This window comes from Hyaena hyaena, unplaced genomic scaffold, assembly GCF_003009895.1.
Source record: "Hyaena hyaena isolate Hyena2069 unplaced genomic scaffold, ASM300989v1 scaffold_1522, whole genome shotgun sequence".
In the NCBI taxonomy this organism is placed as follows: Eukaryota; Metazoa; Chordata; class Mammalia; order Carnivora; family Hyaenidae; genus Hyaena; species Hyaena hyaena.
Genome location: NW_024082154.1, coordinates 6200 through 78288, shown reverse-complemented (window position 1 = coordinate 78288; position 72089 = coordinate 6200). Strand labels below are relative to the sequence as shown.

The following is a 72089-nucleotide window of genomic DNA, read 5'->3' as shown; positions in this document are numbered from 1 at the left end:
ACATAATGACCTTTTTCAAATTCAAAACTGTCCAGTCAGCCTCTGTGACTCACCTACTTATGATATGGGGAACAAAGGCAAAAGAAATGTAGATAAATTTAAATTTCCTCATAACCTGCAGCCCATTGACAAATACTTGAGACAGGAAGAGTATGGCATTTCTTCAGGAACTCTCAACTGTTTTAACGTTAATGTTTTGCTCCAAGGAAAAACAACCTTCACTTGACCTAGCTAGGCCTTCAGGATCCTGTGAGTCTTCTCCAGCATATGAAAATCTTTTTGCAAACTTCCCCTTGACTTTACCTACCCCAAGTCCCAAGTATATAGTCAGTTACTCCTCACAATCCCAGGGCAGCTCTTCTGCCTACAGGTCCTGTTGTTTGTGCTTTTGGTTCTTTTTGCACCAAAGATGTCTCAAGAATTCTTTCTTGGGCAGTGGCTCTGAAACCCAGCATTTCAACATCAATGGTTTCCTATCCTCCCAAGAGTTATCTACTCTTCCAGCTTCCAGTCTGATCTCCTGCCACTACTCATCTACCCTTCCGTATACTGGCCCAGGTCATTCCCTACAAACATCTGGCTTGTGCTATCCCCTCTGTCTGGACTGTTCATCCCAAACTGCTCATTCAGCTAACTTATACTTGTTATTTAAGATTCAATCCAGGTTTCATATCACCCCCTTTGTCTGCATGTTGTACTAAATAATCATTGAAAGTGTATTTCCAAAGCCTTCAGATCTTATCTTTCTAGAAGTTCCATTTGTTAAAAAACAAAACAAAACAAAAAAAACCTTTCAATGTAATATCACAAGAGGCTGTTACGCTAATACTAACTCTACATATGCTATACATCATCTGTATTTGCTGCTCTGTCAACTGATCCTATACTATGGACACAACTGAGATGGGCAAAACTGACATAAATATAAACATGTGTAGATGTGTATGTGTATTTTTTTCAGTTAATAGCTATTCCATATTAGTGGCTGCAATTTGGAAAAGTGGTAATGACTGAGAAGGCCTAATGGTAAAAGGGAATAAATTAGTTTTTTTAATGTTTTATTTATTTCTGGGAAAGAGAATGAGAGAGAGAGACAGCAGGAGGAGGGGAGGGTCAGAGAGTGAGGGAGACACAGAATCCGAAGCAGGTTCCAGAGTCTGAGCTGTCAGCATAGAGCCTCACATGGGGCTTGAACCCACGAACCATGAGATGATGACCTGAGCTGAAGTCAGACGCTTAACCGACTGAGCCACCCACGTGCTCCAATTAATTTTTTTAAAAAAGAGAATTATGTTTGAATTTAAGCTCCAGACCATCTGGTTTTGTAATCTAGAATAAGGAATATTCTGATGCTTAATGTCCTTATCTATAAATTGGGGATATTAGTAACTCCTTATAGAGTTGTTGTTTATTAAATATGCTTTTAATAAGCTTAATATGTGGCCTGGTACATGGCATATACATAATAATTGGTAGCTATTCTCATATTTATTAATATTGACCGGTTAAAAATGTAACAGAAGAGGGGTGCCTGGGTAGCTCAGTGGGTTAAGTGTCTGACTCTGGCTCAGGTCATGATCTCAGGGTTCATGAGACAGAGCCTGCATCAGACACTCTGCTGTTAGGATGGAGCCCACTTTGGATCTTCTGTCTCCCTCTCTCTCTGCCCCTCCCCCTGCTCACTCTCTCTTTCATTTCCCTATCATGAATCCATGCATGCTACATGAAAAGGGGAAGGTGGGCAGGTAATTTGTCTATATGCAAACTTATTTATCCTTTGCTAAGAATAAACTAAGTCTAAAAGAAGGAAAACAAGTAAGCAAATTCATTCATTAGAATCATATTTATACTTTACTAAACATTTATTCAATGAACTGTATCTCTATCCTAATTAGTGTCATTGGTAGTTACTCTGAATTGATAATATGCAAAACTTTGGCAAGAGTGTTTGACTCTCACAGACTTGTCTTCTTAGCCTAAACCTTTGCTGAGTATTGTTTCCAAATATTTACATTTATAAACATAAGCCTGAGGCTCTTACTGGGTTAACAATGTTATTATAACAGCCAGAGCTAGGGATAACAAAGACTAGGCCATGCCCTATGGCAGACCCTCAGATAGCCTAATTCCACAACAAAAGTAATGCAGGTGTTTGGCTTTTGATCTTTCTTCCTTCAAACCTTAACTGTGTGTAGGCACTCCTATAATAGTCCAGAAATTCTTCCCTTGTTAGTACACTTACCTTCATAATTAAATTTTTATGTTCCACAGACTGGCTAAAATTTGTGCCCATTTCAAATATAGTTGTGTTTCCATCCTCACACAAATTCATCCAGTAATGATATTCCTCATGTCCAGGAAGTCGATCCCAAAACGTCCTGAAGGCTTCCCAGACAGCTTCCTGACACACTGGACAACAAAAAAAGTATTTTTACAGAAAGTATTTTAATGGAAAGTACTTTGAGGTTCTCACAATGATCATGAATCTGTTTATTCAGATTCCTAGGCACTCTTGCCCACAGTGTACATTCTAGAAAAACTTAGGAATGATTCTCAAAGTTCTTCTGTTTATGTATGTCCAGTTTAAACTTCTCAGATAGGAAGAGAATGTATACTCCCCACTCCTTTCCTTTCCTTTACAGAGGGATTTAATTCACTTCCTAATAGAAATGGTTCCCCCCTCATTTCTTAAAAAAAAAAAATCCATGTTTGTGCTTTATAAAAGTGGAGATGTTGAGAATACTTACAAAGGTGAAAGAATAAACAAACTGTGGTACATCCATATGATGCAATATTATTCAGTGATAAAAAGAAATGTGGTTTCAAGCTATGAAAAGACACAGTGAAGACTTCAATGCATATTGCTAAGTAAAAGAAGCCAATCTCAAAAAGATAACATTCTGTATGATTCCAATGATATGACATTCTGGAAAAGGCCAAACTATGAAAATTGTAAAAAGATCAGTGGTTGCCATGAGTTGGGGGAAGGGAAGGGCAAAGAGGGGAAACAGTAATTTTTTAGGCAAGGAAGCCATTCTGTATGACTCTATAATAGCAGATACATGTCATTATACATTTCTCAAAACCCAGAAGACATACAACACAATGACTTAACTCTACGGAAACTATGAATTCTAATTAAGAATAATATGTCAATATTGGCTCATCAATTGTAACAAATGTGCTACACTAATACAAAATGCTAACAAGAAGAGAAAATGTGTATGTGGAAGACTGGCAGTATAGGTAACTCTTGGGACTTTCTGTTCAATTTTTTTGTAAACCTGAAATTTCTCTAAAAATTAAAATCTATTAATTAAAAAAAGATAAAAGTAGAGAACAAACAGGTGCTTGCCAGAGGGGAGGGAGAAGGGGGGAAAGAACCAAATGGGTGAAAGGGAGTGAGAGATACAGGGTTCCAGTTATGTGATGAATAAGTCATAGGAATAAAAGTCATAGTGTAAGGAATATAGTTAATGATATTGTAACAGCATTGCATGGTGACAGATTGTAGCTACACTTGTGGTAAGCATAGCATAATGTAGAAACTTGCAGAATCACTACCTTGTACACTTGAAACTAATTTATTTTCCAATTAAAATTTTTTTTTAATGTTTATTTGTTTTTGAAAGAGAGACAGCACAAGTGGGCGAGGAGGAGTAGAGAGAGAGGGGGACACAGAATTTGAAGCAGGTTCCAGGCTCTGAGCTGTCAGCACAGAGCCTGATGTGACTCAAACTCACAAACTGTGAGATCATGACCTGAGCCAAAGTCAAGATGCTCAACCAACTGAGCCACCCAGGTGCCCAACACTAATTTAATATTGTATGTCAATGACACTCAAAAATTTTTTTTCAAGATAGGAGAACTAAAAACATGATTTTCAGGAGAAATGTACTACTATATTAAAATAAAAACTAATTCAATCTATCTGTTATTCCAAGGCATCACATCTGCACATTTCATATACATTAAGTGTATTGCTATCCTGTAACCATTTCATTGGCCAAATGCCAGACACTGTAGACAATGGAGCCAGGAGGAAGAGGAAAAGAGTGCTAAGAGAGAAAGAAGGATGCAAATGCACAGAGACCAAGAACATTATTTTTCATCTCAAGAAAACTGAATGCTTATTCAGTAGCATATTGAGGTAGATATGAATCACAGAGTCAGGTCTAAATTCTAGTCCTAGCCTCATCATATACTAGCTTCATAACCACAGATATCTTACCTAGCCAGTCAGTACTTCAGTGTGCTCATCTCTCTTACTTACTTACTTACTTACTTACTTACTTATGCCAGTCAGTACTTCAATGTGCTCATCTCATTTATTCATTCATTCACTCATTCATTCATTTATTTTAGAGAGATAAGAGTGAGCAAACACGAGTTGAGGAGAGAGGGAGAGCTAGAGAATCTTAAGAAGGTTCCACACTCAGCAGAGAGCCTAACACCGGGCTCAATCCCACAATGCTGGGATCACATGAGCCAAAATCAAGAGTCTGAGGCTCAACCAACTGAACCACCTAGGTACTCCTCATCTCTTTTACTTAATTGGATAAATCATTACTGCCTTAACTACCTACCTGTGAGAATATTTTATAAATCACATAGTGCTACATGAATATCAGTGTTATAATCATAATGGATTCTGGGTGTCTGACAGTTGTTTGATGGAAGATAGTCTAAGACAAAAAATAAGCATTAAGCTTTAACAGAGAGGAAAATATATGAATATTTAAAGTTTCTCTATCAATTGATTTTTCAGGGTTAAAATGAACCTTTGTTTGCAAACTAACTTTTCTCTTCCAGTGAACTAACTGCATCCTTAAAATTGCCCTTTAGAACTTCTGATCCTACAGTATACATAAGAATCTAGCCAAGGCTGATTGAGACAGAGCTGACCACCTATAAATTCATAGTTCTTCCTTTCTTCATCTTAAAACTTCCAAATGAAAATGTAGTGCCCACCAGAAGATAACACAAAGGTGAAAGTCTGAATTGGTACAAATGAATAAAAAATGAACATTTACAAGGTCTGGTTATGAAATAAGGTAATTGAAAGGCACTATAAGAAATATTGTGAGACTGAATAACCATACAGTAAAGCCTTGCATTGCAGGTAACTTGTTCTGCAAGTGTTCTGCAAGACAAACAAGCACTTATAATAAATTTTAACTTGATTATTGAGTGATTTCTTACAATACAAGTAGTATGTGATGCCTAACATCACGTGATCACAGCTGAGCCAATGGTTCTCTCTCTCTCTCTGTTTGTGGGATTGTGGGTGATCATCTCCCATTCTCAGACACTTGGGCTCAGGCTGTGGTGTTTGGCAGAAATCAGTAATTTTTCAGACTGTTGGAAGGTGCCCACAACTGACATTGGTGTACTTTCTGTCACTTTAAAGCACCTATGGACAGTCTTTGCTTTTCCATACAAGAGTAAGCTTAGAAATGCTTTGGTTCATTCTAGATCAGGCTGCCTGCAGATATGACTGTTTCTTCTGCTGCATTACTGCCAGTTACCTTAAATACAGTATATGATAAGAGTTTATTAATACTGTACTGTAGTCAACATCTGTGCGAGCATATACAATGGTCCCTATGCAGAAAAAGATTTCATTGAACCAATAGATAGCAGTGATTCCATCAGTGATAGTTAAAGTCATCCTACACAATAATCCTCCCCTCTTTTGTCTCTCCCTCACACCAGCCACAAAGGTTTTTAAAGGTAAGTGAAGGTTAATTTGTTTATTTTTATTTCTATTTTATATTTTCTTTATTATTTTGTATTATCTTACAGTATTATAATCATTTTTATATTAACATTTTTGGCTTGTGGAATGAATCATCTAAGCTTCCATTATTTCTTATAGGGAAATATGCTTTGATAGACTAGTGCTTTGGATTACAAGCATATTTCTGGAACAAATTATTCTTACAAACCAAGGTTTTGCTGTATATCTATAAAGAAAGAAAAAAATAAATCTCAATAACTTATTTACAGTATACACAAAAAAATAGTTTGAAATATGAAAGCTAATATTGTGAAAGTCCTAAGAAAAAACACAGAAGAATATTTATATGACTTGAGGATAAGCAAAGATTTCATAGACAGGACATAGAAAGCAACAACTATAGGGATGCCAGTTGGTTGAGACTCTGACTCTTGATTTTGGCTCAGGTCATGATACCAGGGTTATGAGATTGAGCTGCGCATCTGGCTCTGCATGGAGCCTGCTTAAGATTCTCTTTCTCCCTTTGCCACTCCTCCCTGCTTGCTCTCTCTCTCTCTAAAATAAAATTTTAAAAAAGCAACAATTAGAAAAAAGAAATTGGAATTTATCAAAATTAACAACTACTCATCAAAGACACGATTAATAAAAATGGATGGGCAAAGGATATCTCTGGCAGAAAATATTCAAAATACATGACACGGAACTGGTATTTAGAATATTTAAAGAATTTCTACAACTCTCTAATAAAAAGACAAACAATCCAATTTTTAAAACACTTTACAAAGGAAGAGATACAAATAGCCAACAAATGTGTGAAAAAGTGCTATCATTCATTTTCAGAGAAATGCAAATTAAAGCATCCACACATGAATCATTAACGTTATTAAAAGAGTAGTATCTCCAACTTGATCTGATGCAATCCAATGAGAACACTGGCTGACTTCTTTATAGAAACTGATTAGCTAATTCTAAAATTAATATGGAGGGGTGCCTGGATGGCTCAGTCGGCTCAGTGTCTGACTCCTGATTTTGGCTGAGATCTTGGGATTGAGCCCCATATAGGGTTGCATCCTGAGCGTGTAGCCTGCTTGACATTCTCTTCCTCTCTCTCACTCTGTCCCTCTCCCCTGCTTGTGTTTTCATTCTCTCTAAAATAAAGAAAAATAAAATTCATATGGAATTACAATGAATCTAGAATAACCAAAACAATTTTGAAAAAGAAAAAATAGATAAATTGGACTTTATCAAAATCAGAAACTTTAATGCATGGAAGACACCATCAGGAAAGTGAAAAGACAATCCAGAGAATGAAAGAAAAATACTTGCAAATCATTTATTTGATAAGAAACTTGAATCTAGAATGAACAACTGTTACAACTCAGTAATAAAAAAAAAACAGTTAAAAACTAGGAAAGGATCTAAAGATATTTTTCAAAAGAGAATATCAAATGACAAAAAGCAAATAAAAAGATGTCCGATGTTATTAATCATTAGATGCAAATCAAAACCAGGGCATATCACTTTACTCTTACTAGGATGGTTATATTTTTTTTAAAGGAAAATCATAGTGCTGGCAAAGATGTAGAGAAATCAGAATCTTACACACTGCTGTCGGGAATGTAAGACGGTGCAGCTACTTTAGAAAACTACCTAGCAGTTCCTCATATGGTTAAACATAGAGCTACCATAAGAGCCCAAAATTCTACTCTTAGGTATACAACCAAATAACTGAAAACAACCCAAATGCCCATCAACTAAGAAACGGATAAATAAAATGCAGCATGTCCATACGAAAAAATATTATTTGGCCATAAAACAGAATAAACTACTGATACACGCTACAGCATGGATGAACCTTGAAAACATAAGTGAAAGAAGTCAGTCACAAAAGACCACGTATTATATCATCTTATTTATTTGACATATCCATAATAGACGAGTCTATACAAGTAAAAAGATTCGTGGTTGCTTAGGCCTGGGGAGAGGGGTAGGGGAAATACAGGGAGAAGAGAGCGATGACTAAAAGGTATGAGGTTTCTTTTTGAAGTGATGAAGTGTTTTTAAACTCAGTGTGATAATGGTTGCAGGTTTCTGTGAATATACTAGAAAACCATTGAATTCTATACATTAAATAGATGAGTTGCATGGTATGCAAATTATGTCTCAATAAAATTGTAAAAAAATGTAATTCCCTCCGGAAAGGTAATACATCCTTAATTTATTCAATGGCTTTCCAGCTGGGAGCTATGGAATAGCTCCAGTTGGGAACTTGGAATAAAAGGATTCACAACACTTACATTTTGATAGAGGAGGAGAATTGGGGTGAAGTCTGGAGCATTCAAGCAGCTCGGAGAGGGGAAACCTAGATAGGACGCTGAAGGCAGTAAACAGTAAAATCAGCATGATTCCAGGGAAAGAGGTAATAAGAAGGGCAAAACGTCATCAGAAATAATTGCCACATACTTCACTGTGGCCTAGAAGTCAACCTGTTCTGAAGTCCCATCCTTGTCAAACAATTTTCATGTAGCCTTTAGTGGCTGCTGAAGATAACTTTCTATTTTTGAGATGATAACTGATTTATAAATGTCTCTCTTGTTGCAGAGAAAACCTGCCTTGGAAACTATGGGAGGAATGCAAAATGCGGGTGACAATATTCTGAATAAAGAAGTGCCCACATTTAATCTGTCTTTAATCCTGTTACTAGGGCTCAGGATGCATGTCTTAACCCAGTACACAGAAATCCATTATGGAACGAAGTCTTATTTTCCTCTCAGAATCATGGTACCCAAAGCATATACAACAGTCAATTTGGTACAGTAAGGCAAGAAATAAGAGGCATATAAATTAGAATATGAGAAGTAAAATTATCTCTATATGCAAATAAAATAACTATCTATGTAGAAAAACTTAAGGAATAAATAAAAAAGCTACTAGAACTAATAAGTGAATTCAGCAGATTACAGGAAAAAAGGCTAATATACAAAATGCAGTTGTATGCCCCTATGGCAAGGAACAATCAGAAACCAAAATAACATTGGGGCACCTGGGTGGCTTAGTCAGTTAGGTGTCCAACTCTTGGCTTTGGCTCAGGTCATGATCTCGTGATTCGTGAGTTTGAGCCCTGAGTTGGGCTGTATGCTGATAGCACAGAGCCTGTTTGGGATTCTCTCTCTACCACCCTCCTTCCCTCACTCCTTCTCTCCCTCCTTGCTTCCCCCCTCTACCTCTCTCCCCTACTCGTGCTCTCTCTCAGAATAAATAAACATTAGAAAAAGAAATTAAAATAACATTAACAATGGCATAAAAAATAAAGTACATAAATCTGATAAAAAAGAGCTGTAAGACCTATACACTGAAAATTACAAAACACTGCCAAGAGAAATTGAAGAAGACCTAAATAAATGGAGGGATATATCACATTTATAGATCTGAAGACTCAATATTAAAATGACAATTCTTCCCAAATTGATCAATAAACTCAACATAATCCCAATCAAAATTCTGGCAGCCCTTTTTGTATAAGTTGGCAAGCTGATTCTAATATTCATATGAAAGACAAAGAATCTAGTATAACAATGCAAATTTGAAAAAAGAACAAAGTTGAAGAACTTTCCCTATCTGATTCAAAGACTTATTGTAATCAAGACAGAATGTTATTGGTATAAAAACAGGCATACAGATCAGTGGAAGAGAATGAAGAGTGAAGAAATAGACTCACTAAATAAAGAAGACTGATTTTTCAATAAAAGTTTAAAGGCAAGAAAGGATAATCTTTTTAATAAATGGTGCTGGAACAATTGGCTAATCATATGCAAAAATTTAACTTTGACCCATATACCCCACAGGCAAACAAAAATTAACTCACTGTAGATCATAGACCTGAATGTAAAACCTGAAAATTAGAAAATTTACACAGGAAAAAAATAGAAAATTCTTGTGACTTTGGGTTAAGCAAACTTAGATTTAAGAAAAAAGCCAGCATGATCCAAAAAAAAAAGCAATAAACGTTAAGTTGAACTTCATCAAAATTTAAAACTTCTGTTTCTCAAAAGACATTATTAAGAAAAGCAAAAGACAAGCCACACACTGGGTGAAAATGTATGCAAAACATCTGTCTGACAAAGAGCTTGTATTTAGAATACCTTAAGAACTATTACAACTCTGTAAGACAAATGACCCAATTATGTTTTTTAATGAGCAAAATATTTGAATACACTCTTCACCAAAGGATATATGCAAATGATAAATGAGCACATGAAAAAGGTGCTCAGCATCATTAGCCATTAGCTATTAAGAAAATGCATATTAAAACCACAATAAGATATCATTTTATAGTCACTAAAATGGTTACAGTTTAAAAACACTGACTACATCAAGTATTGCAAGGATGTGGAAAAACTAGAACTCTAAATAAAACATTGCAGGTGGTACAGCCAAAATGGAAAACAGTTTGGCAACTTCATAAAGAGTTAAACATACACCCATCATGAGACCTAGCCATCCCACTATTAACGAAAAGGTTTTGTTCACACAAAACCTTGAACACAAATGTTCTTGACAGCTTTCTTTATAATCACCGATAACTGAAAACAATCCATATATCCCAAAATGTGGTATATCCATAAAACAGAATATTGCTCAACAATGAAAGGCAACAAACTACTGATAAAAAAATCACAGACGAGTCTCAAAATAACTGCACTGAGCAAAAGAAGCCAGAAAAAAAAGTGTATACAGTATGATTACATTTATACATAAAAGTGTAGAAAATGCAAACAATCCATAGTGATAAAAGCAGGTTAGAGGTTGCCTCAGTACTGAGATAAAGGGAAGTGCTGAGGGAGGGAGAGATTACAGTCAAATAATGTTTGAGTGGTGACTGATAAATTCATTACTGTAACTGCATGATGATTTCAAGGGTAAATACTTTTGTCAAAAGTAATCAAATTGCATAATTTAAATATGCAGCTAATAATCCATCAAAGTATACCCCAATAAAGCTATATTTTAAAAGCCAACCTACAAATATAATTTTTTTAAGCAGGAGGATAGTATTAACTGCATTCAACTCCAAGCACCCTAAATATCTGTTTAATTTTACAAATCAGGTTAAACTCAGTAGCTTCTTGCTTAAGTGAAGATATTTTTCAAAGCTGTTACACCAACTTGCAACTAACGCCAAATTCTCTATGAAGGAAAAATTGAGCAAACCACTCAATTGAATTAGCTTGGTAGAAAGAGCTAAGATCCTTGTTTGGACATTGAATGGATCTCTCCCTCCAATTTCCAAACATCTGGCTCTGAGGGCATAATCCAATTATCCCTACAAAACCTCTTCAGACCTATGTTGAAATGTATTCATTTCTCCTAATTTTCAAAACCATAAAATATTTACTGTTCACAATGACAGTAATAGCTGTATCAACACTGTTACAATCCTGATGTACTGTGCCAACCCTTTTAGCTCTATGAGGTCCCTTTCTAATGATCCCATTCATAGCATCTGTATTTTAAAATCAGTTATTCTAGGAATGCTTTTCTTTTTGTTGGCTTCTTTTTCAATTGTACCTCTTGAATTTATAAACACAAGAGCAAAGAAATTAAAAGATATAACCACATTTCTTAAATGGTTATTTCCTCTTCACTATTTAACCAGCATCTACCTAGATATTCTGATTTATTTTAAAAGGAAAAATCCAGGCAATAGAAATCACGTTTTGTTAAGTTATGAACTGTCATTCCCATTCATCTTCAGTCCTTTATTCTCTTCCCACTCTCTTTGGAATTTGCCACTTCTGGCACATGCTCTATACACAAAAGGCACAGTCAATTGATTTCCATTACAAAAGTAAATGGAGTGCTTCTTGCTTAGTAATGTTTGATAATCCCAAAGTATAATCAAGAGTTATAAATACACTCCTTAAAAAAGGTGTTCATATAGTGCCACTTTAAAAAAATAAAGAAAAATCAAATATATTTAATATATGGTATTACTTTTTTAATTTTAAAAACACTTGCTTAGAGAGTATTATGCTAAGCAAAACAAGTCAAAGACAGATACCATGTGATTTCACTCATATGTGGAATTTAAGAAACAAAATAAGTAAGCATAGTTAAAAAAGAGAGAGACGAACCAAGAAACAGACTCTTAACTACAGAGAACAAACTGATGCTTACCAGTAGGAAAAGAGGTGTGGAGACAGGAGATAGGGATTAAGGAGTGCACTTGTTCTGATGAGAACCAGGTGTTGTATATGTAAGTGTTGAATCACATAAATTGTACACCTGAAATTAATACTGTACTGTATGTTGAATAACAGAGATTTAAATAATGACTAAAAAAATACTTGCTTTTAAATAAACAAACAAACAAATCACTTGCTTTGGTGAGGGAGGAGAAAAGGAAGGACAAGATCAAGGAAAATAAAAAAGGAGAAGATAAAGTAGCAGCTTAGATTGAAGGTTCATAGAGCCCAATATACGGAAAATGGTAAGTGTCCAATAAACATTTGTTGAAAAAATACGTAAATAAACAAGGCTGATTTCACTACCATTTAATCATCCACCTCCACTTTAGTTTACTAGCATCACATCCATCATATCACATTGTCTCTTGAGCAGCAAAAAGCAAACTTTGAGAATCCTTCAAATCTGAGGAACATATTATGGTCAATTAAGCAATTTTGGTTAGTAAATTTAAGAGAGTAAATTTAAGAAATAGAGAATGAATTCACATAATTAAAAAGTATTCAATCAAGGATAATACTAATTAAAATTGAAATCCTAGTTCTGTTGCTTTAGGGTCCATTGTGAGAGGTGCTACCATCTTAGATATAAGGTTTATGTGTACCAACCAGAGTGTAATCAGCATGAATCTGCAGAATTTTGAACTATAAAATATAGAAATTTATTACATTTTCATGTACATAAAGTAAATTAGCCAAGTAGGTAAGTACACCATGGTAAATATATTTTGTGGATATATGTAGGCAAATTACTTAATGAAGAAGTAAAAATAATTAAATCTCCCGGTAACATGAACTGGTATTTTTGAAGTACTTCAAAGACTTAAGCCATCTCCTCTCTTAATGCAAACTTTCCTCTGAAGCTATATAAATACTATACTTTTAATAAATCCTTTTTCCATAACTAATAGAAAGATAATATTTGGCTCAGTGTCTAAATTATCACATGCTTTGAATTTTAACAAGATATAACAAATATGCTAGGATTATGTTTGAATTTCATCACAGAGCCCCAAGTTTTGGATGTTTGCTTACCTCGTAGTTTAAAGTACTTTACATGGTTTGCCACAGCCTCTGTAACACTTTCATCTGGGCAGGTTTTTACACCGTTAGGAAACAGAATAGATCGCCTTCTTCTGAACAACCACTGTTTCTCAGCTTCTCTGTGGTCCAGAGGTAGTTTCTTTTCAGTAGAAACAGAAGGCGCTCTTGATTCTGAGTCAGTCAGGAGAAAAGAAACTGCAGTCTTGGGTTCTTGGATATCTTCTAAAGATATGTAGGTTTGTGCTAAATAGTGAAAGCATAGACAAGTGTTCTGATAATGAATGAAGATACAGAATGAAAAGTAACAAAGAAAAACTGACCTTTGTGCCACATTTGGTTTTTGAAGTCAATGCTCAGATTATAAACATGCATGTTTAAGGAGTAAGCAGTCAATCTTTTCTCCATCTAATTCCTACTCCTTTATTTCAAGATTCTTAGTTATTATATCAACTATATCCAATTTCAACACAAGAAATAAGTGAAAGTCTGAAGCAGAAATTACTAATGAAGAGGAAAACCAAAATTATTAAGAGAGATTTTAAAAGTTTAAATGAAGCAATATTAAAGCCTAACAGTAGTATTTGATTCAACTTATTACAATAGTATCAAATAATGTTATTTTTAAAGAGAATATACTACAAAGAAAAATTAAAAATACAATATTTTTAAATACCTGTTAATGATGGAAGGTTTCCTTCTATCACAACAATTATCAAAGTAACCAGAGAAATCTTCCCAAAATGAGGAAACATAATCATCTGGGCCAAAATCAAAGGAATAAGGAGAGGCCAAAATCCTTGAGCACCCAAAAAAGCCTTGAAACTTCCAGTAACAAAATATTATAGAAAAGGTCTAACATTTAAAAGCTTATGTTTGAGAACTGACAACCATTCCAAAACCATTATAAGTTAGCTTAAATACAAATGGTGTCCTTTCAAAACACCTCTCACTCCTTTTCTGAAATAAGCAGCACACTATGAAAGCAGAAGAGATAAGCTAATTAGAACAGATGGAGAGAGACCATTTCTTTATTCTAATCTAGTCAGCTAAGCTCTTTACAAATGCTATCTTTGCCTTTAACAGGCAGTCCACTTAAAAATAATGCTTCACATATAATTCACTTGAGTTTTATAATTTTTCTGAAGCCATTAGTTAAAAATAATACTTCACATATAATTCACTTGAGTTTTATAATTTTTCTGAAGCTATTAGTTGAACCTGATAGGTTCACATGATATCTGGGTTCTTCTAGGCCCTATGATTTATAAGCACAAAATTTGTAAGCCCAGATTCACTATACCTACTTCAGAAATACCAAGCTACATATAAAACTAGCTCTAGTCAGTTTTGTCATAGTTACTGTCTTGTAAATCTCTTCTTGAAAATCTTTGGTTATAAACACTTAATGTCTTCTTCCTTTTATATAAAATGGGATAGGAATATAAAGCTAACTCATGATACAGCTGTTGTGAGGATTAAATTAGTTAATACACAGAAAATACTTAAAATAGTGCCTGGCTACGTGATAACTGTGCCGCTTAATTAGCTATTAAGTGGTCCATGATGTTTATGTACATTGGAACTCTTAACCAACGAAGGATAATTGTTACCACAATGGGACTAGATAAAACTCTTTGTATTAGAGCAGTTGTTTTTATCAAATATACCTTGTAGAAAGCAATTAAATTAGTCAAAGTCCCTGTGGAAGCCAGGATTTACTATCAAATAGCACTTGATTTGTCATAGGCCTCTGGAGAAGTTCTCTGAAAAAGTTTTGTTTTTATTATTTATTTTGGAGAGAGAGAAAAAGAGAGAGAAAGCACGCACGAGTGGGGGAGGGGATATGAAGCAGGCTCTGTTGACAGCAGAGAGCCCGATGTGGGGTTCGAACTCACAAACTGTGAGATTATGACCGAAGCCAGAGTTGGGCACTTAACTGACTGAGCCACCCAGATGGCCCTGAGGAAAAAAAAAAAAAAACTTTTGTAAAGATTTAAAGCACATTTCTCTTGAGAATCCTAAAATAGTCCTGACCCCGATTTCTTCAGCCCTCAAAGGTATGCACTCATTTTTAAGAGAAGAGACCAGGTAGGTGGGTGTAGACTATACCAGCACAAGGAAGCCACATACCCAAAGAAGCTTGTCTTTTAGCAGCTCTTGGGCAAAGTTTCCAAATTTACAGACATTTAAGTTCAGTTACAAGAAAGTTTCCAAATTTCTAGACATTCAAGTGCCTCTAGAGAAGGAAGGAAAAGCCTATGCACGTCCACTCACAGTTCTCCCAGTCCAGACATGGTTGAAAAATTACAGGTCGCTTTCACAATAATAATAATAAATACTGAATACAGATGGCATTTTATATTTATTTTAGTTCAGTACATTTCCAAATAAACATTACTGAAAGGAAGAAAACCCAAGATAATGTGCTATGAAGAAAAGGTTTAAGCTTGGTATTAAGCCAAAAGCAATTATGGCATAAATGAACAATTTTACACAATTAAAAAGTAGGTGACACTGGAAAGATGACGACAGCACATAGATTGGAACAAGTTTAGAAATGGCTCTGTATGACAGAACCCTAATTCCCCTAAAACATAAAAAGAAAACAAGCTGATTATAAGAGGCATTAAACTTTTCCTAAATCCTAGTTAAGTAATTAGATATAACCAAAAAAAAAAAAAAGGTTAACACTTTTATTTATCCCAAAGTTATAAATTAAAAATAGTGCTATCTTCTCTAGGAAGACTTTGCCTGTCCAATGACAACCCTCTTACTACCTGTCTTCCACATCTGTCTCTCTCTCTCTCTATCTCTCTCTCTCTCTCTCTCTCTCTCTCTCTCACACACACACACACACACAGAGCAAGGCTGAACTCCCTCTTGAGCCCCCAAGAAACTCTATGACCATTTTTACCAGCAATATTAAAACTATTCAAATGTCCATTTGTACCATTAGCTATAAATGACTCTGGAATAAAAGCTGAGATTCATTGTTTTGTACCTAGCAAACTACCTGCTAATAGTACATGCTCCAAAAACGTTTTCTGAACAATCAAATTAACTATACGCTTGTTCAGGAAGAAAGAAAAATTAATCTAAGCATAAGTTATAGGATATGTACTGGGTATCATAAATTTAACAATTTATTTCTAAGAATGGCTCATGGTTCTTAAAAAAAAAAGAAAATTACACCTTAATTTAATTAATTGAAAACATGTTTAATATAAAATGTTGATATTCTCAACACATTATTTCCACATGAATTTAGGAAAATGAATTTTAAACAATCTTCAAAACATGATAAAGGACAGTGGTACCTCTGAAAAACATACAGACAAAAAAGTTAAGAAGTCATAAGAAGATGTATTACATACTTGCTTTCCCAGAGTTAGATGTACAAAATAATTAATAGTAATTTTTTTAAAATCCCCTCCCATACACACACATACTAGGAATGAAAACATGTAATTATAACCATCTTTATGGGAAATCTCCAAAAGACAAATGTCTTTAACAATATAAAGATGGTGACAAGATTAACAAAAATTCAAAAATACTGAGGCTTAACTGACAACTTCAAATTCACATGATTTTCAAATAAAATGTTCCAATTTTTAGCTTTATCTTAAATTGCCTTTGCTTCATTGCTATATACAGTTAATAATATAAATCCAAGAGATACTTAAAACAGAAGATTAAAATAATATTCTTAAAAAACATGTCTTTTTAGTCTGAGAAAATACAATATAATTATCCCCTCAAAATTTTCCTGATAACATTAAAAGGTTGTGAAGTTCTAATCATATATAATACCACCATCATCACATGAATTCAAAACTTTTACCTGAACGTTTAATAAAAACTTATGCTTCATAGGGATCATAGGTCTCTAAAAATTACAATTTAAAAATATAAAAGCAATTCGAGCAATCTGGCTTTGCAGATAAATACCGGGTAAACAGAGCTATAAAATTATACATTTAGTTCTAACAATTAATAAATAAGATTTTAAGGGTATTTTTTAATTAAAGTTATGAGGACATCAATTTTATCTTGGATACTTACAGAAAGTGTGTACATATATTCTAGGATATGAGAATAGAAGCCAATATTGATATAGCTATTACCTCAAAGAACTAAGTTGAGCTACATATGTAATTGTTAAAAAACTCTTTTGGGTGGCTTTTTTTTCCAAATTTCATTCTGAATGATTGGACTAAATTCCCAGATCCCCATATATGACATCAAAAGAAAAAGAAAACATATTAACAATCACACCAGAGTACCAATTTCATTAGGCAAGAGAGAAAAATAAGCTGCGCTTTGAAAGAGTCTATTTTAATCATCTTCCTAACATCATGTCTTCTTTTACACTATACAGAAGGGATGCCGTAAATGGCATTTTCTGAAGCCTTAATACTAAATTCTTCTTTAAAAAAAATACACAGTATTCATATTGCATGCTTGAGCCGCAAAGAATAGGATTACAATATAATGTGACTTGTCAACAAATGTGACAAGCACTGGGGCTGGCACCAGGGAGGACCTAACTCCCTTCAACTCCCAGTTATATGGAAGTACAGATCACATAGTTTTATTATCTACAAAAACATTCCCACATTTACATATGCTATTGCATAATCAGAAGCATATTTAATCAGAAAAATATCAAATATTTATGAAATTTTAATTTCTATCTAATAAGTTTCTCTATATTACCCCCATTTTCCACTGCATCTATGAGATCCCAACAAGCTAATAATATATCTTATTTATTTTAAATAATGTTCAATGACTTATAAAACTACCACAAGTTATTTTCTTCTCCGTGAGCTGACTAACAAAAGGCTGGTAAGCCGCTTTCCAGTAATCTTATAGAACATCTGTGTCATGTTTGTACAGATTAACTAGCTACTGCTGCCCTTCTGTTGCTGTAAATGAAGTTTCAAAATGAGCTCTCGAATATCTTCTCGTTTCGTCTTTATTACATGACGAGGAAACCATTTCTCCAAATGAATTGGAAGTTCAAAATTAACAATAGGATCCTAATGAGAAATAAGAAAATGAAATCACTTTAGCGGCAAAATTCAAACTTGTTTTAATGTCATTTTACAAGAAATGAAAATTCTAACCATTTATTTAGCTTTTTATTTTTATGTTAAGTCATCTCTACACCCCACATGGGGCTCAAACTCAAGACCCTGAGATCAAGTCGCATGCTCTTCTGGCTAAGCCAGCCAGGCACCCCAAAAAATTGCTAACTTTTTTTAAATAACAGCTTTACTGAGACAGAATTCACATACTATACAATTCACCTAAAACTATACATTATCATTCCTCCCCAATTGTATCATAAGTTCCAACTGTATACTATAACCCTCACATGCTTAAAGTAACTTTAAGAATTCTCCAAACAAGGGGCACCTGGGTGGCTCAGTCAGTTAAGCAGCCAACTCTTGATCTCAGCTCAGGTCATGATCTCATGGTTCAGTGGGGGTGGAGAAGGAGCCCCATGCCTCTGTACTAAGAGCACAGAGCCTGCTTGGGATTCTCTCTCTCTCTCTCTCTCTCTCTCTCTCTCTCTGCCTCACCAACTCATGCTCTCTCTCTTAGAATAAATAAACAATAAAATTAAAAAAAAAAAAAGAATTCTCCAAGCAAGCTTCTAATCAAAAATACCCTGCTTCTATACTCACTTTCATTATACCACACCAAAAAACGGGGCTGGTTGCCAAGACAACCAACAATGTAATTAGAGGGTTGGAACTTTCAGTCTCACCTCTCTGACCTCTAGAGAGGGGAGAGGGACTTCACAAATAATACTGGTAATGACTGAAGTAATGAGCTGACAGTTTAAAAAGCAAAGTGTGGTCCCTTGCTTTTAAAATTTCTTTAATACCGTTATCTATAGCATGGCTGATGAGCGAGACAAGAGCACTCACGCTTGTCATTGTACTCATCCAGCTTATGGCTTTTTGAGCTTCTTGAATGTATGGGTCTTTTAGTTTTGACATTTTTTTCTTCAAATTTTTGTCTGCCTTTCTCTCCCAACCTAAGGCTTCTGGAACTCCAATTACATGTACATTTGAAATTTTTACTTGCATCACACTCGTCTCTTCTGTATGTTCTTTTTCTCTCTGAAATACAGTTGAATACTTTCTATTGCCCTATTTATTTTTTATTTATTGAAGTTTATTTATTTATTTATTTAGAGAGACAGATATAGTGAGCAGGGGAAGGACACAAAGAGAATCCCAAGCAGGCTCCACACTGTCAGTGCAGAGCCCGACATTGGGTTTGAACCCACAAACCATGAGATTGTGACCTGAGTCAAAATCAAGAGCTGGATGTTTAACCAACTGAGCCACCCAGGTGCCCCTTTTGCCCTTTTTTTTTTTTTTTTTTAAGTTCTAATCTTGTCTTCTACTGCATCCAAGTCTGCCATTAAGCTCAAGCAATAAGTTCCCATTGTTTCTTCCAAGTTTTTATTTAAATTCCAGTTAGTTAATATACAGTATAATATTAATTTCAGGTGTAGGATTTAGTGATTCATCACTTACATACAATATCGAGTGCTCATCACAAGTGCCAACAAGCTCTTAATTTCAGATACATTATTATGAATTTTTAGCTGTGGAATACCCATTTGATCTTTTTTAGTAGATTCCAGCTTTTCATCCATTTTGTTCACTTGGACTATTTTCTCTAACATATTATTCAAAGCATTTCAAAGTTCTTATCCATTAAATAACTCCAATATCTGGATTATATGTGATTTTATTTATTTTTTTCTTTCTTGGTCACCTATAATATTTTGCTTCTTTGTTTGTCCAGTAATTTGTGATTGCATGCTGGGAACTGTGAATAAAGAATCTTTACATACCTTAAAGAAGCTCTCCACATACTGCAGTAAATATACTCCACAATCACTGCTATTATCTTGTTTAGGAACTTTAGGGCATAGGTCCACCATGTTTGTTTTGCTGAATTCACGGTGAGTTTTTCGTTTCACTTCCCACTCTACTTCTAAATACCTTGAATCATCAAAAAGTAGAGTGATTCTAGTAGAAACCTCTTTACTATTATTCACCCAAAGATGGAAAAATATTTACTGACAAATGTGTTGCCTCAAGTCAAATTTCCAAATTTAAGAGTTCAAATTATAATAGGTGAGGCTTCAAGGATTTCTATTTAAAAGAAAATCATTTGAGTTTCAAACTAATAGCTAGATTTTTCAACAATCCAACTTTCACAACTCACACACATAAGCTCATTTATATTATTAACAAACTACTGTACTTGTTAACTACTAAACAAATTACTTTAAAACTTTAGTTCCTAGTTGGTTCCAGATCTTATAGTAAATTATAAAATTAGACACACACACACACTTATATACACACACAAATACCACCCCCCCCCTTTTTTTTTGAGTAATCTCCACGCCCAACAGTGCTTAAACTCAAGACCCTGAGATCAAGAGTCACATGCTCACTCTACAACTGAGCCAGCTAGGCAGCCCAATATATACACACACAAGTAATAAAAATGTGAAATTCTTTTTTTTTAATGTGAAATTCTTATTTTCTCTGGAATGATACTTTTGAGAACCACTAATATCTACAATGCTCCTTTGCGAAAATTCTGCTTTTTGTTGTTATGAATATAAATTTTGATTTTACTTTCAACATATACAAGTTAATATCTGAGAAATATTAATACTTTAATATTAACATACAATAAGGGATATTTATTACTGATTAGATTGTAGACCTCATCTAAATGCATAACGAGATATAATTCCTGATACAGTCTTTTCAGTAATTCTTAAATAAAGTAGCTTCAAAATTACTGAGATTTTAGATAACAGACTGAGGGTAAAATTGTCATTACTTACTCTCGTAAATTCTGAACTGTGTTTTGTACAGAAGCAGCTTTCAAGGAATCTAGTATGAGAATGCATGGCCTATGAAAATCAAAAGAAGAAATCAAGATGTACATATTTGTATATGAAGTAAATTTAAATATCTGAGAAAACTATTATTATCACAAGTACCTACCTTTTACACATTTTCTTTGGTACTGGTACTGATACATTTGTCCCGGTACTCTGAAATAACAGGAATTTTTATGACTTTGCAATTAAAATCAGTTTGAATACATTAATGTTTATTCAGTTAATCTTTATAATGTTCGAAATAACTCTGAAATTGACATTTCAAGTAAGAGTTCTTTTCATCATCTAAAGGGAGCCAACATCGTCTTTTCAGAAATTCACTGATTTATTTTTTTACACTGGTGAAACAGTATCTTACACACTTTTACATGTAGCTTCAAGAAGTTCTAGAACTTTGACATAACCTAGAACTTTAATTACTTCTATTCAGAATTACCATCTCAAGCAAAGATAAATAAGTTAATTTAACCTGTCTTTACATACATTCTCTAACTCAATATATGATATCACTGGAGACAAATGTGGGAAACAAAAAGTCAAACTTAAGCAGATTATTTAATGTATAACTTCCCAGTACCTTTATTATTCTAATGTAACAGTGAATCTTTTTTTTTTAATGTTTTATTTATTTCTGAGAGAGAGAGCGAGAGAGAGCAGGGGAGGGTCAGAGACAGGTGGAGATACAGAATCTGAAACAGACCCCGGGCTATGAGTTAGCTGTCAGCACAGAGCCCGGCGCAGCACTCAAACCCATGAACCGTGAGATCATGACCTGAGCCGAAGTCAGACGCTTATCCGACTGAGTACTCCTGTAACAGTGAATCTTTAAGAGAGAAACAGGACACAGGGTTTAACCAGCTTAACTGACCATACAATCCTTTTTGTCATAATCAGCATCTTAGAACAAGTGGTCTAAGGAACCTAATTTGGGAAGCCTGTTTCTACAAGCAAGAAGAAGGTCTCCTATTGTGCCACTGTTACAGCAGAAAAGGAAACTTCCTTTCTTCTGCTCACCCTATACCAGTAACAGTAAAGACATAAGCCTATGCCAAGATAGCAAGGCTACTGCTGTCTATACATACAGAAAAATCACTAGGTGGCTATATTAATCAATTAAGACACCAAATCTAGACCATGCATAAGAGTTTGGAAGTCCATAAAATAGTTAACAGAATTCAAATATGTGGATGCTAAACATGCTATTAAACAACCAATGGGTCAACAAAGAAATCAAGGAAGAAATCACAAAAATACATGGCAATAAATGAAAATGAAAACACAGCAGCCCAAAATCTTTGAGATGCTAAGTTCTAAGACGTTAGTTTATAGTAATATAGGCCTACCTCAACAAATAAGAAAATTTTGAAATAAACAATCTAACCTTATACCTAAAGAAACTAGAAAAGTAAGATCCAACAAAGTCCAAAGGTAGTAGAAGGAAGGAAATAATAACGATCAGGATGGAAATAAATGAAATAAAAACTAAAAAAAATAATATTAGAAATAGATTAATGAAACCAAGAGCTGGTTTTTGGAAAAAAATAAACAAAATAAGAAACCTTTAACCAGACTCATCAAGAAAAAAGAGGACTCAAATAAATAAAATCAGAAACGAAAGATGAGAAATAACAACACCACATAAATACAAAGGATTATAAAAACTATGGAAACTTATATGCCAAAAATTTGGACAATCTAGAAGAAATGAATAAATTCCTAGAAACACACAATCTTCTAAAACTCAATTAGAAAGAAATAGAGAATCTGAACGGACCAATTTTACTACTAATGAAACTAAATCAATAATCAAAAAACAAACAAAAAGTTAATGACCAGAGAGATTCACAGATGAATTCTACCAAACATGTAAATAAGAGTTAGTATCTATTGTCTACAACTATTCCAAACAAAAACAGAAGGGAAACTACCAAATTCATTCTATGAGACCAGCATTATTCTGATACTGAAACCAGACAAAGACACTACAAAAAAAACCTACAAGCCAATATCCCTGATAAACACAGATGGAAAAATCATCAAAATATTAACCTACAAGCCAATATCCCTGATAAACACAGATGGAAAAATCATTAAAATTTTACAAACTGAATACAAAAGTACTTTTAAAGAATCATTCACCACAATTAAGTGGAATTTATTCTAGCTATGCAAGGATGGTTCAGTATCTGCAAATCAACCAATGTGACACATCACATGAACAAATTAAAGGATAAAATCCATTTGCTCATCTTAAAAGACGCAGAAAAAGCATCCATTCATGATAAAAACTCTCAACAAACTGGTTTTAGAGGGAACATAGCTCAACAACATCATAAAATCCATGTATTACAACCCACAGCTACCATCATACTTATGGAGAAAAGCTAAAATCTTCTCCTTTACGATCAGGTACAAAGATGTCTACTCTCATCACTTTCACTCAACATAGTACTAAAGTCCAGAAATTAGACAAGAAAAGAAAAAAAAGGCAACCAAATTGCTAAGGTGGAAGTAAAACTGTCACTATTTGCTGATGACATGATATTATATATACATAATATATCCCTAATGACCACACCAGAAAATTATTAGAATTGATAAGTGAAATCAATAAAGTTGCAGACACAAAATTAATATACAGCAATCTGCTGCATTTCTATACACTAATAACAAAACAGCAGAAATAGAAATTAAGAAAATAATTCCATTTACAATTACACACACAAAAAAATTACCTAAGAGTAAACTTAAGCTCTAAGAGTAAACTTAAGGTCAAAGATCTATCCTTACTATATAAAAACTGATGAAAACTATACAACACTGATGAAGGAAATTAAAGACAACATAAACAAATGGATAGATACACCACATTCATGGTAGAGAATTAGCATTGTTAAAAGGTCCATACCACACAAAGTAATCTACAGATTCAGTGCAATCCATATCAAAACACCAACAGTATTTTCCACAGAACTAGAAAAAAAAATCCTAAAATTTGTATGGAACCACAGAAGACCCCAAATAACCAAAGTTATCTTGAAAAAGAACAAAGCTGGAAGTGTCACCATATCAGATTTCAAATATATATGGTCAATTAATCTACAATAAAGGAGGCAAGAACAAACAAGGGGCGAAAAACAGTCTCTTCAATTAAATGGTGTTCGGAAAACTGGACAGCTACACACAAAAGATTCAAACTGTACCAGTTTCTTACACCATACACAAAAATAAATATGAGATCTGAAACCATAAAACTACTTCAAGAAAACATTGGCAATAATCTCTCAGATGTTGGCTTTAGCAACATTTTTCTAGATTTGTCTCCTCAGGCAAGGGAAACTTAAACAAAAATAAACTACTGGGACTGTATCAAAATAAAAAGCTTTTACACAGCAAGAGAAACCGTCAACAAAATGAAAAGGCAGCCTAGTGAATGGGAGAAGGTATTTACCAATGATATAGCTGATAAGGGTTAATATCCAAAATATATAGAGAACTTACACAATTCAACACACACACAAAATCCAATTAAAAATGAGCAGAGGATCTGAACATTTTTCCAAAGAAGACGTACAGATGGCCAACAGACACATGAAAAGATGTTCAACATCTTGTCATCAGAGAAATGCAAATCAAAACCACAATGAGATATCATCTTACACCTGGCAGAATGGCTAAAATAAAAAAGAGGAAAATAACAAGTATTGGCAAAAATGTGAAGAAAAAAGAATCCCCATAAACTGTTGGTGAAAATGCAAATTCGTTTTCTACAGCCACTGTAGAAAACACAGTGGTTACTCAGAAAATAAAAACAGAGGGGTTGTTTGGGTGGTACAGTCAGTTACGAGTCTGACTCTTGGTTTTGGCTCAGGTCATCTCACAGTTCATGGGTTCAAGTCCTGCACTGGGCTCTGCACTGATACTGTGGAGCCTGCTTGGGATTCTTTCTCTCTCTCTCTCTCTCTCTCTCTCNTCTCTCTCTCTCTCTCTCTCTCTCTCTCTCTCTCTCTCTCTCCTCTCTCTCTCTCTCTCTCTCCTACCCCCTCTGCCCTTCCCCTGCTTGCACTGTCTCTCAAAATAAATAAACTTTAAAAAAAGAAAATTAAAAATAGAAATAGCATACAATCCACTAATTCCACTACTTGGTATTTGCCCAAAGAAAATAAAAACACTAATTTGAAAAGATATACGGACCACTACACTTACTGCAGCATTAATTACAATAGCCAAGATATGGAAGCAGCCCAAGTGTCCATCGAAGGATGAATGCTTAATCAACTGAGCCACCCGGGCACCCCTATCGAAGGATGAATGGATAAAGAAGATGTGGTATGCAACAACATGGATGTAGCTAGAGGGTACTAAGCTAAGTGAAATAAGTCAGACTGAGAAAAACAAATACCATAGGATTTCACTCATATGTGAAATCTAAAAAAACTGAATAAACAAAATAAAAAGCAGAAACAAATCTATAAATATATACAACAAACTGATGGTTGCCAGATGGGAGGAGGATCAGGGTATGGGCAAAATAGGTGAAGGCAAGTGGAAGACACAGGCTTCTACTTATGGAATAAATTACAGGAATAAAAGGTACAGCATAAGAAATATAGTAAATGATACTGCAATAGCACTGTATGGTGACAGATGGTAGTTATACTTGTGGTGAGCATAGTTTAACATTTAAACTTGCCAAAATCACTATATTGTACACCTGAAACTAATATAACATTGTATGTCAACTACACCCAAATAAAAAGAATATATATATATATAAATGCTTGTTTAGGCACAAATTATACCAAGCTAAAAGAAGTGCTGATAATGAAGAACAGAAATACATCTGACCCACAGAAATTAGCAAAGTAGTCAACCAAACTGTTCAGATAAACTAGTGAATAAACAAATCAAGAAAATTAAAGTAAGCTAAACAAATGTAAGAAGAATGACAATTTCACTTGTTTACTTTCCTCTCCCCATAAAATACATCAAAGAACCATCAAACAACACAATTTATCATGGTCCAACAATATCCACCCCAGTCCATCTCACTGTGCCCTATTTTACAGATAAAATTATTATACTCAAGGGTTTTCCTTCTTTCAGATCTATAAAGAACACACTTACTTGGGAATCCTCTGTGCCCAAGGACATTGTTGAAGTCGTATGTACATCATTATCTAGTTAGAAATAACAAAGCAATAATGAGTGTTTATTTTATATCTAATACCAAGTAATTTAGATTTGGTTTGGGCCAGTATTAATAATAATAGTTATTAATAATTCTGGTTACTGCTTAGACTATAGTTATAAACACGTAATTTGATTTTTTTCTCTAAAATAAGTAGGCTTATTTGCTTACAGAATTAAGATTTTGGTTGTAACAAGAAAAATCATGGAAGAATTTTAAGACACCTGAATTTTAAGTAAGAATTTTAGGTAAGCCTAGTCAGTTTACTAGCATTAAAAAGAAATGTGTTCATTTACATTAAGAAAAAATGTGGGATTTCACCACAAAAAAACTCTTAAAATCCATGAATTCAGTAGGGTTGCAGAATACAAAATTAATGTACAGAAATTTGTTCTATTTTGATATACTAATAACAAAGTAGCAGAAAGGAATATTAAGATAACAATTCTACTTACAATCGTATCAAAAAGAATAAAATACCTAGGAATAAACTTAACCAAGGAGGCAAAAGACCTGAACTGGTCTATGCCTGAAGATCCACTTGACATAACATTCTAACATAGGAATTACATTTTGTCTATACATGAGGTTGGGCATCTATATGAAAATTTCAAATTTCTTATTCTTTCTTCTAATTAGTTTCATTAAAAAAAAAAACAAAAAAAAAACTACCACCAGGACTCCTGGGTGGTTCAGTCCGTTGAGCATCCAACTCTTGATTTCAGTTCAGGTCATGATCTCAGGGTTGTGAGATCAAGCCCCATACTTGTACTGAGTATGGAGCCTACTCGAGATTCTCTCTCTGGCCCCTTTGCCCCTCCCCTTTTGCCCCTCCCTCCCCTCTCTCTTTCTCTCTCAAAAAAAAAAATATATATGTATATATACCATCTTTTAACCTTATATTTTTCACTATAATCATTTTACTGTTGCCATCATCATTAAAACCAGTATTTGCATGGGGCACCTGGGTGGCTTAGTCGGTTAAGCGTCCGACTTTCGCTTAGCTCATGATCTCATGGTTCGTGGGTTCGAGCCCTGCGAAGGGCTCTGTGCTGGCTGCCAGCTCAGAGCCTGGAGCCTGTTTCAGTCTGTGACTCCCTCTCTCTCTGACCCTCCCCTGCTTACGCTGTCTCTCTCTCTCTCTCCTAGAAATAAATAAAAAACATTAAAAAAAAAAAAATCAGTATTTGCATTAAGTTTATCACCTATTGTTTTGTTGTCTTGTTGAGACTGCTGAGTCTGGGAGTGCTGGGGTACAGTTTGTGGAAAATCTTCATACACAGCTTCTTCTAACCATGGAAAACAAATGACAGCAAGATACCAATGAGACCTGTTGGAAAAGAAATACAATCTTAATAACACGAAATCTAAACAATGCAGAGCAATGTGTTCTAGATCTACAGCTGAGAAAGTGGGTGGGACAAACTTCATACCAATTTTGAAGAAGTACACTGTAATATCTGACACAAAATGGAATACACATTCCAAAAGTAATTAAATAAGTAGTAAGACTACTTACGGTAAAATCTGAGTTATTTCCAATTTTTTTACTTTCATATAATGAGCGCTTCCTATTGAAGAACTGCTTTAATAAATAGACTCATAGCATCACCTTTTTTTCTGTTAGTGCTTAAACAGTTTTTTCTCTTAAATATTTTAAGATTTATTCTAAAATCTTTTGATCTTTTACTTAGAAATTCTTTTGGGTCCAAAATAGAAAAATTCAATGTCTCAGTCATTATAGTCTTATAAGCATTTCCCATTTTACTTTTTCCACTATATTTACAATATGCCAATTGTCAAACCAAAATCTAATATAGCTCACTCATTGTTTTAGCCACTTCTTTGGAAAATTTAAACATAGTAGTTGACATACATACCCATTATCTTACTGATTATTAATCTAAAAACACACAAAATATTTTTTTCTGTACTCCCCAATTTTGTTTTTAAATAATCTGAAATACTCACGACTCATTTACAGGCACAAAGATGTAATCTTTGTTAAAGATGTTTATGTGACGAGTCCATGTTCTTACTCTTTTATGTCTTCTCTGTGCCATTCTGGAAACATGAAAGATAGATGTATTTTACATAAAAAATTAAAAATGTAAGATATAAATTTCAAGAGTCATTTTGAAACACTGAAAAATGCTAGGTTCAGTTTACTTAACCATCTTCTTTAAGATATATAAATTTAACACATTAAGATATATAATATTAATTTCCTTTCATTGATTCCTAATTGTTGTTAAACCTAATCACTGTTTATAAACAATGTCATAGAATAAAGGCAATTTATAAAATGTTTTAAAGACTTCAAAAATAGTTCAGTAACTGAATGTAAACAGCTATACCTATATATTCAGTTTAGTTCCATTTGGGCATGATAAAATTATCATTAAACCTTAAGAGAATTGTCTAAATGTTATACCTGTGATGAGAGAGGTGTTAAACTTAACAGAAGAGAAGGAATGAAGCATATATTCCCAGAGTTTTTTAAAGATGACATCTCCTTTCTTTATATATATGTAAATTATAAGACAATTACTTAAATATCCCCACCATTCAGCCACCTTTCATTTTATTTCTTAAACAAATATTTATTAGGTTCTTAAAAATAAATAATAAAAATCACTCACACTGCCATTAAGGAGTTTACCAAATAAAGAGAGCAGAAAAAAACAGTAATTAAAATGTGTCATAAGGGATACAAAGGAATTGTGTTACAGCATTTAGAAAAGCCAACAAGAAAAGAACTGGGACATACAAATAATTGTTTCTTTTCTTTACCTTATCAGGAAAATTAAGGAAGGAAGATATCAAACCAAGTTTGAATATCAAAAAAAGTTTTAAAGGGGTGCCTGAGTGGATACCTGATTGAGCATTCGACTCTTCATTTCAGCTCAGGTCATGATCTCTGGGTCACAGGAACGAGCCTAGTGTTTAGCTCTGCACTGAGCGTGAAGCCTGCTTAAGATTCTCTCCCCACCCACCCCCCCGCTCATGCTCTCTGTAAAATGAAATTTTTTAAAAAAATTTAAAAAGTAAAACATAAATTTAAAGAAAAGACTTAAAAGTCTCTTGCTTTAAAAGGTTTTGGAAAAGAGGTAGTATGTAACTTCTGGCTCAGGCCCTACAAGAAGTTTTTTTTTTTTAAATGTTTACTTTTGAGACAAAGAGAGACAGAGCTTGAGTAGGGGAGGTGCAGAGACAGAGAAAGACTCAAAATCTGAAGCAGGCACCAGGCTCTGAGCTGTCAGCATGGAGCCTGACACCGGGCTCAAACCCACGGACTGTGAGATCATGACCAGAGCCAAAGTTGGAGGCATAACCCACTGAGTCACCCAGGTGCTCCAAGAACCTCTTTTTTATGCAGGAAATTAAGTAATTAAGTTCTTTTATTTTTATATACCAAGTATATAAATATATAGGAAAAAGTATCTTTGCCCCATCCCTGCTCATCTGAATATCTAGCCATACTCACAGGAGTAAACATTAGGAAGAACACGGAATTTAGAATGAGCTAAAATAAGAAGGTGGTAGGAATTAGACACTATGTAGATTTTAACTTCATAAAATAATCAAATGTCATATGTTTATTGAATTTTATTTCACAACTCAGTAATTATAAGATTATAAATAATTATTTTCAAATAGTGCATAGCCTATTAATTTGTTTTTCCATTTGAAAATCATTTTTAGTAGCAATATTTTTATTTTTATTTTTTTAATAGTTTATTGTCAAGTTGGTTTCCATATAACACCCAGTGCTCATCCCAAGAAGTGCCCTCCTCCATGCCCATTACCCCCCTTCCCCTCTCCCCCTCCCCCATCAGTCCTCAGTTTGTTCTCAGCATTCAAGAGTCTCTCATGGTTTGCATCCCTCCCTCTCCCCAACTATTTTTCCCCTTCTTCTTCCGTTTCATTCTCCGTTAACTTCCTTCAAATCCACCTATTGTGCAAACATATGGTATTTCTCATTCTCTGCCTGACTTATTTCACTCAGCATAACACCCTCAAGTTCCATCCATGTTGTTACAAATGGCCAGATTTCATTCTGTCTCATTGCCATGTAGAATTCCATTGTATAAATATACCACATCTTAATCCATTCATCACTTGATGGATACTTAGGTTCTTTCCATGTTTCGGCTATTGTTGAAAGTGCTGCTATGAACATTGGGGTACATGTGCTCCTATGCATCAGCACTCCTGTATCCCTTGGGTAAATTCCTAGCAGAGCTATTGCTGGGTCATAGGGGAATTCTATTGTTAATTTTTTGAGGAACCTCTATACTGTTTTCCAGAGCGGTTGCACCAGCTTACATTCCCACCAGCAGTGTAAGAGGGTGCCTGTTTCTCCACATCCTCACCAGCATCTAGAGTCTCCTGCTTTGTTCATTTTATCCACTCTGACCAGCGTGAGGTGGTATCTCAGAGTGGTTTTGATTTGTATTTTCCTGATGAGGAGGGAAGCTGAGCATCGTTTCATGTGTCTGTTGGCCATCTAGATGTCTTCTATGTAGAAGTGTCTGCTCATGTCTTCTGCCCATTTCTTCCCTGGATTACTTGTTTTTCGGGTATGGAGTTTGATGAGTTCCTTATAGATTTTGGACACTAGCCCTTGATTGGATATGTCATTTGCAACTATCTTTTTCCATTCTGTTGGTTGCCTGTTAGTTTTATGGATTGTTTCCTCTGCCATGCAGAAGCTTTTAATCTTGATGAGGTCCCAGTAGTTCATTTTTGCTCTTGATTCCCTTGCCTTTGGGGATGTGTCAAGTAAGAAATTGTTGCGGTTGTGATCAAGGAGGTTATTTCCAGCTTTCTCCTCTAGGGTTTTGATGGTTTCCTATCTCACATTCAGGTAATATATCCATTCTGAGTTTATTTTTGTGTATGGTGTGAGAAAGTGGTCTAGTTTCATTCTCCTGCATGTTGCTGTCCTGTTCTTCCAGCACCATCTGTTAAAGAGGTTGTCTTTTTTCCATTGGATGCTCTTCCCCGCTTTGTCAAAGATTAGTTGGCCATACATTTGTTGGTCCAATTCTGAGTTCTCCATTCTATTCCATTGGTCTGTGTGTCTGTTTTTGTGCCAATACCATACTGTCTTGATGATGACAGCTTTGTAGTAGAGACTAAAGTCTGGGATGGTGATGCCTCCCGTTTTGGTTTTCTTTTTCAATATTACTTTGGCTATTTGGGGTCATTTGTGGTTCCATACAAATTTTAGGATAGTTTGTTCTAGTTTTGAGACAAATGCTGCTGCAATTTTGATTGGGATTGCATTGAATGTGTAGATTGCTTTGGGTAGTAATGACATTTTAACTATATTTATTATTCTGACCCATAACCAAGGAATATTCTTTGTGTCTTCTTCAATTTCCTTCATAAATTTTCCTTAGTTTTCATCATATAGATGTCCTATTTTTTGGTTAGGTTTATGCCTAGGTATTTTACAGTTTTTTGTGCAATTGTGAATGGGATCAGTTTCTTGATTTCTCTTTCTATTGCTTCATTATTGGTGTATAAAAATACAACTGATTTCTGTACATTGATTTTGTATCCTGCAACATAGCTGAATTCATGGATCAGCTCAGGTAGTCTTCTGGTGGAGTCTGTCAGGATTTCTATGTAGAGTATCATGTTGTCTGTGAAAAGTGAAAGTTTGACTTCTTCTTTACTAATTCTGATGCCTTTTATTTCCTTTTGTTTTCTGATGGCTGATACTAGGACTTCCAGCACTATGTGAAACAACAGTGGTGAGAGTAGATATCCCTGTTGTGTTCCTGATCTCAGGGGGAAAGTTCTCAGTTTTTCCCCATTGAGGATGATGTTAGCTGAGGGCTTCTCATAGATGGCTTTTATGATGTTTAGGTAAATTCCTTCTATCCCAACTTTCTTGAGGGTCTTTATTAAGAAGGGATGCTGTATCTTATCAAATGCTTTTTCTGCATCTATCGACAGGATCATATGGTCTTTATCTTTTCTTTTTTTTTTGATGTAATGTATTACATTAATTATTTTGTGAATATTGAACCAGTCCTGTAACCCAGGAATGAATCCCATTTGATCATGGTGGATAATTCTTTTTATATCCTGTTGGATTCGATTTGCAAGTATCTTGTTGAGGATTTTTGCATCCACATTCATCAAAGATATTGGCCTGTGGTTCTCTTTTTTTGCTGGGTCTCTCTCTGGCTTGGGAATCAAAGTGATTCTGGCTTCATAAAATGAGTCCGGAAGTTTTCCTTCAATTTCTATTTTTTGGAATAGCTTGAGAAGAATTGGTATTAATTCCATTATTAATTCCATTAAATGTCTGGTAGAATTCCCCAGGGAAGCCATCTGGCCCAGGGCTCTTATTTGTTGGGAGATTTTGCATAACTGATTGGATTTCCCCACTAGTTATGGGTCTGTTCAGATTTTCTATTTCTTTCCATGTGAATTTTGGTAGTGAGTATGTGTTTAGGAATTTGTCTATTTCTTCTAAGTTATCTAGTTTGTTGGCATTTAAGTTTTCATAGTATTCCCTGATAACTGATTGTATTTCTGAGGGGTTGGTTGTAATAAGTCCTTTTTCATTCATGACTTTGTCTATTTGAGTGCTCTCTCTTTTCTCTTTGAGAAGCCTGGCTAGAGGTTTGTCAATTTTATTTTTTCAAAAAACCAACTCTTGGTTTCTTTGATCTGTTCAACTTTTTTTTTTTTTGGTTTCTATATTGTTTATCTCTGTCCTTATTTTTATTATTTCTCTTCTCCTACTGGGTTGGGGGTGCTCCTGTTGCTCTCCCTCTAGTTCCTTTAAGTGAGCTGTTAGATTTTGCACTTGCGCTTTTTCTAATTTCTTGAAATAGGCCTGGAGTGCAATGTTCTTTCCTTAGGACTGCCTTTGCCACATCCCATAGAGTTTGAATTGATGTATTTTCATTTTCATTTGTTTCCATATATTTTTTAATTTCTTCTCTAATTGCCTGATTGGCCCATTCCTTAGTATGGTGTTCTTTAACCTCCATGTTTTTGGAGATTTTCCAGACTTCTTCCTGTGGTTGATTTCAAGTTTCATAGCATTGTGATCTGAAAGTGTGCATGGTATGATCTCAATTCTTTTATATTTATTGAGGGCTGCTTTATGTCCCAGTATGTGATCTATCTTGGAGAATGTACCATGCGCACTTGAAAACAAAGTGAATTCCATGGCCTCTGGATGAAGAGTTCTAAATATATCCGTCAGATCCAACTGGTCCAATGTGTCATTCAAGTCCATTGTTTCTTTAGTGATTTTCTGTCTGGTTGACCTATCCATTGCTGTAAGTGGAGTATTAAAGTCCCCTACTATTAGCACATTCTTATTTATAAGATTGTTTCTGTTTGTGATTGTGTTAAATATTTAGGTGCTCCCATATTTGGTGCGTAGACATTTATAATTGTTAGTTCTTCCTGATGGATAGACCCTGTAATTATTATATAATGCCCTTCTTCATCCCTTGTTATTGTCTTTAATTTAAAGTCCAGTTTGTCTGATATAAGTATAGCTACTCCAGCTTTCTTTTGACTTCCCGTAGCATGATATATATTTCTCCATCCCCTTACTTTTAATCTGAAGGTATCTTCCAGTCTAAAATGCATTTCTTATAGACAGCAAATAGATGGATTTTGTTTTTTTATCCATTCTGCTACCCTATGTCTTTTGATTGGAGCATTTAGCCTATTTACATTCAGTGTTATTATTGAAATGTGTGGGTTTAGAGTCATTGTGTCCTTTGTGGGATTCATGCTTGTGGTGGTGTCTGTGGTATCTTGCATTCCTTGCAACCTTTCCCTCAGAGAGTCCCCCTCAGGATTTCTTGTAGGGCTGGCTTAGTGGTGACAAATTCTTTCAATTTTTGTTCATTTGGAAAGACTTTTATCTCTCCTTCTATTCTGAATGACAAGCTTGCTGGATAGAGGATTCTTGGCTGCATATTTTTTCTGTTCATCACATTGAAGATTTCCTGCCATTCCTTTCTGGCCTCTCAAGTTTCAGTAGATAGGTCTGTCACCACTCTGATAGGTTTCCCTTTGTATGTTAGGGCCCTTTTCTCCCTAGCTGCTTTCAAAATTCTCTCTTTGTCCTTATATTTTGCCAGTTTCACTATGGTATGTCATGCAGAAGATCGATTCAAGTTACGTCTGAGGGGAGTTCTCTGTGCCTCTTGAATTTCAACGTCTACTTCCCTCCCCAGGTCGGGGAAGTTCTCTGCTATAATTTGTTCCAGGACTCCTTCAGCACCTTTCCCTTTCTCTTCCTCTTCTGGAATTCCTATGATACAGATATTGCTCGGTTTGACTGTATTGCTGAGCTCTCGAAGTCTTCTTTCATGTTCCTGGATCAGTTTATCTCTTTTTCTCACTCTCTCCTTTTCTATAATTCTGTCTTCTAAATCACTTATTCTCCTTTCTGCCTCTTCAATCCGTGCATTGGACGCCTCCATTTTATTATGCATCTCATTTATAGCATTTTTTTTATTCATCACAACTATTTTTGAGCTCCATAGTCTTTGTAGCAATAGTTTCTCTGATGTCTTCCATGCTTTTTTCAAGCCCAGTGATTAACTTTATGACTATTGTTCTAAATTCTTGTTCAGTTATGTTGCTTATATCTGTTTTAAGCAGTTCTTTAGCTGTCATTTCTTCCTGGAATTTCTTTGGAGGAGTGTTCTTCCATTTTGTCATTTTGGTTAGCTTTCTATCTCTTGTTAATTTTAAAAGCTTGTTGTGCACTCTGCCCCTGCAGGTTCTGCTGTATTAAAGAAGGCTCTTTGACTGTCCAGGGCCTGTCCATTCAGGAAGTATTCTTTGAATGACTCTTTGAATGAGACTTTGGTTATTTTGTTTCCCTACTCATAGTGGTATTTGGGACTCTCCACCATGTGTACTCTGGTTTGTTTCTTGAGGTAGCCCTGGAAAAAGAAAAGAGACAACCACACAGGGAACAAAGGTACACAAACGCACAGACAAATCCAATAAACATGCAAAGCACTTATGAGGTTTCTTTCCCAGTGTATTCTGTCTCTTTCTCTTCCCAAACTCCTGTGGCTCAGTGTCCTATGACTTCAGGCCTTCTCTGTTTGAGAGATGGGTGCAAACAAAATGCAGGGAGCTCCCTACTTCTCTGCCATCTTGCTGGCACTCCCTCCATTTGAAAATCTTAAAGATAGACACCTGGTTTTTTTTGTTTTGTTATGTTGGTGTTTGATTTCCTGATTATACTAGCCTTATTTGATTGATAATATATATAGACTCTATATGGGGTAAGGAGAACTGGAGAAAATAAGGGGAACACATATAATCTCTTATTCTTAGTTCCTAACTCTTTGGAAAATCTTTAATTATATGTCTAAGAGTTCTCTCCCCATTCAATAAAATATATTCTTATTCTCTTTTGAGTTCCTAGTATGTTACAAGCACTGAGCAAAGGGCACTGGGACAGAGTAGAAAATAAGAAAGATAAAGTCTATGACCTCATAAAGTTTAATTTTAGGACAAGGAAACAAACAAATCAATGATCACAAATCATGTTATAATATAAAAAAAGTTCTAGGAGAAGAAAATTCAGTCAGAAAATAGGAAAGAGCTTAGCATATTTGAAAACAGAAAGGAGGAAGGCTGAGCTAAATGAGTGTAAGTGAGGGGAAAGAATGTCATGAGATTAGTGTAGGGAGATGGGCAGAAGCCAGATCTCTCTGTATCTCATAATGCATAGTAATGAGTTTGTGCATCATTTAGTCTGCAATTTCCTTACACTAGTAGTTTGAGTTTTGTCAGAGATTATTTACCATTAAGGTTTATATCCCTTACCTCTTTGCTTTGTGGTTATCTTCTTATTTTTTTACTGATTTGTAGAAATTCTTTGTGTGATAGCTAATTACATATATATCAGGCCAAGCATTAGGAGTATTTACCTGTGAGGGGGTAGGGGAACTGAGCCTTGCCAAGGAGTTGAAAACCCACTATATAACTTTTGGCTCCACAAAACCTTAACTGGTAGTAACAGCCTACTGTTGACCATAAGCCTACTGATAACATAAAGTCAATCAATACATATTTTGTGGTATTTTTATAATACAGTAAACTAGAGAAAAGAAAATGTTATTAAGAGAATCATAAGGAAGAGAAAATACATTTGCAGTATTTACAGTATATGCATGTACTGTATTTATAAAAAAAAATCTGCATGTAAGTGGACTCCTATGGTTAAAATCCATGTTGTTCAAGGGTAAACTATGTGTATGTGTGTGTGTATTAAAGATACTAAGTATAGTATCTTAGTACCTTATATACGTATCTTACCCTGGAATATGCCACTTATGTAACATTGTTTTATATTACTTTTATATATGATCAAACATATAATTTCTTTTTTTTTAATTATTTTAAAATTTAAAACTACAGTATAATCTACTTGCTTTCATTTCTTCAGTTTCTAGGTGGCTATGCCAAACAATGACCTGTAATCTTAAAACAAAGCATAAGATTAAATGCATGGTGCCAAACATCAATTTCAGCCATCAATTATATAAATCAAACAGGAAGCCATCAAAAAAGTTAAATATCGGGACACCTGGTGGCTCAGTCAGTTGTCTGACTCTAGATTTCGATTCAGGTCATAATCTCACGATTCTTGGGTTTGAACCCTGCACTGAGCCCTGTGTTGGGTGCCACACTGACAATGTGGAGCCTGCTTGGGATTCTTCCTCTGCCCCTCCCCTCATATGTGCGCTTGCTCATTCTATCTCTCTCTCTGTCAATAAATAAATAAACTTAAAAAAAAATAAGATGTGACCCATACAGAAAATAGAGCCACTGCCAAAATCACTGCCCAAGGCAAAGAGGGTAAGGAGGAAATAACCTGACTTTTTCCTCCCTTGCCTTCCAACTTCCAGTGTCCCTAATGGAACATGCACTTGAAAATGCAGCCTGCAAGAGTCAGCTCCTCTGGTCGAGAACGGAACAGTGGAAGGGTGAGAAAGAGTAAAAACGCCTGCACAAATGGTAATTCTGCTCACTCTAAGAAATACCGTAAGAAGTATTTCTACTAGGAGCAACAGCACAGCATAATTTTCTCTTAAAACTTAAGTACACTGAAAGACTGACTTACGAAAGATTTGGATTATCGTCAGTTAAATTATTTTCCTTTCTTGTCAAGCATTTATAGAAAAAGCTACTAAAAATGTGACTTCGTTCAACAAGTTCATCTGATGCCTTCTCCAATATAAGATACCTGTAAAACAGCAAAACCACAGAAGTAAGTTACTTTTAGATTTTACCTGATCTTCCCCCAATTATCTTATGTGTTCTGTAAATCTTCATTTTAATGGCCTACTAGATTCAAAGCAATCTTGCAATCAACTCTGATTTAAGCTAAAACTTTCTTATTTACCTCACCTTCCATCAAGATTGTTTAAAGCAGAAATTGCTCACTTACTAACTTATTTACTTAACAATTACCAAATTCCTAACATGTGCTGACCACTATAATTACACTGGAGACATAAAATGGGCAGAGGGGGTAGTATGTGCTGCCATATAGCTTACAACCCAGAGGAGAGAGTACAGAAGGAAATACTAACCAAATACCACACAAAGGTAACACTGAAACCATGACACTCCTAAAACAAATCTAGAAAAATTTTAATTACTCTGAGATATGCCAATATATAAAACCTTAGTCCATTTCTACTAAAACAATTCTTCAACATAAACTTGGAATTGAATGATTTAGTGATTAAACCCTTCATATTAGTGAATTCTGCTATTCTTAATAGTTTATGCAGATTCAAAAACGACCTTGCAATTGCTTTAAGAACAAAAGCATAAAAGACAAATACAACTTGACTTTTTTTAATGTGGTTATGGGCAGGCTTTGCTACACGGAAGGAGACACAAAGGATGCATCTGGTGTGCTGAAAACTATTCTTTATCATCTGTGATGATACTATGGGTGTATACATTTGTGAACATTCACTAGCTGCACACTTAAGATTTATGTACGTTACTACTTGAAAGTTACAAATTTTAAAAATAAAGAGAAAGTAGTTTAAAAACTAAAGTTAGAATCCCTTCTGAAAGGAAGTCAATGATACAGAGAAACAGGTAACTCAGTGAAAAGGAAATATAAAAAAGTACTACTGGAAATAAATTAGGAATAAAATTGTATTAGTTAATTCCAATAAAACATAAAAACTAACAGTGTGATCCAGTCCATCTCACCAAATATAAACTTGGCACTACTACACATATACAAAAATAAGTAAGATGGGGGTGCCTGGGTGGCTCAGTCAGTTTAAGTGTCTGACTTCGGCTCAGGTCATAATCTCACCATTGGTGAGTTCAAGCCCCTCTCTCTGCTGACAGCTCAGAGCCTGGAACCTGCTTCAGATTCTGTATCTCTCTCTCTCTCTCTCTGCCCCTCCCCTGCTTGCCTGCTCTCACCCTCTCTCTCTCAAAAATAAACATTAAATTTTTTTTAAGTAATATGTAAGATGCTTAACCTTTATTTAAAAAAAACTTATGTTTATTTATTATTGAGACAGAGAGAAACAGGGCATGAGTGGGGAAAGGGTAGAGAGAAAGGGAGACACAGAATCTAAAGCAGGCTCCAGGCTCTCAGCTGTCAGCACAGAGCCCGCTGTGGGGCTCGAACCCACAAACTGTGAGATATGACCTGAGCCAAAGTCAGACGCTTAACTGACTGAGCCACCCAGGCACCCCAGTGCTTAACCTTTAGAATAAGAATGATCATAATACCACTAACTAACTTTAAAATAAGGTAAAATATAAGGCACCTGGGTGACTCAGTCAGTTAAGTGTCTGACTTTGGCTCAGGTCATGATCCTGCAGTTCGTGGGTTCCAGCCCCGCATCAGGCTCTGTGCTGACAGCTTGAAGCCTGGAGCCTGCTTTGGATTCTGTCTGGATTCTGTGTCTCCCTCTCTTTCTGCCCTCCCCTGCTTGCATTCTGCCTCTCTCTCTCTCAAAATAAATAAATAAACATAAAAAAATAAGGCAAAATACTATAAGTACCATAAAAGAGATACAAAGTATTATAGGAATTAGTAATATCTGTTTGGAAAATCAGGAAAAGTTTGAGGAAGGTACCATTTGAGAGGAACCATGAAAGAGGAATAAAACTTCAATAGGTTGAGATAAAAAGGACAGTTGTCCAAGAAACAGAGACATTAAGGTGGAAGAGTGACTAAGAATAGGCTTTGTTTAGTAACCTGTTTATAATTCAATTTTGCTGGACTATGTAACACATGTAGAAGGCTAAAGAGATAGATTAGTGTCATATTACCAAGACTCTCAAATGCCAGATTGTCAGAACTCATTTTAACAGGTATCAACAAATTACTATAAGTTTCTAATGGGAATTGCATTCATAGAGTAGTTTAAGAAGAATAATGGTGGAGCGCCTGGGTGGTTCAGTTGGTTAAGCATCTGGCTTCAGCTCAGGTTATGATCTCATGGTTCACGGGTTTGAGCCGTGCATCGGGCTCTGTGCTGACAGCTAGCTCAGAGCCTGGAGCTTGTATCAGATTCTATGTCTCCCTCTCTCTCTGACCCTCCCCTGCTCATGCTGTCCCTCTCTCTTTCTCTCTCTCTCTCAGAAATTTAAAAGAAGAAGAAAGAAGAAAGAAGAAAGAAGAAAGAAGAAAGAAGAAGAAGGAGGAGGAGAAGGAGAAGGAGAAGGAGAATGGGGGTCCATAATATTCTTAATGGATAGGAAAATAGAGATAAAGAATACAAGGACACTGGGTAAAAAGACAGAATACCAATTCAGATAAGAAGCACTAGAAAATCATGATGATAGAAGAAAAAGAATAAATGAATTTGAGAGACATAATCTACTAATATTGGCAAGTGAGTGTCTAGAGAGGAAAGGGAGGGTGAGGAGTCAATGATAATGAAGACTTCTTCCAGCCAAAATGGAACAACAGGGATCAGATTTACCCACCTGGATAAAAGAAGCAAAACGTCACAAAAAATATATGTGAATCAACAGTTTTCAAGACACTAGACATCAGGCAACAAAAAACAGTGGTCCTTGAGAAACGGGAAATAAACAAGGTAAGCTCCACTAATGCACCCGTTTCCTGTTTTGGTAGTTTCCTGGCAGCAGCACAGGAAGGAGTAACCCAGGTGACAGAGTCCGCGTTGAAGAGATGCTGAAATTCGGGAGAGACCAAGACAACTAGAATTTACAGATCATAATACTGAAAAGGGAAGAGTCATAGATAAAGAGAACTCCAGACATCTGCAGATTCCTCCTCAAGTATTTATTTATTTTATTTATTTTTTTTAAATGTTTTATTTATTTCTAGGAGAGAGAGAGAGAGAGACAGAGCGAGCAGGGGAGGGTCAGAGAGAGAGGGAGTCACAGACTCCGAAACAGGCTCCAGGCTCTGAGCTGGCAGTCAGCACAGAGCCTGACGCAGGGCTCGAACCCACGAACCACGAGATCATGACCTAAGCGAACGTCGGACGCTTAACCGACTAAGCCACCCAGGAGCCCCCCTCCTCAAGTATTTAGAAGAATATTGATCACCACATGCATGTGAGGAAAGGGCTGAGGAGAGAACTACCTGAAAGTATGAGAGGGAATGATAGCCAGTGACAAGTATAGTGCCTGTTCTTACCAGACTGGAAAACCTCCTAATTCATGAGGCCCTAAGTAGAAGATATTTTAAAAGACCCAGATCAAACTTCTAGAGGTCAAATGTGCAGTATGTGAGAGAGTTAGTGATAGATTCAGAGCTTGAGTGACTGGAATAAGGCTAGAATTAGTAGTTAAGCAATAGTACTGACGTAAGATCCAGGCTAGAAACTTTGCAGGGAAGTTTATAAAACCCTCCTATCCCTTCAGATTAGCTATACAAAAAGTTGAAAATTATTTTTTAATGGCAAAGTGGTATGGGTTTTTTTTAAATGACAGGTAAACTCTTACAGTGCTTAAAGATGGAATAGATAATTACAGAGGTGTTTCTTTTCCTTTCCCAAAGTGATTTGTAATTTTTAGATACTTCCTTCACCACAGTAATAGTTAAGTAGTATATATTAAAAAATAAACAAAAACTAAAACAAACAAAAAAACCCAACTCTTCTGAGGTCTATAAAAACTGAAGTAGTCAAATGTAGAAAACCTTGGTAAGCAAACAAAAAATTTTTTTCAATGTGTATTTATTTTGAGAGGGCGGGGGAGGGAGGGAGGAAATTCCAGGGAGACTCCACCCTGTTGATGCAAAGCCCAACACAGGACTTGATCCCACCACTACGAGATTATGACCTGAGCCAAAATTAAGAGTCAGACACTGAACTGACTGAACCACCCTGGCACTCTGGCAAAAACTTTTAAACTCTGAATTCCTGGCAGGTTACTTTTTAGCAAGAATTAAATACTTCAATGATAGACATGTAGTTTAAAGTTTACATCAAAGCTGATAGAACAAATGAGAAGATCATTCATCATTGTACTTACTTAAGGTAGAAATCAATGATTACATCATTAAGAAACTCTCCTTCTTCTAAGCATTCCAGATCTTCATTAGTTACTCCTAATCCCCCTTTAGTAGGTGGTGGAGGATATACAATCAACCTTAAAAAAGTAAAACTAAAGTTAAAACACACTGGTAGTAAAAATCCTAGTATCAAAGAGATTTGTTATATGGAACAATATAGTGTATTCAATAACCATAATGTAGAGTAAAAATAATTGACAGAATACAAGCAATTATATTTTCCTTCTTTATTTTCACAAGTTACTAACAGTACTTTCACTATCTTTTCATTTCCAATCCTTCCCATGTGACCTAGCCTCCTATTTGTCTAATCAATACCTTATGTCTCAGTTATAATGTCATCTAAGATGTCTCTCTTCTGCACAATTTTTAACTTTCAACAAACTGATGTAATAAACCATCAATGATTTTCCTATGCTCTACTTTCCAACTCTAAGTTTGAATCCCCAAGACTAGTTCCTTTCCATTCAAAAGAACAGGCAGTCAAAAACTATGTTCTTCTCCTTGTAGCCAGTCTATACCAATAGCTGAGCGATAAAGAAATAACAAAAGAGCAGAGAAGGTAAGTTTCCTATAACAAAGTGCTTACAATGTAAAACTTACAAGAATATAGGAAACAAGTAACTATAACACAACCAGAAAGAAGTAGGCAACAGATGACAACTAATTAGACATCGTTCTTCTGTCACCTTCTCTTAAAATCCAGAAGAGCAGTTATGGGTTTCCAGCTATAATCTTGGAATAGACAGGATGGTCCTCAGTGCACAAACGTAGTAAAAAATAAAGGTATAACTGTACTTCTTGAACTAGAAAGATTCAAGAAGATGGAGTCATCTGCAACTGATTTAATCTAGGCAACCAAAGCACCTAAATCAAATAAGAATAAGTGAAAACTTTAAATGCTAATATGATAGTATTTTATTAGCTATTTTCTATCCTGTTCTTTTATTTGCTTTTTTTTAAACAGAAAAAAAGGAATCACACAGAAAAAGAGAAATCAAATGCACAGACTCCCTGTTCTGCCTGACCATCATGAGAAGATATATAAAAGATGAAATATAAGTAAAGTAGCAACTTCTGAAAAGGAAGTTCTTTTTTTTTAATGTTTTATTTATTTCTAGGAGAGAAAGAGAGAGACAGCGTGAGTAGGGGAGGGTCAGAGAGAGAGGGAGTCACAGACTGAAATAGGCTCCAGGCTCTGAGCTGGCAGTCAGCACAGAGCCCGACGCTGGGCTCGAACCCACGAACCGTGAGATCATGACCTAAGCGAACGTCGGACGCTTAACGGACTAAGCCACCCAGGAGCCCCTGAAAAGGAAGTTCTGATCAACTCCGAGGTATCTTAAATTGAGGCATACTTTATTAAGCAATCCTACTTTCCCTGCCATATGTTCAGATATGGAATATATAATCATAAAAACCAGATGTTGGCTCTTCAAATATTTTCAACAAATAATTTAATCTTATCAAATTTGGCAATTTGGTTGCTATTTATGTCTTGCTGACATAAAAATAAATGGAATGACACCGGCTGTTTTCTTTTCTTTTCTTTTTTTTTTTTTAATGCTTTGTTTATTTCTAGGGGAGAGAGAGAGAGAGCGCGTGAGCAGGGGAGGGTCAGAGAGAAAGGGAGTCACAGACTCCAAAACAGGCTCCAGGCTCTGATCTGGCAGTCAGCACAGAGCCCGACGCGGGGCTCGAACTCACGAACCGCGAGATCATGACCTGAGCGAAAGTCGGACACTTAACCCACTAAGCCACCCAGGCGCCCCGACAGTGGCTATTTTCTTAATAAATGGTTTTAATTTTCTCTAAAATAAAAAAATTATTATTTCTATCACTAACCATCAGTGTAAGTATAAAACTCAAAACATTTACAAAGGTAAACTACTGTCAAATCAATATGGTGTACATCTGAAACTAATATAATATTGTACATCAATTACACCTCAATTAAAAAGAAAAAGGCAAACTACTTAAAATCAGCAATGTGACTGAAAACTACTAATGTGTCTACCTATTACAAACAGAATATGACAGTACATACTTCTGAACAGGTCCAGTGTTCCTGACTTCTCGCCATTCTTCATCTGGATTAGATGTAATAGAAAGTGAGTAGCAACCGCTACTTTGTTTCTGCAGGAAGGTGTAAGTAGGCTTGGCTCTATCCATATTTGAAGGCTGAAAAGAAATGGCAAAGAAAAAGATTTTCTTCTAGATACATAAATACACATTAACTCTCAAAAGGACAAAAGCAAAATCTAAACTTCTGAGAGAAAATGTGACTAAAAGAAACCAGTATGAATGAGCTATATCTATAGATTTAGAATTTCTACAAAGATATAGCTAAATCAAAGTAACACTTGTCAGGGCACCTGGGTGGCTCAGTCTATTAAGAGTCCAACTTCAGCTCAGGTCATGATCTCACAGTTTGTGAGTTCAAGCCCCGCATCAGGCTTGGAGCCTGCTTCAGATTCTGTGTCTCTCTCTTTCTCTGCCCTTTCCCTGGTTACACACACTCTCTCTCTCAAGAATAAATAAACATTTAAAAAAAGACTTATTGAAATAACACTTATGATCAAAACATACTGTACATATGATGATCAAAGTTTAACTTGAAGTGTTACTTACAGATCTGAGCTCTATAATTAAAGAGGAGTATGAAAACTTTGCAGTTCAAAATGAACAAAAGATATAATAAATAGGACAAAATAAAATTTAAAAGAAAAAAAGTTTATATTCACCATAGCAAACTTTAAAAACTATCTTTCTAGAGTTATTTGGCAGAGATCTACAAGCCTCTCCTAGATTACCCTAATATTAATATCTTGTATACCACAGCACAATTTTCAAGACTAAGAAATTAACATTGATATAATATTATAAACTATAGACTTTATTCTGATTTTACTGGTTTTTCCACTAATATCTTTTTTCTGTATCAATACCATTTAATTCCTGTCTTTCCTGGTCTTTCATGACCTTGATATTTTCAGGAGTACTGGTCAGTTATTTTAAAATTGAGTTTGTCTGATTTTTCTCATGATGAGATTGATGTTACACAATATTGGGAAGAATACCAAAGAAATCATGTACCCTCTCAGTGCATTATGAGACAGGTACATCATGTCAGTACCTTATTCCTGGTGATGTCTGCCACATTTCTCTACTGTAACTAGTTTTCCTAATGCGGCTTTGTATTTTTTCTTCCTTTCACATTAGTTGAAATACTATCCTAAGAACTGTCAATTATCCACCATCAGTATTTTTCATTCATGAATTTAGGTATTTATTTGTATCAATATAGATTCATGGGTATTTATTTTATTCTTTGGTAATAATCACATGTTATCATTACTGATTTTATTGATTCATTATTCTAGCTGTGGGGTACCTGGCTGGTTTAGTCAGTGAAGCATGTGACTCTTGATCTTGAGCCCCACATTGGGCGCAGAGTTACTTAAAAATAAAATAAATTAAAAATAAGACTGTTTAGGTTTGGTATTGAGAGTTCCTTCCAGGTGGGCTCTTGAGCCCTTATGGCAAAACATAGCTTTTTGAAATCACCTGATTTTCAAGGAAGAAGTTTTACTAAACGTTGCCAATTATATTAATCACATGCTAACCTGAGACACTGATTTCATCTTCATTTCTTCAGCTGTAACAGCAGGAAAAGAATAAGTCGAAGCACAATAATAATGAATAAAAGAGCTTTCTTTTGAAGAGAGGTTCTGAAATAAAGGAAGTGCCTGAAACCAAGACAATGGATAAGAAAGTTCCAATTCTCCACTGGTTGTACTTATTTCTGTCATTATATCTTTCAATTTCAATTCTTCTCTTTGTGAAATAGGATTGTATAGCTCAAGGAAAATGAATTCACTGGATTTTGCTATAAAAGAAGAAACAAATCAATTTTAATCAATAGGGTTATATTTCAAGGGGACTATAATTTAAATAATTTAATTATTAATATCAGTATTTTGTATGTTAGTTAATAACGAAGGGAAATGAAATCTCCAAATAGGCCATTAGTAACCTAGATTCAAAATCCACATTTTAAACTCCTCCTCCATTAAAATGGAAATTCCACAATGGTATTAGCTGCTATATCTCTACTACCTGGCATTTGTTAATGAATATATGAATAAATTAATGAATGATAACTAAGCAATATTTTTCTCTAGACTCCTCCATTTATCAAATCTACCAATTAAAAAATTACTCCAACCAAACACTTCCTTCAAAATCATTTTGTTTCATCAATCAACTCAACAATGGTTTCAAATTATATTATCTCCCCTCATAATTATAAATCACTAGTTTTATTTCCCCAATTTCTCTGCTATTCAATCATGAATTCTCCAATTACTTTGGGAGTAGGACAGCAAAATAACTAAGTAGTCCTCCCTTATCCATGGTTTCCTTTTCCACAGTTACCGTTACCCATGGTCAACAGCAGTCCAGAAGCAGATGACCTTCTACCTGGCCTGCTGCCCTAAGGTCAACAGTAGGCTAACACTCCATCAAAATGCCTATGTCACTCACCTCATGTCATCACATAAGCATTTTATCTTCTCACATAATCACAAGAGATGTACACATTCATGTAACTTTTATTATAGGATATTGTTATAATTATTCTTATTTATTACTGTTAATCTCTTAGTGTACCTAGTTTATTTATTAAATGTTATATGTATAGGAATGTATGTAGGTATGTACTGGAAAAAAAAACATAATATACAGAGAGTTCAGTACTGTTTGTGGTTTCAGGCATCCACTGGGGTTCTTGGAACATATCCTCCATAGATAAGGGAAGGACTACTATAATATTAAAGGTATAAAATTTAGTTCACTACTTAACATCTTTAATATGCAAGAGAGTAGAGACAGCAAGGTAGAGAGATCAAAGAGGTAAGAAAGAAGCTTAGTAATCTGATTTACCCAGTTCTAAACTAGACTCCTTTAGGAGTTGAAAACTGAGGGGCGCCTGGGTGGCTTAGTCGGTTAAGCGTCCGACTTTCGCTTAGGTCATGATCTCGCGGTTAGTGGGTTCGAGCCCTGTGTCGGGCTCTGTGCTGACTGCCAGCTCAGAGCCTGGAGCCTGTTTCAGTCTGTGACTCCCTCTCTCTCTGACCCGCCCCTGCTCACGCTGTCTTTCTCTCTCTCTCCTAGAAATAAATAAAAATCTTTAAAAAAAAAAAAAAGAAAACTGAACAAAGTTGGGAGATATTTAAGATGCATATATACAGACCAGTTTATGGAAGCATACAGAAAAGTATTCAATCCAGTTTTAGAGAAATGATATATAAGTAAACTAAGTTTTCTTTTTTAAAAAGCTAAAGAAAATGTTGAAGGTAAAGACTTCTGTATTTTATTTAACTTTGCCATTGATTAGCTACTACAGTTCATTATAAAATAAGGGCAAGAATTTCATAAGAAAGGTAGCCAAGGATGGCAACTGACTAAAAGATAAAGTATTCCTTTTATTTTAGCAGATTGTTTCTCTTGATTGAGTAAAATTATCAGGAGAAATTGTGTAGAACAATAATTTATCTTGTATAATATTAACGGTTAAAATTATTTTTAATCAAGTGAACTTAATTTCAATTCAATGAAATAATTACATTCTATTAAATTCTTTTAGAAAAAAACTATATACAGGACTTCTCAGGTTATTCCAAAATTTAGAAGTCATTTCATACTCACAGTGCTGACTTAATATGGAATTTTCCAGTTGGGTCTGAATTTCTTGAAGGTAATTTGCAGAGACCCAGAGGAAAAGGATAGCATGACTCCTTTTACTGTGATCATCATCCTTATTTTTCCATAACCCAAATCTCTTTAAATGTGTGGTATCCACTAGCAATGAAACCTCATTCAGGGACACTGAAACAAATAAAAGATAACAAGTTAATAAACGAATCCACTTAGGAATATAACACTTATACACTACATGACTCTCCTTTAATACATGATGTTTTTCAAAAAGAATGATATGCAAAGTTTTGCAAAAATTGTTTCCAGTGCATTTCGCTAATATTAACTGAAATACCTCAAACTATATTATTAGCATAAAAAAGATCATATTACAATTATAAAGGCCCAAATAATTATCAATCTCAGTTATATTCAGGAGAGTGAAATATGAAATTAAATTTTCATAGCATATAAACTTGTCCACAGAGATTTCTTACTGGAAGTGCTATATCACCAGAAGGAAATAAAATAAAATAAGAAGGAGGAGGAGGAGGAGGAGGACAAAGGGGAGGAGGAGAAGACGACCTTTATCAATGTAGAAAACTAAGCATCGTTTTAACTTAGAAAATTATATATTTCTATCTTAGTCAATACTATCAACTAAGACCTCAAATGGTATCATAAACCAATTTATTCCTATATTTCTTCTCCTAAAATATCTGCATTCCACTATACAAACTAGCCACTATCAAAAGATTCTCAAAAATAACATGAGCTTTTGAATGGTCTAAGGTAGTACTTTTTTTTTTCTTTATTTCTAGGAGAGAGAGAGAGAGAGACAGCGTGAGCAGGGAAGGGCCAGAGAGAGAGGGAGACACAGACTCTGAAACAGGCTCCAGGCTCTGAGCTGGCAGTCAGCACAGAGCCTGACGCGGGGCTCGAACCCACGAACCGAGAGATCATGACCTAAGCGAAAGTCGGACGCTTAACCGACTAAGCCACCCAGACGCCCTGGTAGTACTTCTTTTAAAATTGTTCCAGGTTTTGGTGCACCTGGCTGGCTCAATTGTAAGAACATGCAACTCTTAATCTCAGGGTCATGAGTCCGAGCCCCACATAGGGTGTGGAGATTAAATAAATAAATAAAACTTAAAATAAAATAAAATTCTTCCAGGTTAGGGTTTACTTGTCAAAACTTCTAGGAAATCACCCAGAATTATGGGTCTTTCTCTGAGTGAGAAAAAGAATCTTTTCTAAAGATTTTTTTTCTTTTTAAATTCAGAAAAAAACAGAAAACTGGTGTAAAGAAGTCCTGAAGGTCATGTGGCCCAACTTTAAGAAAACAAGCGGTTGAACAACTAATACAAGTATAAACTCAAGACGAATACGTATTTGAAACAAATCTCTTCATATTCATCCTCCCATTATCCCCTGGCACCCTGCTCCATAAAATCTACTTCCGAGCTTGTGACACTGGCATCACATTGGAGCCTGTTACAAATGCAGACTATCAGGCCACTTCCTAGATGTACTGAATCAGAATTTTTGATGTACAAACAAAGCAAAACACCCCAGGTGATTCATATCACTCAACACTGAAGTTTGAAAAGCATTTTACAATAAGTATTTAAATACTTAACTAGTCATCTTAATGTCCCCACATGAGCCATTCTACTTTTAAACTTTTCCTTATAATCAATTAATCTATTTTAAATATCTTGTCTTTACTTCTTTCACATTTCCTCTTTATTTCATTTATTCTCTCCTTGCCTTATTCCATTTCTCCATGTCTTTTCTTGCTCCTTTTCTGTATTTCTATTTCTCCTCTGTGACTGTCTGCATGCATGTCTGCCTATTCTCTGTTTTGTGGAACAATTTTAAAACACTTTGTATTTCCTCTTTCCCTTTCTACCTCTGTTTCTGCCTTTTATTTATTGACATTTTCTTGGGTAATTCTTTTTAAAATCACTTCTATCTATCAATCTCTACCTACCTACCAATCTATGGATCTACTTATTTTATATAGCTTCCTACGTACCTACTTAGCTGTCAACCAGTCATCAACATTACTTTCACCGTAGTATTTTGAGAGTTACTTTTAGATCTCTTCCCCCAGTTTCCACTATACTACTTAATTTTCGTACTGGCTCCTCCTCTCAAACCCTTCTTTCTATCTCTCATTCCCACATTCTTTCCTTCATTTCTTTTGTATTTTACTCTCAGAGACTCACCACTTTAAACTTCTCTTTCTTACCTCCTACTTCCTCTCTATCTTGACCACTTTCTTTTTCTTCTCTGTTTGATAGCTTTTTTCTTTATCTTTTCTCAGTCTAATTTATTTACTGTACTTTCTTCCTTTATTCTTACTGCTCTGTATCCTGCCAGCCTTCCTTCCCTTCTTAACTTCCTTCCTTTCTCTCCTTCTTTCCTTCCTTTATCCCTTTATCTCTCCCCTCTTCTTTTCATTCCTCCCTCCATTCTTTCTTTGTGTTTTTAAACACTTTTCTCTTCATTACTCTTTTGTTCTCTTTGTATCTATTTCATAGTCTTTCATACTGTTTAGGCCATTTGAAGTCTGCTGTCTGTCCTTATCTCTCTCTCTCTCTTTACCTAGCTATTTGCTTTATCTTTCTTTTTTGTTATACTTACTTTGGCTTTTCATTTTATTTTTGCCAGATAAAATTTATTAAGATAAAATTATCATATAACATTGTCTATGTTTAAACCGTCTAATGTTAATTTGATGTACTTTTATTTATTTTTAAATGTTTTTATTCATTTTTGAGAGACAGAGATACAGAGCACTAATGGGGGAGGGGCAGAGAGAGAGGGAGATACAGAATCTGAAACAGGCTCCAAGCTCTGGGCTGTCAGCACAGAGCCTGATGCAGGGCTCAGACCTACATACCATAAGATCATGACCTGAGCCGAAGTGAGATGCTTAACTGACTGAGCCACCCAGGCTCCCCTGATATACTTATTTATTGCAAAACAATTACCATCAAAGCATTAGCTAACACCTCTATACCATTTCATATTCATGAAGAGAACATGTAAGATCCACTCTGTTAGCAACTTTCAAGTATACAGTAATAATATTAACTGTAATCACTATTCTGTACATTATTGATCTTATACCTGGAAGTCTATACTCTCTGACCAACATTTTCCCATTTCCCCATGTCCCAGCCTCTGGTAAACACTATGCTAGTCTCTGTTTCTATGGTTCAGCTTTTTTAGATTTCACATATAAGCAGTATCATGCAGTATTTGTCTTTCTCTGTCTGACTTATTTCAATTAGTAAAGGCTCTAAAGATCCATCCATGTTGTCGCGAATGGCAAGATTTCATTCTTCCTCAGGATTAATATTCCGTTGTACATATACACATCATCATCCATCCATCAACAGACACTTGAGTAGTTTGCATATTTTAGCTACTGTGAATAATGGGAGGTGCATGTATCTTTTCAATGAGATCCCGTTTTCATTTCTATTGGATATAAACCCAAAAATGGGACTACTGGATCATACAGTTCTATTTTTAATTTCTTGAGTAAAATTTCAACAGCCACTTACCAGTTTACCATCTCAACAACAGCGTACAAAGGTTCCCTTTTCTCCACATATTTACCAATACTTGTTGATTTCTTGTCATTCTGATCATAGCCATTCTAACAGGTATAAGGGAATATCTCATTGTGGTTTTGATCGGCATTTTTGTGATGATTAGTGATGCTGACCATCTTTTCATCTGCTTATTTGCCATTTGTAAATCTCCTTTGGAAAAAATGTGTATTCGGTTCCTCTGCCTATTTTTTAAAAAGACTTTTTTTTTTGCTATTGAATTTTCTGAGTTTTTAAAATATATTTTGGATATTAACCCCTTATCAGATAATCCCCTGGATGCTTTTTACTTTTTGTTGATTCTTTCCTTTGCTATGCAGAAGCATTTTTGTTTGAGGTAGTTCCACTTGTTTAACTTTTGTGGTCTTTGCTTTCAGTATTGAATTCTAAAAAATCATTGCCAAGACTGATGTGAAAAAACTTATCTTAATGCTTTTTTCTAAGAGTTTTATGGTGTCAGATTTTACATTTAAGGCTTTAATCTATTTTGAGTTTATTTTTTAATATAATAAAGGTAGGAGTCCAGTTTCACTCTTTTCCTTGTGGCTGTCCAGGTTCCCAACATCATTACTGAAAATACTACCTTTTCTCCATTATATATTCTTGGCTCCTTTGTTGAAAATTAACTAACCATATATGCCTGGGCTTGTTTCTGGGTTCTCATTTTGTTCCACTGTTCTATGTGTCTCTCTCTATGCAAATACAAAACTATTCTGATTACTATAGCTTCATAATATAGTCTGAAGTCAGGAAGTGTGATGACTTCAGCCATGTTCTTCTCAGGACTGTTTGGGCTATTCGGGGTCTTTTGTTTTTCCAGACAGATTTTAGAACTGTTTTTTCTATTTCTATAAAAAAAAGTCATTGAAATTTTGATGGGTATTACACTGAATCTGCAGATCACTTTGGGTAGTATGGACATCTTAACAATACTAATTCTTCTAATCCGTGAGCTCTACAACTCCCCCATTTTAAAAAATGTCAGTGAAACTGGCAGCAAAGTCAAACAGATTAAAAGAGTAAAAATCTTCAGAAAACTTCTCAGCATTTCTTCCTCACTCAGCTCACAACCACAAATAATTGATATTATTTCTGTGCAATCTAGACAATTATTCTAATCCAACGTATCAACCTCTTGGTATAAAAGCTTAATTTTCTTTAAGAAAAAACGATGTAATACCATCATTAAGGGAAATGATTACCAAATCATTACCAAAATTTCCCCCAGTATTTGTTTTTTTCTGTTACAGGACTATAGCAGAGACTGAAACTGGAGTTGTCTATCATTTTTCCTACCCACTATTAGAGAGCTTAGTAACAGACCCTAATTTTATTTAGAAAGCAAGATACTTAGTAGTTAGAAACTTCCTAGCTTCCTTTGCAAATATATGTGTGGTCAAAAGACTACCTTTAGCTAAGAAAATGTAAGCAGAAGTTAGCTGGCATGCACACCTAAGAAAGCTCCTTGAAAAGGCAAGGGAGGGGCACCTAAGTGGCTCAGTTGGTTAAGCATCCAACTCTTGATTTTGGCTCAGGTCATGATAACAGTCATGAGATTGAGCCCCATGTCAAGCTCTGTACTGGATTGCTTAAGATTTTCTCCCTCTTTCTCTCTCCTCCCTCTGTCTCTCCCCATGCACACACACTCTTTCTCTAAATAAATAAATTTTTTAGAAAGACAAGAGATAGGTGGTATGTGTGTTTTTTACCATTTTCCCCTTCCTGTTGCTTCCTACCTAGAACACAAACATGATTACTAAAATACGAGCAGCCATGTGGACCATAAAACAAACTCAGGGATGGAAGTCATATGTCAGGAATGACACAGTACAAAAACAATAGGGCCTGGACCTCTGAAGACCAAATGAAACACCATATCAGCCCTGTTCAGCCTACCTCTGGATTTCTTCTTTGGAACGGAAAAAATAAATTATTTTCTTTAAGTGACAGCCAAACATAATTAATAGCTATAAATATGTAAATCATTATTTCCCACAGCTACTACAAAAAAAGAACAAACATTTAGACCTCTGGGTTCCTTATCTATAAAAACATTTTATATGCATGCCCTGTTTTTAAAGGATTCTTATATATGCATAAACAGAATTTGAGGAAGACTAATGTTTTCCTCTTATATTACAAAGTTATAAAGCCAGTACTACCAAAGAGAATATTTTCCATAATTTTTAATTTTAAAATATTTTAAATGTTTATTTGTTTTTGAGAGAGAGAAAGACAGCATGAGCAGGAGAGAAACAGAGAGACAGAGACACAGAATCTGAAGCAGGCTCCAGGCTCTGAGCTGTGCTGACAGCTGAGAGCCTGAGGTAAGGCTTGAACTCATGAAACTTTCCATAATTTTTTATTAAAAACATCTTTCAAAAATTAATTGGAACAGGGGCGCCTGGGTGGCTTAGTCGGTTAAGCGTCCAACTTTCGCTTAGGTCATGATCTCGCGGTTCGTGGGTTTGAGCCCCGCTCGGAGCCTGGAGCCTGTTTCGGAGTCTATGACTCCCTCTCTCTCTGACCCTCCCCTGCTCACGCTGTCTCTCTCTCTCTCCTAGAAATAAATAAATTTAAAAAAACATTAAAAATTTTGAAAGAAAATTAATTGGAACAGAAAAGTTATAAAATCAATATTTGAAACAAAATATAAATATTAACTATGAAAATCTAAATATTTTTGAGGTTTGTATCATACAAATTTTAGAGGAAGCTCTGTTACAGAGGTCTTTAACTATAGATTATAGAAGATGTAGTGGGACTATGACAAACTAAAAAGCTTTTGCACAGCAAAGTAAATCATTAACAAAATGAAAGGCAACCTATGGACTGGGAGAAAATATTTGCAAACCATATTATCTGATAAAGGATTAATATCCAAAATATATAAAGAAAGAACTTAGACCCAACAGCAAAAAAAAAAACGAAAAGAAAAAGAAAAAGAAAAAAAATCCATTTAAAATAGGGTGCCTGAGTGGCTCAGCCGGTTAACCATCTGACTTTAGCTCAAGTCATGATTTCATGGTTCGTGAGTTTGAGGCCTGCGTTGGGCTCTGTGCTGAAAGCTCAGAGCCTGGAGCCCTACCTCAGATTCTGTGTCTCCCGTTCTCTCTGCCTCTCCCCGGCTCACACTCTGTCTCTGTCTCTGTTGCTCTTTCTCTCTAATAAAGAAACTTTAAAACAATTTTTTCAAATGGACGAGGGCACCTGGGTGGCTCACTCATTTAAGTGTCTCACTTGTTTTCAGCTCAGGTCATGATCTGAGGATAATGAGACTGAGCCTCACATCTGGCTTGTGCTAGGCATGAAGCCTGCTTAAATAGTCCCTTTCTCTTTCTTTTTTTCTTTTTCTCTCTTTCTCTCTCGCCAACCCACCCAACCCTACCCTGTCCCACATCGGTGTGGATGTGCAATCTCTCTCTTAAAATAATAATAATAATAATAATAATAATGGGCAGAGAAATTGGAGAGACATTTTTCCAGGGAAATCATACAGATGGCAAACAGATACATGAAGAGACACTCAACATCATTAATCACCATAAAAATGCAAATCAAAACCACAATGAGATATTCCCTCACACCATACAATGGTCATTATCAAAAAAACAAGAACAAGTGTTAATGAGGATCTGGAGAGAAGGGAACCCTTGGGGCACTAGGTGGCTCAGTTGAACATTCAAGACTTTGGCTCAGGTGATGCTCTCACAGTTTGTGAGTTCAGGCCCCACACTGGGCTCACTCTTATCAGCCTGTCTATACAAAGCCTGCCTCAGATCCTTTGTCCTCCTCTCTCTGCCCCTCCCCAACTTGTGCTCTCTCAAAAATAAATAATAAAACATTAAAAAATGAAAAGAAAAGGGAACCTTGAGCACTGTTGGTAGAAATGTAAACTTGTGCAGCTACTGTGGAAAACAGTCCGTAGGTTTCTCACAAAATTAAAAGAACTACCATATGACCCAGCAATTCCACTTCTGGGTATCTATCTAAAGGGGAAAAAAAAACCACTAACTCAAAAAGATGCATGCACCCCCATATTCACCGTCCCATTATTCACAATAGCAAAGATATGGAAACAACCTACATATCCATCAATGGATGAATGAATAAAGACGATGTGCTATGTATATAAAATGGAATATTATTCAGCCATTAAAAAGAAAAAAATCTTGTCATCTGTGACATCGTGGATGGGCCCTGAGGACATTGCACTAACTGAAATAAGTCAGACAGAGAAATACAAATACTGCCTGATATTGCCTATATGTGAAATTAAACACACACACAAACACACATGCACACACTCACAAGCTCATAGATAGAGAGATCAGATTACTGGTTGTCAAAGGCAGAGGGTGGAGTGGGCAAAATGGGTAAAGGGCCAAAAGGTACAAACTTAGAGTTATAAAACAAATAAGTCATGGGGATATAATGTGAAGCGTGGTGACTATAATTACTAGTATTGTATTGCATATGTGAAAGTCACTAAGAGAGATCTTAAAAGTCATTAATCACCACAAGAGAAAAAAAATATTTTGCAACTATGTATGGGGAAGATGTTAACTAGGCATATGATTGGGATCATTCTGCAATATATACAAATATAAAATCATTATGCTGTACACCTGAAACCAATATAAAGTTACATGTCAATTACACCTCAAGTTAATGAAAAACAATATGAGAGAAGCACTGTCACATAGGTATTTCACTATTACAGCACTTTCTTTTATGATATTATTTCCTTTTAAATCGCAGGTCTTTGTTTCTTCTATTTAGAAGTTAATGTTATATTATTCCATAACTTTTTAAAATGTCCCAATTAGGAATATCAATATATTTATTCTGTGCCTTGCCTTATTATTCTTACCACTTATAGTAGATTTCTAATTATTAGATTATCACAATATATAGTTGTGGATTCCATACATGGGTACCTGGAGAATCTGATTAAAATTACTCTGATCACTTCTTCAGGCTTGGAAAAGAAGCTTCCTCTCTTCCCTAGTTCACTTGTGAAGTGGATATTTGTGTATATTTTTCTTTCTCATTCTTTTCCTTATTCATTCTCTAAAGAGACTATTCTCTATGGCTTCTTATTGTTTTCTTAGTGTCCTTATTATTCTGAAATGATTTTAGTTGGGGAGAGAATAAGAAAATGTTCTGAGTCTCTGCATATTACAGGTATAGTTTCCCATCTACTTTACTCAGATAAGAAAGGATATTAAAAATCTCTTCTAACCCATATGCAAAACCATTTTACATATTTTGTGCAGTAAGTTTTCCTTACAGTTCCTATTTTTCATACATTTCATCATACCAAAGTCTTCTTGCTATCAAAACTATTTCTGTTAAGGGGCGCCTGGGTGGCTTAGTCAGTTAAGCGTCCGACTTTCACTTAGGTCATGATCTTGCTGTTCGTGGGTTCGAGCCCCGCATCGGGCTCTGTGCTGACTGCCAGCTCAGAGCCTGGAGCCTGTTTCAGTCTGTGACTCCCTCTCTGACCCTCCCCTGCTCACGCTGTCTCTCTCTCTCCTAGAAATAAATAAATAAATAAAATTTAAAAACAACAACAAAAAAAACCTATTTCTGTTAATTCGAAAAAGTTACCATGAGTCCCTTAATATTACTCAAGTCATTACAACTACAGTTTACTATTTTTGATGTTATAAAACATTTTAACTCCTTTTGAAGCTGCTTAAAAAAGTGTTAACTTGAAACACATTATTAACCTTAGTTTCACTTAATTTCTATACTGGAAAAATTATGTCTGCAGAAAGATTTCAGAGTTTTGCTATTTTATGTTAAAAATTACAGTGAAGAAAGATGATAAGAAAATGACAGCTTACCTTGAAATGGGATCTTAACATACTTTGTCGTTAACTAAAAAAAAATAAAAAAGCAAAAAATGAGTTACCACTCAATACATATTTCTATTCAAAATTTTTATTTTTTCTTATTTAAACGCAAGTACATATTCAAAGTCTACATTAAAAGTGCTCAAGGTTTTTAAAAAAAAGTTTTATTATTGTCAAATGTTCATTTATTTTGAGAAAGAGAGTGAGCATGAGCAAGGGAAGAGCAGAGAGAGAGGGAGACAGAGTCTGTGAAGCAGGCTTTGTGCTGACAGTTGAGAGTCTGATGTGGGTCTTGAACCTATGAATAGTGAAATAATGACCTGAGCCAAAGTCAGACACTTAACCAACTGAGCCACCCAGGAGCCCTTCAAGTCTTTTTATCAATAAACCAAGAAAATGTCTCAATGTAAAGACTCAGTTTTTATGGAAGAACCCAGCACATGTAATTTAATTCTCAATATGCTCATTTATAAAAACCAGTAAGACTTCATTTAATCTTTTCAAAAATTTCTCCTGAATATTTATAGAATAAATAAGACAAAGTCCTAAGAAACTGCCAAGAGAACAAAGTGTCACTGACTTTGGTAAATAAACCACAAAACAAGGTTTGATTCTTGGCTTTGTTGATGCTCCCAGGACTCATGTTTCTTTCCATGATACATATTCCCTTCTGACTGAGGATTCAGCCAAGTTTTTGTTCTTTCTGCTCCTTCTATGCAAGGACATTCATTTTCTCTAAGAATCTTTTGTACACATCAGACCTTAAGTGTTGTTTTTATAATAAACTCTCAAGAGTTGTGGAGCACCTAAATCTTCCATGTTTCATCTAAAATAGGCTTATGCTCTTAAGTTTGTTTTTCCATTAATGCCAACGAAATTCAGGCCTATTTATTTATTATTCAGGTTTCTCTTTTGATCAATATATTTATGAGATTGTTTACCAAATCAAGGGTACAGTCTGTGAACACAAAATGAAATCAAAAAGGGTCTTGGTACATGGATACCTAAATTAACTACCAACAGAGTTCCAAATAAGCAGCAAACAATGCCCAGGGAAACCACAGATTTACTGTGACTCCATTTCTTTTTACTTTTTAAAAAAATTATTTCTGAGAGAGAGAGAGAGACAGCATGAACAGGGGAAGGTCAGAGAGAGAGGAGGATACAGAATCTGAAACAGGCTTCAGGCTCTGAGCTAGCTGTCAGCACAGAGCCCGACGTGGGGCTCGAACCCATGAATCGTGAGATCATGACCTGAGCCGAAGTCAGACGCTTAACCGACTGAGCCACTCAGGTGCCCCTCCATTTCTTTTTCCAATTTAAAAATTATTTCATAATGTAGTTTCATAAAGATAAAATTCATATTGCAGAGTTTAAGTCAGCCACTAAAGCAAAATTTGAGCCAAAGGACATATCAGTTATAAGCTGAGTTTGGAGTTCAAATACTGTCTCTATTATCTCTACCACTTACACAAACAGTTAAGTGGGTAAATTTAGGTAACTTACTGAATCTCTCTCAGCTTTAGATAAAAGCTTTAATCAAAAGGAGCTATTATCATTAGACACAGCATCTGAGTAAATATCTTATCTAGTATAATTTAGTCAAATACATCTTATTATTCTGTCACTTACACACAACTGCTATATATATTTGGCATATATTTTCCCTTGCCAAATTCTGACATATTTCACTGGGTCTTTAATCTCATAAAATATATCTCAGCAAATGTAAATAACTAGTTACAGAAAATGAATATAAGGAATGTTTGCTTTGGGGATTTTATAGACATTACTACAGAATTATGAACTAAAAGTAGTGTATCTGTGTATCTTCCTTTACTTTGTCATTCTTCCTCGTTCTTCCACAGTAAGTATTCTTGTCCTACCAAATCTTTCAGTGTGGCAAGGATCTGATAATCATTTACACCTTTGTATGACGACTAAGCCAACATGTAACCTCTCCCAAAAGCAAAGCTCTATTCCCAGCAAAAACTTAATCCCCAGTTGGGAAAATAAGATAGATGTTTTTGTAAGAGTAAGGTAACCTCAGTTCTATGAAATCACACCATATCTATTTTGTACCTTCCTACAATAGCCAGTATAGTTCTCTGAACACAATGTGTACTTAATAAGCATTTGTCTCACTATCAACAAAATTGAGAAATAAAAAATGAAATGTTCATGTCCAAGGCAGCATGCTCTACTTTAAAAAAATAATAATAGTAACTGAAATGTCCAACGCTAAGAAAATGGGCTCTAATTTAAGTAGATAGTTTCCCACTCTAGGTATTTTTCTAGCTTAGTTAAAATGTAACTATCATGAGAGTGAGAACAGTATCTCTAGTTAATCCATAACAACAAATTAATAGATACTCACTAAATGTCTGGAAAATGACTGAATTTAATTCTTATTTACTCCCCACCAAAAAGTTCTTTAATTTCTAAGTTGCAGAGCATTATGAACAGTGTCTGAAAAGAGAATACAAAGTCTTTTGAGGAACGTCTGGGTGGCTCAGTCGGTTAAGTGTCCGACTACGGCTCAGGTCGTGATCTCAGTGTGTGAGTTCAAGCCCTGCATGGGGCTCTGTGCTGTCAGTGCCCTCCCCCTCAAAAATAAATACACATTAAAAATAATAAATACATAAATAAAGCCTTTTGAATCCTGAAAGTCTTTTTTTTTTTACTTATTTATTTTGAGAAAGAGAGCGAGCTCATGCTTACAAGTGAAGGAGGCGCAGAAAGAGGGAGAGAGAGAGAGAATCCCAGGCAGGCTCTGCACTGACAGTGCAGATGTGGGGCGTGAACTCACAAACCATGAGATTGTGACCTGAGCTGATGTCAAACACTTAACCAACCCAGGTGCCCCAAATCCTTGAAAGTTTTAAGACTTTTCCCGTTTTCACTATTTTTAATTTTAAAAATTGCTTATGCTCTCTCCTTAGTAACATAACTGTTTTAATTTTTGTAGAATTCTTCTCAGTATTTCTTCATATACATATATTTTACCTGCATATATTTGTTTTAGTTTACTAAATTACTTTAAACATTTAAGTTTTCATTTCAGTTATAACAAATGTTCCAACAAACATGAAACACATTTTTAAAACCTACTTTATTATATTTATTAAAAATCTGCACTCCCCTACTACTAATAATAAATACTGGGACAACCAAAATGTCCCAACAGTCAGGAATTAAAAACAACCCAAATACCCCAAAGCAGGTACATGAACTAACTTCATATAATAATGACAAGTTATGAAACAGTATATACATAACATGCTTTTGAATTAAACATATATATGTATCTAATGAAGAATATGGAATGCTACGTACACTAGAGGTAATGGCAGATGTCTCTGGACAAGCAAGATTATAGGCATTCTTTAAACTGTTTCTTTATTCAAGTGTTGTCTTGTTTTTTTTTTAACGTTTATTTATTTTTTGAGAGACAAAGAGAGACCGCATGAGCAGGGGAGGGCAGAGAGAGAGGGAATCACAGATTCCAAAGTAGACTCCAGGCTCCAAGTTGTCAGCACAGAGCCCTCCATGGGGCTCAAACTCAAGAACTGTGAGATCATTACCTGAGCCGAAATCAAATGCTTAACAAACTGAGCCACTCAAGTGCCCCTCAATTGTTATTTTTTGTTTGGTCTTCTTTTTTGCCCATAACAAGCCCACCTAACTGTAATACACTATTAACATATTAATTGATGACAATTCATTGCTGGATATTTATGTTGGATTTTCCTCCCCTGACTAATCAGTTGCTGTCATACATTTATATTATCCAATTTTTTACCATCACAAAGAACTCAACAGAAAAAAAGATGATTAAACTGAATTTTAAATCAAAAAGTAAAATGGGGGTAAGGGGAATGAAGACTGTAAAAAGTGCATGAAATTCCTTAAAGGACAAAATTGTAATATCACCCCACACATGCCAAAATCATTAATATCTAAAAACTGCTGTTTAGGGAATATTAATTTTAAACAAAACTGTTATTGTGTTTTCATCCAAAGCAATTTTAATTATATCACATGTTATCAATATTTGTAGATCCTAGAATTTGCTGGATTTATACATGAAATTAGGTCTGCCTCCTGCATGGTCACCAAGTAAACATTTACTTTACATCTTAAATCATATGCTGTCTTCTCTGTGAAGTCTTCTCTGATTCTTCCAGACAGGTATTCCCATATGTACCCTTCTTGTACTTATTTCTATTGTACAAAATATCTATTTATATGTCTGTCTCTTCCATTAGACTACAAGTTCTATGAAAACAGAAACCATGTCTTACCATTTTAATATTCCCCGCCCTATCCCTAACACAGTAAATATTAATAAAACTTTTGGGAGAATACCTCAGTTATAATCTGACATGTTCAGCACAATTCAACCAACACTTTAAGGGCCTATTTAGGTGACCATTTATGGAAGGTGTAAAAGCAAATAAAAGCATGGCTCTTCACCACAAGATGTTTAAAGGCTAAAACTGAGAGGTTTAGGCAAAAATGTGAACAATTATGAACCCAAAGAATAAATCTTACAACAGATGTAAAAAGTGTTATAAGTACATAGTAAAGAGAGAATTAGAAGGAAGAAATCAGGTTTCCTGGAAGAGGAAATATTTCAGATAAACCTTAAAAGATGGTAAAATATTAATAGGCAGAAATAGAGAGAGAATATAGAGAATGGAGTAAAATCTAGTGTACGTTTCATATATAATATGTGAGACAGAATACTGGGAAAAAAAATGAAAGATAGAATAGGAACTATTCCTGGAGATCTTTAAATAAATTTAGGAATTTGAAGAACTCAGTTTACAATTTAAGCCAGGAAAACAAGATTTCTTCTTTTTGCTCTCAACTATACCTTGAGTAAAAATTTACTTTACCACTAAATAAGTTTAAGAGAGCAATGAATATCAGTGCTATGTATCATCTTTTTTCCTGTACAATCTCCATTAGAATTAGATCTCCATTAGATCAAAGATGTAATTTTAAGATATTCCTTTATGAGTTTAGGATTTCCCCCAATTAAAGACATGTCTCAAAGTAGGTATAATTATTATTCAAATGTCCCATACAAAATCAAATTCAATTCTATTTTCATTTGTAGTAAAAAAAAAGACAATATGTAAATGCTTTGTCCAAAATCCAAAACAAAAACAAATTAAATATACTTACTGTAACGCAACCTTTAGAAGCTCCTTTTATTTTACCAATATAAACAGAAGTAAATATAAAATCCAGTTGTAGATCCATCTCATTACTAGGCAAAATACAGGAAATGTTTTCCATGACAGGATTATATGGACATAATTCAGTTGAAGCCTAACAAGGAATAAATTATAAAATGCATATAACCCTAAGTATTACACATATGTGACAATGATTTTCAAAGTCAAATACTTCTTTAAATTACTATTAATGAATTTGTGAAAGATTTTGTACTATTCTTACTGTGAAGAAATACTTATCTAGATTTTTTTTGTTAAAAAGTATATGATTTACTGTGAGAATATTACTCTTAATAGTTGAATATTATATTAACTCCATAGACCTAAGTTCCAGAAATATATCTTCCTCTGCATCAAAGCTATGATTGTAAATTCAGTATTCCCTAAGATGCTTTATTCATTTTTAGCTCAAGAGAAGTAAATTAAGATTTACATAGTATTTTAGTTTCTAATATATTATCTTGTTTAATCACCATAACCACCCTTTAGGTAGTTTGGGGTTTTGTGGCATTTTTTTCCATTTCATACATAAAACTAATAAATGTTAGGATTGGTTAAGTTACTTACCCAAAGTCATGAAGTTAGGATGAAGCAAACCCAGGTTTCTATCTCCAAGGCAAGAGTTATTTCGACCATCTAAAACTGCTTCACAAACCAAGATGATGTTCTAAGGCAATGCACTTGAAGTGATGTAAGTGCCTAAGAACCACCTGTTATATCAAATCTATATGCTTTACTCCTTCCATGTCTGAAAATAGCCAACCAGTTGCCTAAAACTTCAAAATTCATAGCACTTCCACTCAAACAGCTACATACCAGGAAGTATCAGCACCAACTGTTTCCCACAATCTCTTCTGAATTTTAAACTGCTTTCAAACAACTTTTCAACTCCATATGTGCCTAACCTTGATACAACCTCTTTAACCCTGATATCACTAACAACCAAATAAATTAGAACCAGAGCAACTATGCATGTGTACTCACTCTCCTCCTACCTCTAAGAAATGTGATTATTCTTCATCTGAAACATATGTAGTACTCCTTATTCTTCACTCAGCTCACAAAGGCATTTATCTGCTTAATAAAAAATCTTTGTCATTCTCATCTTTTATTGCTTACTCCAGTTATTCTTATCCCTTAAAGAACAGGTACCAAATCAACTATAAATGCTTCTAATCAGTCAGACAACCAACTGTTTGTAAGTATGTGTGTGTTTTAAGTGATAAAATGAGAAGATGGGATAAAAAGAATTTCTTATTGGGGTCTCAAATTTTGCAAAGACTAACTGCCTCCTAAAAACAGCCAACCCATGTTTCTCATAACTTCATTTAAAACCAAAAACAAAGGAAGGTGTGGAGATGTTAAGGTATGCTGCCCTATAGATCTCAGTAGGTCTTCACATTATTTACTGCTAAGCTGTGATCATATTCAGTCAGTTCTACAAAAAAAAAGTTACTTTCTGATAATATCATTTCACACTGTATTATCAAGTTATATATGCTAAGGAAACTATAATTCATTTAGAAATGTGAACTCATTGTCAGTAACGACTTGGTTTTCATTACAAATACAACTAAACCATTAAGTAGGCTACTTGCCCAATCAAGCAAAAACAGTTACATTTCAACAAAACTTCCAAATACAGCTGCTAAGGTGATTCTGTAGAGAGTACCAAATGCCATAGAAACACCAGTGAAACAATAATCAGACCACCAGACTTCTTTATAGAACTGACCTAATTCTTCATCACACCTTAGAGGATAACAGCCTCGGACATTATTAAAAAACAAACCAACAGAAGTTTACCATAATCATTATGATTATGATTAATGATTATGATTACCACAGTCAAATGATTATCTGCACTGATAATCATTTCTTTAAAATAGGACAATAAGAGGCAGATAAGAATGAATGCTGAAAATAAATTATTTGAACCTCACTTTATAGCTACACTCTTGTAGTACTATGTCAAAACACAACTGGCTGACATTAAACCAAGACACTTCCATATATTATTTTTAGTAAGAAGAAAAAGACAAAGAACCTACCACATTCATATGTTTGTGACACTCTGATGCGTTTGTGACACTCTTCTAAATGCTTTCCTATGTTACTTCACTTAATACTCAAAATAATCTTGTGAGGTAGGTATTATTATCCTCATGTAACATGAGGAAACTCAGGCTTAAAGAAGTTAAGTGACTTGCCCAAGTGACAGAGCCAGGATTTGAACCCAGGTCTGTTATCTCCAGAAACCATGTTCATTCCTCTAGATGATGCTGCCTTACCAGAATGTGAGGAAAAAAAATAATTCCAACTAGCCGCAGTACTGAAAGATCAGACAGATTAATATTGGCAACTGTTTAATTCTAAGAAATTTTGATAAAGTGGTTGAATGTCCAATTAGAATCTTTTAAAAGAAAAAAATTATTCAAGTCATAGAATATTTAGACTGAAAAAAATAATTCCTTCCCTTCAAAATAAGGACAAGTACACATTTCCTTCAAACTAATATGAAAACTATCTCAAAATACAAACTAAGAAAATCTGTAATTTTATAATAATATTCTGCTTGATGAAAGAAACAATCATTAGCCAATAGTGTATATTTCACTGTTAATCTATGAGAAAGCAGAAATAAATTACCTGTACAGATTCACATGTAATCAATGGTAGTTCTGACAAAGCTGATTCAGAAGTGCTCTCATTTTCATTAGTGATGACATGGTCCTGCTTAGGTTGTAATTTAAGAATTTCTGAACTTTTATGTTCAACAGGTCCTTCTTCATCACTGGAAACAACAACTAAAAAGGAAAAATCATTTTTAAATGTATCACAATAATCACACATCAAACAGAAAACTTTCCAATTCAAGCAATATATCCTTAATAATCCCATTAAAATTTAACCATCTAACTTTGTTCAACTTAGAAACTGGACTGTCATTTGTTTCCTGATTTATATGTAATATTCCAAACCAGTGCTATTATTTAGCAGTTACCTACAATCTCAACTTCTGGAGGCTCAAGACATTTAAAAATGGATAAAGCCATGAGGAGAATTTAGGAACAAGTTCTAGTTAGAATAACAAAAATGTATTATGTCATCACTCTAAACTGTTCTGTAACTCCAGTTACATTTAGTTTCTTCCAGGAGGAAGCAATGAATGGCTAAGAGAAGATGTGGGAGACTATTCACTGTATATCCTTTAAAGCCTTTTTTTGTACCATGTGAGTATGTCAAAAACTTGCAAATAAATTAAATCAAAATTAATGACAATAATTATATAGCACTTAAACTCTACACTTCAGCTTTACCAACAAAAATGTCAGTAATAATGGTCCTTCCAGAATCCTTTTAAAAACTACTTAGTTGGGATGTCTGGGGTGGCTCAGTCAGTTAAGCACCTGACTCTTGATTTCAGCTCAGTTTATGGTCATGGTTTCAGAGCTGCACTCAAAGCACCAAGCCCACTTGGGATTCTCTCTCTCCCTCTCTTTCTACCCCTCCTCCCCTGCTTATTCATTCTATCTCACACACATGCACACACAGTCTCTCCACCAAAATAAAATAAATAAACTTTAAAAAGTAAAATAAAAAATAAAAACTACTGAGGAGATGAATGACAGTTCACAATTCTAAGAAAAAAAATATTTCTGCTTGCAAGTAATCCACTCTTTACCTAAATTAATACTATAAAATCATGGACAGAGTCCAAAAACTCCAGGTCGTTTTTTTTCTCAAGTTAATATATTCCAACATTAACATTCCATATATAATTAACATTCCAGATTAATTATAAACAGCTTATTGCCTCAGCAAAATTTGTTTGAGAGGAGAAACAGAACAACGAACTAAAGCAGAGAAAATGAAAGGATCTTATAATCCTACTGGTACTTACTTGGTTCAAATGATATCAAAGACTGGTTCCCTTCACTGTGTTCACTTAAAGCAGGCTTTTCTGTTACATTCAACTCACTCTCATTCTTCTCAACCAGGGCAGAATTACCCATGATACCAGTGCAAACAGAGCTCTCAAAAGTTTCAGTGGTTGTAGAGTCAGAGGTACTTTTGGGAGGAGCACTCAAAGCCAACTCCTGACTATCAAGTGAGGATAGTTTAGCAAAATCGTTTTCTATAGGTTCAGGTGTAATTTCTTCAAATACTTTTGAGTCTTGATGATAGTTTTCACTTGACTTTTTAAATTCAGCAGATAGTGTGGAGTCCTTTTCTTGTTTTATCTGAACATAAATAAATGCATACAGAAAATTAGTATTTTTCAAATTTGGCTAAAGAATTTTTCAAAGTTTAAATTCCTAAAGAATATAAATATAAAAATATTACATCATTTCTGTAACTACAGGGACAGAAAACTACACAATTAGACTATATTACTCTTGCCAGGGTCTCCCAAGTAAAAAGATATAGAATTTGGTCTGTCCAATCAAATACCTAAATATTTTTTTAAAAGGCCCGGAATTTGGAAATTCCCATACATATTTAAAAGTGGTTTAGACGGTCTACCACAACCTAAGTCAGCCTTAGAATAAGAGGAATTTTTTCTTACAATTTTATTTTACAATAGTTATGAGGCCATGTGACTTCCATAAAAAGCAAAAAATTAAAACTTAGAATGACAATATGAAAAACTATTAAATCAATCACTGCCTTCACGTCTCTATTACTGTTTAAATCTAAATCATGTTTATAACTCAAAGATCCTGAAAAGTCCTGAAAGGCCTTGTGAATCAAAGGAGTAAAAAAATTATCGTCTTATACTTTTAACTGTAATACTAAGTTTTGAAAATAGGTAATGTGTGCATGAAGTATTGTAATTTTTTACTTATAACAAACTCCCTAAAATCTAGGTAGAGAAAGGCTTAAAGAAGTTGGTAAGTAAATTACTAACGATAAAAGAAATCTGGTAGTACTTTTACACAGCATACAAAAAAGCAATTGACAGGAAAGTATGGATAGAGTATTAAGAGTATTTGTTAAAGTAAGAGAAAATAAAACACGTCTGATGAATATAAACCAAACTACTAAGTAAGGAGTGGTATCATAGAAGGAACATTTTTAACTTTTTTACTTGTTCATAATATTTGAAATTTGTTCCAATAGAGTATTACTGAAAAAAGTTTCATTTAAATTATTTTTTAAAACTCAAACAAAGAATCAAAAAACTGGCAAAAAAAAAAAAAAAGAAGGAAATTTGACCAAAGCAGAAAGCTATAAGAACAATATTTGGCTATAGTCAATTCATTTTTATCATAGCATAAGTTATTTTACATGACATCTAAATACCTCTACTTACTATCTGTTCTGCTGACTCATACAAAGAAGCAGAATTATGAGAATCAGGTAAATTACTTCTAAGCCTTTTCTTTCTCTTCCTGGAAGTCAGAGTGGGTTCCATTTTTGAATCAGAAAATGTATCATCCTTATTTTTGATCCCCTCTTCAAGATGATCACAACCTCTACTTCCACTACTGAGGTCTTAAAAAACAAAAGAGACATAAATATGGCCAAAAAGTACAGAACGAATCCCTTTTAGAAGAGCTCAAATAAGCATCATCAAAATTGCTGTACAACTTTTAAAACTAATTTAAAACGAAGCTCACTGTTAAATTATCACGCAGACATGGATGAATAGAAAGAAATACTCTATTTTAAGCTGCATAGACAAAGTAAATGTTCATTGTACAATAATGAATGAGGAAAACATAAAAAGGGAGTATTCTTTAGTAACCAAAGCAAACCAATCAAACTATGTTTTTCCTTTTGCTGTAATTACATTTGACTGAAATACAAAAAGAACAGGGGGAAGGGATGTTAATAAAATTTGCAAAATTCCTATCTTAAACTGGTTTGTCTTCTTAAAAGGAAGACAAAAAGAAGAAAAATCAATTAATTAACCCTACATGCAAGGAGGCCTAAAAAGAATGTTCAGGAGTCTGGGATGTATTTACCTTTAGCTTTGCTAAAAGTGGCTTGTAATGGCATCTTCCTAGAGTTGAGAGAAATTCTAATGAATAAAGAATATGCCATAGGAGGACAGACAGTGGGAAGCCAAGAATAATAATCAAATTAGCTGTAATATCAATTATCACCAAACATATCCATGGAAACAATACTTACAAATAGCTAAACTAACATTATAATTGTATAGCTGTATGCCCAGCCCCAACAACAAAAAAGAAATGATATTCAAATGTAACTTATAGACTTAGCAAATAAATCAAGAAATGAATACTATAGTGCACAAATAGTAAATTTAGCAATTTTCTTTGTGTTACTAAATAATCTCCCTTTACTTTCACAGATCTTTTAAATGTAAGATTAAGTAAAAGTTAACTACTTAAAAATTATTATAAATGCAAAAGACATAAATTCAAATGACAATAATTTTCTAGACTTCACAAACCTTTAGGTTGAGCATCAGACATTACAAGAGAAATGCCATCATCATCTCTTTGCTTTTCTTTAGTGTGTAAAGCCTGCTTTGCATAATTATTATCTACTGTCTTACTTGGTTGTGAAACCCTGCAAAAGAAAATATTATACTCAATTCTTCTACGTCAAAATGAATTAAGAAGTCAATTGATATATATTCAGGATAAAAATCCAGTTAGTTAAAAATGCAGTCCCATACAGCATAGTATATAATCTGAACAGAATAGAGAATACTGAAATAATATTTGAGAAGTAAGTTCTCATCCCTACTCTACCTTTAAATTTTCCCTATTTCTTTGGGGGAAAGAAACATATGAACACCAAAGAAATGGGCACATGCAAAATGAAAAAAGAATGAGTACTTAAATACATCAAAGAAGTTTAAAAAGTAAAAATCCCATGGACAGAAGTACATGATAAGTGCATTTATATGTAATCAAAAAATAACAACCCAGAGGAGCCTGTGTGGCTCAGTCAGTTAAGTGTCTAACTCTTGATATCAGCTCAGGTCATGATCTCACAGTTCATGGGATTGAGCTCCACAATGACAGCACAGATCTTGCTTTGGATCCTTTGCCTCCAACCCCTCTCTCTCTCCGCCCCTCCCCCACTCACACACATGCATGCATGCTGTCTCAAAATAAATAAACTTTAAAAATAATAATAAAAATAACCCAAAGCAATTATTAATATGTTCCAAGCATGGTTCATATATCAACAGTTAGGTATAAAATTAAGTTTGGACTATGGTAACAAATTTTACCTATAGAATGAATAATTTAAAATATAGGGTACTAGGTTAAATATATAAAATATTAGGTTGTGCGAAAAACATTTTTGGAGGCACAAGCATAACATCACCATTAATGAAAACTTAATATGATAGTAGTAAGGAACTTCAACACCCTACTTTCAGCAATGGATAAATCATCCAGACAAAACAATCAAAAAGAAAACACTGGACTAAAAGCATACATCAAACTAAATTGACCTAACATGCATTTATAGAACATGCCTCCAATAGCATCAGAATACACAATTCTCAAGTGCATACAGAACATTCATAATCATATGACAACCACAAATCATATAACAGACCACAAAACAGCTGTAGTAATTTAAGTATACCAAGTATCTTTAACCACAATAGTATTAAAATGAAAAATATTAACAGGAGGAAAGCTAGAATATTCATAAATATAGGAAGATTAACCAATAAGTTCCTGAACAAACAATTTGTCAAAGAAGAAATCAAACCACACCTTGGTGGCTCAATCAGTTAAGCATCTAACTCTTGGTTTTGAGTCAGGTCATGACCTCACAGTTCATGAGTTCAAGCCCTGTGTCAGGCTCTGCACTGACAGCATGAAGTCTCCTTGGGATTCTGTCTCTCTCTCTCTCTGCCCCTCCCCTGCTCGCTTTCTATCTCTCTTTCCCTCAAAAATAAATAAACATTTAAAAAAAAGAATAAATCAAAAAGGAGATCAAAAATATCTTGAAGCTATTAGAAATTTAAGCACAACATATCAAAACTTAGTGAATGCTGCAAAAAAGGTTCTAAGAGGGAAGTTTATAATAATAAATATCTACATTACAAAACAAGAAATACAATAAACCTTACATCTTAAAAAAACAAAAGGAAGAACTAAGCTCAAAGTTGGCAGAAAGAAGGAAATAACAAAGATCAGAACAGAAATAATGAAAACCAGAAAAACAATAGAAAAGATCAACACAAGTAAGAGCTAGTGTTTTGAAAAGATAAACAAAATTGTCAAAACTTTTGCTAAACAAACTAGAAAAAGAAAACTTTAAATAAATACAGACACAAAATAGGAAACATTAAAATTTATACCACACAAATACATAGGGTCATCAAGAGACTACTATGAATAATCATATGCCAACAAGTTGGATAACCTAAATGAAACGGATAACTGGAAACATCTAAACTACCAAGACTGAATCATGAAGAAAAGAAAAATCTGAATGGTTTGATAAAGAGTAAGGAGATAGAAGTAATAATCAAAAACCTCCCAGAGCACCTGGGTGGCTCAGTCGGTTAAGCATCCAACTTCTGTTCAGGTCATGATCTCACAGTTCATGAGTTCGAGCCCTGTGTTGGACTCTGTCCTGACGGCTCATAGACTGAAGTCTGCTTTGGATTCTGTGTCTCCCTCTGTCTCTGCCCCTACTTGTGTTCTATCTCTCTCTCTCTCAAAAAATAAATAAACATTAATAATCAAAAACCATGCAACACAAAAAAGCCCAGGACTAAATAGTTTCCATGGTAATTCTACAAACAAAGAACCAATCCCAATCTATTTCAAAATCTTCCAAAAACTGAAGAAGGAATACTAAAATCATTTTACTGGGCCATCACCACTCTCACACCAAAGCCAGATAAGGACACTACAAGAAAAGAAAACTATATACCAATATCACGGATGCATATAGATGCAAACATTCTCAACAAAATATTAGAAAACCAATCAGTAATACATTAAAAGGATCATACACCATGATCAAGTGGGAATCATTCCAGGGATGCAAGGATGATTCAAAATCCACAAATCAATGTGGGACAACACATTAACAGGTTGAAACATTTAAATGATCTGATCACTTTATATATGCAGAAAATGCACCTGACAAAATTCAATATCCTTTTATGATAAAATTCTCACCAAACTGAGTACAGAAGGAATATAAGTCAATATAATAAAGGTCTATACAACCAACCTACAGCTAATATCATAATCAATAGTAAAGGATTAAAAGTTTTTCCTCTAAGATGAGGAACAGGACAAGGGTGCTCATTCTCGCCACTCTTATTCAATACAGTACTAAGAATCCTAAGCAGAGCAATTGGGTAGGAAAAAGAAATAAAAGGCATTCAGGGGCGCCTGGGTGGCTTAGTCAGTTAAGCGTCTGACTTTCGCTTAGGTCATGATCTCGCGGTTCGTGGGTTCGAGCCCCGCATCGGGCTCTGTGCTGACTGCCAGCTCAGAGCCTGGAGCCTGTTTCAGTCTATGACTCCCTCTCTCTCTGACCCTCCCCTGCTCACGCTGTCTCTCTCTCTCTCTCCTAGAAATAAAAAAAAAAAAAGAAAGAAAAGGCATTCAAAAGTATTAACTGCCATTATTTGCAGATGATATGATTTTATATACAGAACTCTCCCCTCCTAAAAAAAAATACCAAAAAACTGTTAGAATAAAAAAAATCAGTAAAGTTGAAATATACAAAATCAATACACAAAAATCAGTTGTTTTCTATAAACAGTGAACTAGCAAGAAGGGAAATTAAGCAAACAATCTCATTTACAATTGTATTAAAAAGAATAAAATACCCAAGAAAAATATAACCAAGGGAAAAAAGACCTATACACCAAAACCTTAAGGCACTGATGAAAAACAAACAAACAAAAATGAGATGACAGAAACAAACTGAAAGTCATTCCATACTCA

At 34.7% G+C, this 72089-nt stretch overlaps 2 protein-coding genes across 2 annotated transcripts in view; both read right to left on the bottom strand.

Annotated features, from left to right (window-relative positions):
* IMPG2 (interphotoreceptor matrix proteoglycan 2) overlaps positions 1-13787 on the bottom strand; it is an 86880-nt gene extending 73093 nt beyond the window's left edge. Inside the window, exons 1-3 of the mRNA XM_039224023.1 lie at positions 13703-13787; positions 13021-13272; positions 2243-2409 (exon numbers count right to left, since the gene is read on the bottom strand). Coding sequence (XP_039079954.1) covers positions 2243-2409; positions 13021-13272; positions 13703-13787 — 504 coding nt within the window. The remainder of the gene's footprint in view (positions 1-2242; positions 2410-13020; positions 13273-13702) is intronic.
* A 2514-nt stretch (positions 13788-16301) lies between these two features.
* Positions 16302-68715, bottom strand: LOC120225838 (sentrin-specific protease 7-like; the record flags this gene model as incomplete). The annotated part of the gene is made up of 18 exons (XM_039224022.1): positions 16302-18074; positions 19913-20063; positions 20927-20995; positions 21090-21139; positions 26114-26166; positions 27383-27507; positions 28149-28241; positions 37321-37443; positions 41697-41813; positions 43784-43917; positions 45363-45625; positions 47446-47625; positions 56915-56948; positions 62117-62263; positions 64819-64976; positions 66074-66413; positions 67487-67668; positions 68597-68715. Coding segments are annotated over 18 exons (2476 nt in total), but the record flags the coding sequence as incomplete, so codon positions are not given.
* Between the last annotated feature and the right edge of the window lie 3374 nt (positions 68716-72089).